The sequence below is a fragment of the Dicentrarchus labrax genome, unplaced genomic scaffold, assembly GCF_905237075.1.
Source record: "Dicentrarchus labrax unplaced genomic scaffold, dlabrax2021, whole genome shotgun sequence".
Lineage (NCBI taxonomy): Eukaryota > Metazoa > Chordata > Actinopteri > Moronidae > Dicentrarchus > Dicentrarchus labrax.
Window position 1 is genome coordinate 21377893 of NW_026136703.1, and position 72089 is coordinate 21449981.

Here is a 72089-nt window from a genome sequence, read left to right on the forward strand (position 1 = left end):
ATCTAATTTGGTGCAAATTAGGACCATTAACAGCCACATTATCACCCTTTAAAACCCCTTTAAACCCATTTAAACATAAGTAGAAGTCTTCATATAGGTTGGACTGCATGTAGACAAATGTTCACTGAATACTGATGAAAAGATTCTAGGTTATTTAAGCAATTCATTGACATTAATTGAACTCTAGTCATAATTCTATCTACTGAACTTTACAGGAAGTTATGCAGCTGTAAAATAAGTCATACATTATCCTTTTAACACATCTAACCTTAATAATTAATATCTGTGCTACCAAACAAGAACAATAGAACCACAATAAAAGACTGATTGATACCAGATTGTGAGAAAGTTAGAGGTACCACACAAGCACTCAAATGTGCGTGAACCACTGTTGTACTGTAGGCTGATGTTGTGTATGTTCTCAACAATCCCGTCTTTTCACTCGCTCTGTCCTGCACACTCGCTGCCCTGCTGGAACACACTGGTCCTGTGAAGACTAAGACCTTTCGTTGCCCCCAGTTCACATTTCCAGCCTCGGTTCGCCAACAGAAAGGGACACGTTTTCTGGACAGTTTCAACAACTCCCTCTTCTGACCCTTTGCTTTCTCCAGCCACCAAGTCCCCCCCCCCTCCAAACCCTCCCTCTCTCCCTCTCCCTTTGCTCTGTCTTCTGTGGTACGATACAGGGGTCCCATGCGGGTGTGGAATAGTCCCCCTCCTCGGTGCAAGGGGAAAAGGTCCCAGAGACAGAGCTGTTAATTCAATCAGGAGAGTGGTATGCTCAATTAGGCATCCATAAGGGCCCTGGATGGGTCCGGGGGCCCTGCAGAGGGCAGGCAGCCCAGTCCCCACGAGGTATTAATTGTGGATGACAGTGTGTAAACAGTGGGGTGAATAGACAGCGCAGGTGCGGGACACCCCAGTCCAGACTCAATAGCCCTTTTCACACCCTTGGCTCTCTGTTGCCACTTTCTGTTTCATTCTCTCACTACGTAAAAATCCCTCACATCTCTGATTAATGTCATGGATAATTCGGCTTTGTGGGCTTATTTATTTGTTGCTGTGCGTTTCCGTCACTTGGCATGCTCCTACATCAGTGTATGTGTGTTTATGTGCGAGTGTGTGTTTGAAGAGGGTAATAAGAGGCCAGTTGCTGCATGTCCAGAACTGTTGGCCAGCCAAGGGCTATACACGGTCCTCGTTTTCAGGAGCTAGTGAAAATTGCGGCCAGTACATGTAAAATATGTGGAATTTATTAAATGAAATCCAGATGACACTTTAAAAGGAGTGGGCTTTCTATCTGACCTCCAATTTTTCCGTTCAGCACACCACCCAACCCCCCATCCCCTTGTCTGTCTTTCATTCAGTGCTGTAATTGTGTTTGGTTGTGTTTGACAATACTAACTTTTCTAGAGCTATCGTGTAGTCGCTGTGACCGTTCACAGAAGAGATCTGTAGTGGAAGAAGTATCCAGAGCTACAGTAAGTAACAATACCAAAGTGTACAAGTACTTCGTTACAAGTGAAATGTTCAGAAGTATCATCAGCAAATTGTGTTGTCATATAAATTAAATTACTGGATTACTGACACTGATGCTTTAACATATAATAGCATTCTATGTTGAAGCTGGTTACAGTGGACATATACGGTTTGATCAATAATTAATATTTTAAAAACTGATCATATGTTTAGAATTGAATTACTGTCAGACCAATAAAATGGGGTAAAACCTATGATGTTTCATTCTAAGAAGTAACTTATAAGTAACCAAGACCAGATTTTAGTTTTAAATGCATGATTCTTACTTGTAATATTGTAATGATTATAATGAGTATAATGAGTCTTCATTATGATTAACTTAGCTGCATTTTAATGCTTGGGGATGCACCAATTTCACTACAAACTACTGTACAAGTACTTTTAGGAATACCTTTGATGCATATTCTTTTAGTCTGTGGTGGAAGAAATTCTTCTAATGTAGAACTAGCACAGTGGAAAAATGTTCTGTAACAACTAAACCTCCTGCATTCAGACTTTTGCAGAAGTAAAACCAGAGAAGTGTTAAAGTGGCAAAATATAGTAAAAGTAAAAAGTAAATTATGCAACATTGCTCCTTTCAGAACATTAGATTGTTATATTTCATTGAATTATTTATTATTGATTAATGTGCAACATCTTAATATTGTAGCTGGATCCAACTTTATAATGTACATTTTATAAGATAGTTGGTTTTAAACGTACAATAATAATTAATAACTATTATCTGAATATAACTACAACTACAGCTGTTCAATATAGGTTAGTGCAGTAAGATATGTCCGCTCTAAAATGTGGTGGAGTAGAAATATAAAGTAACATAAAAGTACATACAACTAAGAATTGTACTTTAGCATACTTAAGCAATGTACTTTTCCATTATAATTTATGTTAAATTTGTCAAAGACAATTAGTGAAGTTACTAGTAACTACAGATTAGTAAATTGAATGTAGTTATGTTCCCTCTAAAATATATGGTTGAAGTATGAAGTTGTGCAAAATGGAAATACTCAAGTAAAGTACCAAAACCTCAAAGTATAGTACTTTCACCTCTGCAGAACATCTGGTTTCCCCTGATTACAAAGTACATTAGACTTAAAAATGATCAACTAACTAATTGCGCCTCCATTATAACTTATTTTAACCCACAACATTCGGCATACCACATCTGAACTCTGTGTGTGTGTCTAAATTCTACTTTTTGTACATGTGACATCATGGTTGAACATCTGTGCTAAATCTGCCTCCCCCAACCCCCACCAACCCCGGCTGTCAGATCTCTGGGTGGCCTCTGTCCTGCTCCGTCTGTTTCTGTGTCTACAGACACCTGCTAATTTTCGGCCGTATGTAGTTGGTGTAAGCCGGCGGGGGGACAGCGGCTGAGGCGTCTTTGGAAAGGCCGCTGCAGTAATTGGGAAATACATTTCCTTTCAGCATGCCCATTCATTCCTTTTTTGTTTTTGTTGTCAGAGGTTTTCTTTCATGCTCGGCCAAACGACAACAGAATTAAAGTGTCGAGCCATGCTTTCCCTACAACAGCTTTACACCCGAAGAAAAACTGTGAAAGACTGTCTTCTTTGTTAGGGGTGGAGGGTTGAAGCGAGAGGAAAGAGCAGATATAAACTGATCTCGTTAACATTCCAAGAGACACTCCAGTTCCCCCCTCTCTGCTCCTCATCCTCACCTCCCACAAGCATTTTCTCCACTCACACTGGGACATGAGTGGCCGGCTGGCACGGAGCAGAGAAGAGGAGGGAAGATGTTGCCCCCGGGGTGAGAAACAGCACCGGAGAGAAGCGCATCCCACCTCTCACATCTCTGATAATGATACTACATGGATGCTTTGCTGAGTCTCTATGGTGGTCCAATAAACAAGAATCCAGATAATTCACTGTCTCCAGTTCATTTAGGCCTCACTTTTTCTCCCTTTATGTCCCTTTTCCTTCTCTTGCATTTGGCCTGACCCTCTTCACAAATTCTCTCCATCCTTTCTGAGAAAATAGCCTTTTTACTGAAACCGCCTGGTGCACACAGAAATCATTAATGCTGACCCTAATTGTGCCAATTCCAGCAGCTCAATAGCTCTAATTACAAGGCTCTTCACTGAGGCACTCAAAAAGCCGCTGAACTGTCATAGCCAACAATTAAAAAATATCTATAGGGACAAAGACTGAGAGAAGGGGATTTGGGGGGGTGGGGGGTTGCCCATTCCAGCAAAGGGTGACCGGATGGCCCTTTTCAGCTCTTAAAAGCCCGGTTTCTGGGGATTGAGGGGTTGCTGAACTGAAGCTGGACACCTGCACTCAACACTCGGCTTCCCTGGCTCACCCTCTTTGGTCTCTCCACCTTCTTTTTTAACTCGCTCTCAATGGGCCACACAATTTATCTGAAAGGGAAAAAGGATGGAGAAAGAGAGAGCACAGAGAGAAAGAGGACGTGGGAGCCAGAAGTTGAGAGTTTGTGGGATGACAGGACTACAGTGTGGGAGCAGTTTTATGAGTCCAGTTTTTCTGTCAGGCTGGACAAGGCAAGACCAGTGGGGGAGAAATATTCAGAGCCTTTACTTACGTAAAAGTAAGAAAACTGCAATATAGAAATACTTAAAGTTTAATTAATTAAAGTATTATTAGCAAAATGTACTTGAACACAAATCAAAGTAAACATAATACAGAAAAATGGCCCCAAGTCAGAGTTATTCCATTATCAATACAGCCTACTATTGGATTATTACTACTGTGTATTAATTCTTTTTAATTAATAATTAATAATTCATTATTAGTTAATGTGTATTTGTCTGTATGTGTTTTATCTACAAAAGTGCATCATATTTTATAAGATCACCATATGTTTTACATCTAAAATCTTAATCTGTAATATAACAATCAATGCAGCGGAGTAAAGAATATAATATGTCCCACCAAAATGTTGTGGAGTAGAAGTATGAGGTCATTTTTTAATAAATATGTGTCACATTCCACCACTGAATATGATCATAAACTGACTTTGTGTATTTAATTGTGACGACATGATTGCATTCTGTTATTGACATCTGTTTTCCAAAAACTTGATTTCCCTGCAAATTGTTGTTAAAAACCAAATTTGTTATCAAGACGTTTGTTTTACCAAAGTGAAGAGTTTTGTCTGATAGTGTTCATTATACATCAGACTATTGATAATGGTAACAATGTTTTCTTGATAATTCAATATTTGTATAGGATCAAATCAAGCATTCATTTATTGTTATTACTTATTACTGCAAATTTTGTCAAATCAAGAAATCCTGACTCTCGAGACATACTAATGAATTTGTGTTAACACTGCAACCTGTTGATGAACTTTTTAAGTTAACTAAACATTATTTATTTTGAATAAATGTCCTCATGCTGTTATCTTTATGGTGATCAGCTGCTATAAGAAGGTTTACTCTTAAAAATAAGTTAAATAATGAGCAATAATTAGGGATTAAGTGGCGCACACAGCTGTTTTTGCCCAATCAACCACTGAATCCTCATCACTCTAAACACACACACACACACACACACACACACAGCCAAATCTACAAACACAGGCTGACCCCCTGTAGTGCTTGTGACAGCTATTGACTTTTCTCAATAGATGTTTTCCATTGTAACCCAAGTACACAGGCTAAATGTCACGGCAGCAGGATACTAGGCTATTAAAGAGCATTATGTGTCTCTGAATGGGGATGAGAACCTAAAATTTGACTTCACAATTGCTCAGCCATTGTCCCTGTTCTCAAAGCCTGATGATAATACACTGAGTGTCCCTGCAGCTGCTGAGTCTCCTTCTCCTAACTGACCACAGCAGCTCTCTCTCTTCTCTGTGGAGAGTTAATCTTGGCTCGGTTGAAGAAAAAACAACGAAAAAAAAAAGGTAGGCGTGGCTTTTAACAGCATCCCTCGCTGCTCATTGGACAGTCGGACTGTCGGTCAGTGGCGCTTCTCCCTCCTTTGCTCTTAAATGAAGTTGCAATGGATACAGGCGCGACTCAACCTGTGGAAGCCGCGATGAACAGCTGATCCTCCCGCAGTGGATAAAACCAGTCACCATGGTCACCGCCGAGTCCTGATCTCTCATCCCACGCGTGGCACTATGTGAATAGTTATTGGAAAAGTAGACAAAAGGAAAATAACTGAAAAAAAGAAGGGAAAGTAGAGTGAAGGAGTGTTTTTGGAGCGTGTTATTTCTCCCCCCCCTCCGGTTTGGACCTGTTGATCATCAGTGTGACAGACGGACACACAGTCTACCTGCCGCTCCCTGCTCTGCGCTCATCGACCATCAATTATGTTATTGTCAAGTTTTCTTCTTTGCAGCTTCTCTCACTTGTTGGCGCCTCTGTTTCTCTGCTACCTGCCGCAAGTCTCCGCACAGAAGCCTGGTCCACGGGTGAGTGCTTACCTGTGTGTCTGTTGGCTCACACTCTTTATTTTATTTTATTTTATTTTAAAAGGTACAGGATAATTCTTGGGTTCATTGTGGGCACAGTGCACAAAGGACATGGCAAACATGTATAGTGTGCCAAATATAATGCTGGGTGAATATAGCGCGTAATTTACGCGTAAATATTTCAACTACCACCAAAAATATACTTAGTAACTGTGAGAGAACAGTAGAAACACGTGGATATGATTTAAATACCATTGGAAATAAAGTGCTGAGGTGTATTATTGACTTAGATAACTGCGTAAAACGAGGGGTAAGACAACCTTAATCAGTCCTACAGAGATCAATAAAGTCAACAATTGGCGTCAAATTCAAGGACAAACTGAAACTCAAGGACTCAAACAGCATGTTGTGTATGTGAGACATAAATAAACTCGGCCTACATGAAATACTGTCAAATATTATCAAGTAAAGTGGTAAAGTATGTAGCCTAATGAATGATAATTATTATGTACAGTGCAGTTTTATAATGTTTTGAGGCATTGTGTTTTCTTGAATTACTAATCTGTAACAAACTAACTTAAAAAAAGACCTGTCCAGGCCTATATTGTATTTATTTTGCATTAAGCTTCCAGAAAAAGGCATTTTGGCCATTAATGGCTGTAATTTGGAGACTTGTTCTTTAAATTTTTAGCTGAGTCATTAGAAAAAAAGAGACTCTGGTCTCTATTCTGGTGGGTTTTCATGTGTAAACCCACCAGAATACAATTTGTCTTCTTTTTTTGTCTAACTTATGATGCTGCTGTCAGAATGTAAGACATGATAACAGGTTATTTTAGGATATGGAATAGAAATGAAGGTTATTCTGTTCACTGTGAACAGTGACCAGAGTTTAACCTGCATTTCCTTCACCACAGCATCCCTGCTTCATCCCTTCTACTTTTCTAGGACAGATCTGTCACAGTCATGTCTCTCCATCTCTTTTTTTAAACTCCCCTCCCCTCACCCACACACACACACACACACACACACACACACACACACACACACACACACACACACACACACACACAGCTTTATTTGTTCCCCCTCTAGCTGAAGTTTTTTCACAAATACCCATGGCACTGCCCAGGCGGAGAGGGAAGTTAAGTGATGGGGAACAGCATTGTTTAACAGATGCAGTGTAATATTTGTGGTCAGGGGAGGATGACTCAAGGAGGGGGTGGGGTTGGGGGTGAATATGTAATACTCTCTCACATATTGTAACTATTTCACAACATCTTCGAATCCCTCGCTCCTTCCCTACACAAGACACTGTGGTCAATATGGCTCTTTATGGAAAGAGTTACAGTGAATTTCTCTTTTGTGAAATCACTTCTTTGTTATTTACTTTATAATTGTTTTCCCACTGACCAAACATCCAAGTGAAGTGTATGATTTTACTGTCATACAAGTGAGTTTGGTGTTCTTTGTATTTATTTTGTGGCAGGACTCTGGTTAGCCATGTAGGATAACACAACAAGTGCTAGGAAGTAAAAAAGGTGATTTCATTGTACTTTTTTGTGACTGCCAACATATTTCAACTGTCTTGCTGTGGTGACTGACTTTCCAAACTGCTGTTCTTATTTTTTCCTGTTCTTGCTTTAGTTAGATTTTATGCTCCTATGCAGGCTGAGAAACTCTATCACCCTCGGCCTTAGGAAACCCTTTCAAAGCCACACTGGATAAACTCCAACATACGGAGTGATGTCAATTTCAAAACACAGACTGCTCCTTAGTCCTCTTAAAAGTTGACACTATAGAGACAAAAAAGTCAGAGAAGGAATAAAATGCTCAAAACGAGCTCAAGGGTTTTTAAACAATCGTAGCATCTCTCAACTTAATCCATTATAATTAAACTCTCTCTCAGCATCCACTTCATCCGCCTCCTGGCCTGGATTGGGCACAGAGGAGCAACAGTCACTCTTGGCCTTCTGCAAACCCCCACTCACACCACAGTAGATACTTTTAACATTGCTCACAGCTGCCGTAATACCAGAATTCACACCCCCACTTTCCACATTGATATCAGGGTGAAAGCCTGAGCTAACTTCACTGCATAGCACTGCTCCCTTCTCATTTCCCCCGAGGCTCTATGATGCAATGTGTGCATAAGTCCAACACTGCTCACAACTGGGGAATACAAGTAATTGGGACACTAACAAAGCTTTAGACAATTTAAACTTTTTTGCCTTGTGATTTATTCGTGCAGTTCAGATAAGTCTTTTACCCACTCCCTCCTCATTCCTGAGTCTAACTTTGATGTCTCCTTTATTGTTAATCCATTTGTTCATCGGCTAGAGGGAGGGCAGCACCACTACGATGATAAGGATGGTGGTCACACATTTTCCTATGATGGTGCAATACAGTCTCTGCATAAGCTATCAAGGCAAAGTCACTGCCTGGCAATAATGATGGGGGAAGGACCAATGAAATGCGAAAGCCACTTTCATGATCTCACTGACAAACTTTTTTACACAACTTTATGTGAAATTATGCTTTTTTTTTTTACGTTGTTAGAGGATTACAGTTCACATCTAATTGCAGGTCTGCAACAAGATATTTTGCAGGTTTTCTGGTCCTTAGTACCAGGAATGATCAGTCTAATGAGGCAGGTGGTAGGCAGGCACTAAGAAACTAAGAAATCTGTTTCCCAGAAGGGATGTATTCTGAAATCAGGGCTAACAAATGAGGATGCCATCCACTCTTACCCATCTAACCGTAATCCCCTTCATCAAATCAACCTGTTAGTGCCAGGGATGAGCAGTCGACCTGCATACTTTGGTGACAGCATCAGTGAAGACTCATAAACTTACTGAAAAAACAAACATATAAACAGCCAGGCCTGAGTGGCGAGGCAGCCAAGACTGCATACCTTCAGCTTGGGAAAGTAGAAATTTGGTTCAAAAGCAGGAAAGCCTTTTTATTGGTGTGAGGTAGATCACAGCCACAGCACAGGTGTGAGTGGTCTGCATGTGTTGATGCATGCAACGTATGGGTGCAGGTGCCTGTGTGTGATTGTCGTATGGTCAGCTAATGACTCTTAATTATGCTTACAGTGCACAAAGGAATGGAGGTCAGGAACTGGACTTCTTTTGTTTAAGTGGATAAGAAAACTCTGTAAACAGCAGACATCAAAGGGAATTTTGATATTTAAAAGGCCCAGTGTGTAACATTTAGGATAATCTATAGGCAGAAATGGAATATAATATTCATAGGTATGTTTTTATTAGTGTAGAATCACCTGAATATAAACCATGTTGAATCGCTGTGTTTCTACAGTAGCCCAGATTGGAGAATCCAAACACTGGCTCCGAAGGGAATTTGGGTAAATGAAAGAAATCGGGGACTGAAGATGAAGCAGATGATGCTGATTTAGAGAAAGTAAATAGCAAAACAATAGATGCGTGCATGTGTTAAACCTTAGCAGATTAAGGGTACAATGAAAAAGTATCCAAAGTTGTGGTTATTCTTTGTAAGTATTTGGCTACTGGACACATAATAATAATAATGATAATAATAATAACAACAAACTGATGATTTACATCTGACTGTACATCTTACAAACCTGTCAACTCAGCACTGTTGTTGTCATTCTGCAGCCTAGAGACTGGGCAGCAGCAAAATAAAACAATGATGAAGAAACACAACAAATGGACGGGACTTTTTTAAAGAATCCTAATCATTCCTGCAATGTGCTGGGAATGTGTTTGACCGTACTTGGGACAGCTGTTCAAATGAGAGCCCTCCAGAACAGTTTTGATAGAGTAAGGACAGTAAAGTGAGACTATTCTGAGCTACATACACAATAGTTAACGTGAAGAGGTCCACAACAAACAAATCATGTTGCCTTAATAAAAATACTATCTTACAGATCACCATATGAGGGAAAAGAGCAAATTCAAAGCAAATTAAAAAAGGGAGGTTCTCCTGATTTTATCATGACAACATAGCATGTAAAGTTCTCCTTAATCAGTGCCTTTCCAAATCTACTTACTGTAAATAAAAGCAGAATTACTTATTCAGTATGCATGCAGATACAGTCATATGTATGATACATACTCCATATGCAGGATTTAGTGGCATCTAGTGGTAAAATTGCAGATTGCAATGCATTGAATTATGCACACCAAACACGAAGGAGAAACTGTGATCGTCTCACAAACTTGCAATAAACGTGAAAGCCTGTCTAGAGCCAATGTTTGGTTTGTCTATTCTGGGCTACTGTAGAAACCTGGCAGAGGATAAATGTAGATAAAAACGTCTCATTCTAAGATAACGAAAACACAACGATTCTTATTGTCAGGTGATTTGAATATTGTATTCCATTTCTGCCAATAGATTCTCTTTAATGTTACACACTGGACCTTTAAAGGAATAAGAGTTTTGAGTTGGACCATGTATATATGCAATTAAGTGCGGTTAGGGTTACTATACCTATTCTTAGGATAGCCGTTACCTGTATTACATATATTTTGTAGACACTGACAGAAACAGTAGGAGGACAGAGTGAGAAGTTTGGCCCTTAACCATCAAACCACTGAGATGCATAGAACAAGAACTGTAGACCATAATCACGCAGATGTGCAGTGCACATTTCTCCATTTAGTCTTTATGGGGAAAAACATTCTTGGCAAAGTGATAAGGTCATAGTTTGGCATCACCGTCGTCTGTGAAGAGACGTCATGAAATACAAACCTTTCAGATTAACTTTGTTCTGACTTTTTGTTCAGCATCAGTTTTTCATTAGGCACTTAAAGGAAAATCCCTACAAATAGTTATTGGTGACAAAGCTTGTGGTTCTCGGTTCTTTAGTTGTACGGTGGTGTGAGTTTGAATACTGATACAACCATATACATATGCATAATTTGCTGTTCTTAGAACATTGAAAGATGATACACAAACTCAAAAGGATTCCTCCTCTGGAGATTATGAATGTGATCCACAACCAGCTTAATGTATTGTACAATATTATATATGTATGTGAAAATTATGGTGTCATGGTGATGCTAGAAAAAAGGCCAAAATATTGCCAAACTTAAAACTCACACTTTGTGTCCCTTGAAGATACTGTGAGCAAATTTCATGGCAATCTAATTGTAAAATTTTCATGTTTCTTGTGTATGAAGTTTGCATAAGGGTGGCATACGGCTTAAAGGTGGTGCTAGGGGAAGTTTCATGCAATTATGGAGGAATTTTTTGACAATCAAAACACTTTGGCCAGTTCTTACAGGAAAGGTCAGACGTTCTGGAGATGCTAAATTAAAAGGATTTATCCTCTGGGTATCAGTAAATTTCAGTGTGTCCATTACATACTAATATTTCTTGTGTACAAGTGCACATTTAAGTCGATTGATAGTGCTAGAAGAAAGGTTTAGGGTTCATCAAAGAATCAGGATTAGTACTCTGGGAACCACGAATATTCATTGTCTCTCATTTGTAAATCCAAGAATCAAATTGTTGGTCCAGGGGATTTTTTTTTGTCAGATGGCAAAGCTGGACAAAAGGCCATGAGAGACTATCTAAAAAAGGAACAATCCTCTGAGGACCAGGGATAGTCACACTAGATTTCATTTCAGTCTGGGTAGTTGTTGAGATATCATATGATATCTCATCAAGAGTTGGATTGTAAGATAGATCAGCACCGTATATAGCAGCATGGTCCAGTTTGGTCCTGACTGACATATCTCAACAACTATTGGAAGGATTGCCGTGAATCTTTGTACTGACATTTGTGGTCTTCAGAGGTTGAAGCCTGCTGACCTTTCATCTAGTGTCACCATGAGGTTGACATTTGTTGTTCGGAGTGAAATGTTTTGACAACTGTTGGATGGAATACCAGTTTGCTGCAGACATTCATAGTCTTTGTGAAAATCTTTTGAAAATGGTTTTCTCTACAATAAGTATTACAGCCTCACAGTTCACAGACTCCTAGTGTTGTTTTCTCACGTTTTGCCCCACAGTCATATTGGGAGAAATCATATGAAACAAGAATTTAAAAGGTAAAAATCTATTCACATCAGTTTATTAAGAGGCATTCTGGAAAATGTAATACATCTAACAGAATTAGAATAACTGAGACATATTGAGAGGAACAGGGCACACTAAGAAATTAAATGACAACTTTAAAGCCCAAAAATAACAACTAAATTCCATTAAATGTCAACAAATTGATTTTCTTTTACTGTAAACTTCATTAAAACTTCAGGTTTACAAGCCAAAGCCTGACATGGCTCGACTAGACACCTAGGCTCCACTTATATTCCACAGGACACTGACAGATGGCTTTAAGGGTGACTCCACCAGTGACCAATCAAATTGCTTACATATGTCGATTCCCTCCGATAACTGCGTAATCAGCAAACGCATTTCATGCTCAATTTTGGGGCTTTCTAATCAGTGTAATGAAATGCAGTCAAAGTCCAGCTCTGTGGTTTCAGGCCAGTGAGCTCCACGCACGGATCATCGCTACTTCACTCAGCCTTTCTTTCTCTCTGCAGATCCTCCTGATAGTTGTGGTTTATGGGGCTCATTTTCATTTACGTAATTGTCTAGTCCACTATGGGAACTTTCTCTGTATAAATTTAATTAGTGACATACACTGGCTCATGTTTGAGAGGAATAGTGCCTGTTGAAAGACTTACGGCTCTCTGTAATCCTTCAGATCATCAGGACGGCAGAAACACTTCCTCTTCCCTATCAAACGAGCTCAGCAGATTATCCTCTGCTCTGCCACATATTTAATGGTTTTCTTTGATATGAGCAAGTGTGTGGTCTCAGCTTAAGTATGCAATGGTGGTGTGGAATGTATTGTAATGCGTGATGGAGACACACATTCACACTGAGGCACACACTTCCACACTTCCTTGGAACAGCAGAGACAGCTGACTGTTCTGTAGCCAGGATGTAGCATTAGTGACAAACAAGGAATGTTGTTAATCAGATTTAGAGTCATTTCCGAAAAGGAAGAACACCTCCCTCTCCGCCTTACTTTCATTTTGATTCCTTTACACCACTTCAAAAGAAACATAAGGAAGTCATCCTTTTCATTAATCTTGTATTAAATCTCCTGACCATCATCTAAAGAGGAAATCTGATTTAAGCATTATGTGAAATTGTTTTTCATCGACTCTTTATCAGATGTATTAAATCTACTGGAGGATATAACTGTAACAATATATAACAATCATTAAAGCTGCTAAAATACTACTACTTTAATGTTGTAATGATGGAGCCACAGATAATTATCACTCAACTCTGCTGCTCCCCTCGGCTTTGTGTGGCGTCTTTCAGCTCTTTGTTTTCTGACCTGAAACGTTACTGTTTTGGTTCAGTCTGCTCTCATCCGCAGACTTTCCACAGGCAGCTGGTAGATGGTACCTGCCCAGCAGACAGACACAGTTAGCAACTAACATGTGAACATAGTGGAGCATTTGGTAGCTGAAGCGATAGATATTTCCCTCAGGAGTTGGTAGAGCCAAAAGAGAGCGAATATTGAGCTTACATTCATAAGGTGGCAGAAACATGACTCTACATTAATGCTAATGATGCTCTGTAACTGCTGGATGTGTAAGTAAGCAACTTTTTTCCAACACAGTAACTATATCATCTTAAAAGTTCATAAAATGTCAATGTTGTGTGTATAGCTTGTATATGCTGCCCTCAGGTGGCCACAAAATTTTTAAACTGGTAGAAATTAAGAAAGAATTACTGTAAAAAAGCATTTATGCTTTAATGATTCCATTATATCGATTGTAAAAACCCTCTATAACGCTCTTCAAGCGACAGACAGACACATTATTCTTGGAGGGGAAACTCAGTTCTTTGGAGTCCTTCATTTCTTTTCTCTGCGCTTTCTCCACAAGTCAACTTTAAAACTGCCAAAACTTTACGTACCGAAACACGACAGTAATTACATAAAGAGCTCAAATTAAAAGAAATGGTGGAGTCAGGGACTACACTATAATGTTTTAAGCCCAATCCCCTCCCTCCTGCTGTGAGTGGCACACACACACACTTTGCACCTCCTATGTGAAAGTTGCCCGGCTCCTTTACCACTTGTGAGTTCACAACACATTAGAAGTGTGTTTTAAGGGTTTTAAGGGGTTACTTTGAAAATGTTAAATTACAGGTTTCTTTTCTAAGACAAAACCCAATTAGAAATTTAAAAGGAATAAGGGGGAGGATAAGAAGGGCACAGCTTTTCATACATTCCTTTTTATTTTCTCCACTTTTTTTTATAACACGGTTAAGTAAAGTGTGTAAATTGAAACAGCATGAGGGATGGCATTCGCTTTATAGATTTCCTGAAAACTAAATGCTAATTATCGGACAAAAGTGATTACCTCTGCCCATTAAAAGCACACAACAGTACAATTAGCCCCGACTTTGGTGGACAACTTTCATTGGCTTGTTACCTCTGTGGTTGGCTTTTATTCTCCTTTACCTCTATTTGACTTATCCACTTGTTGGCTAGTGGGGGAATGCCAAAAATGGCCGGTGATTAATGACACAGGGATGCTTTCGATAGCCATATATGTATGTATTTATGTATGTGTTGGTGTTGTTGCATTGTTTGTTGTTGTTGTGCCCAAAGGGGATAATGAGCCCATCACACGTTACTGTGTAGCTGGCACACAGAGCTCTCTCTCTGTCTCACACGAACACACACACACACACACACACACACACACACACACACACACACACACACACACACACACACACACACACACACACACACACACACTGATGTAGCCTGACTTGTAATGAATCTCCATCTGTGCATGCAAAAGTCTTTTCCTTAGACACAGTGATGTCATTCATGTCAAGGTGCATGTTCCTGTTAGTTAAAAAGAACAGATATTTTGTTTCCCTACTACTCAGGATCTGATTTAACCATCCCTTGTGATATCAAGTCAGGGTAAGAGTTTCAGTGACACTTGTTAAATCTAAATGGAGAGCATTGTCGTTGCAGTGGGCTTGTCCAGCTAAAGATCTCTAAATGTAGTTTCAGGAGACAAACATACTGCAGCCTGTATTTGTATTGTTCTGTTTCCAGTTTTACATTGACTATAGAACAAAAGTTAACCACAGTATTTTGGCACTTTGGAAGGGTTTGTTGTCTGCAAACATCAGAGCTAACTTCTTAAGACAGTTTTAACAGCCAGATAATAGTCATCATTTCTGTGACAGGACGGATAACGCTCCAAAAACACGTCCTCGAAAAATCATCTCTAATTAAAATGTCTGCACCATAAATCTTCTTGTGTTATTAAGCAATTAAGATGTTTCAGTTACAGTTATTTGGAATCAAAAACTTGCCCTGGCAGCGAGATTTTAAAACTAACAAGAAGTATTAAGTAACTCTAATGGGTGTGGACGGGCATACTATCATTTTGAGTTTTAACAGTGACAGCAGAACAGCCGGTGATTTCAACACGCAACATCAGCCCCAAGTACAACACCTAGCTTATTGGAAGGCCTTTCTGCAGGTTGGAAACTGTACTGTAACACTCTGAAGGCACAGCAGACTTTTTATATAACCTTCAACATAACAGAAACACACCACTACTCATTGTTGTGAACTATACGTAGAATATCTATTAGCAGACTCTTGAAATGCGTTGGTAATACAGCTTTCAGGCAGATTGATGTAAGAAGTCTGCACTACATTACGTTGTGATGACAATGTAACTGACTGTAATTCCGACTTGATGAATCTGGCTCTGATGAATCCTACAAATGAAGTAAGGCTGGATGAACCATAGAAAAACAGGTACAAATTTGTAAAACACATAGTATAGTATAGCATAGTTCTCCCAGAGATAGTTTTGTCAGACTTGTATTTGAATTTGATGAATTAATGGTTTATCAGACCACAGATTAGACAAGAATTAGAAGTAGAGTGTTTCTGGGAGCGGGGCCTCCTGATTATTGTACATTCGCTGATTTTGGTGAAACTGGATAGAGAAAATATTTCCTGTCTTCCCTCTGGTGTCCTGTGATTGCTCTGCTTAAACTTTCAGTAATTTACAGAGTTTCCTGATGGCCACATCTCTTTACTTGTTGTTGGCTGTTTTAGCCACTTTATTCGCTCACTGTAGCTGCTCTCAGTTTGTTAGCTCAGTTAGCCGTTCAGCTAACCATCCTCTTAGCTGACTCTGGCTGAACTGGAGCTCACCAGAGCGAGTAGATGGGCGCATCCTTGTACTTTGTGGGCAGTGCTGTGCCGGGAGCAGATGACCAATTAAAGAAATCTGCGACGAGTTGATGGCTGGTCACATATAGCAGAAAATAAATGTTTGAATTGCATTCAGAGCTGTCTGAAACCTGAGTCTGAGGCTTTTTGCCCAAAGGGATTACTTTTACATACGTTCACCTCATTTTTTGAAACTTTGGCCATCTTTAATATGACCATAACATTTGACAGAAACTATGGGAAAGCATAATAGGTCCCTTTCACCATGCTGTAATTCAAGTGGTCATAGAAAAATAGACTTCTACACCTCCTCTTGGCTCTGTTTTCAGGCTTTAGAAAATCTAGCCCATGATATGAGACTTTGGCCAATCACAGGTCATTTCAGAGAGAGGGCGTTTCTATTAGCTTTTCTTAAAATGCAGATGCGCGTCCCTTCAGACAGCGAAAGCCTGATTAAATGGCAGAAAATCCTGCAACTTGTGATGTGAACATGTCCCGGCTCCACACAGAGCTTCAGGCTCATTACGTTTGATGCTATGGCACTTGTATCAACAAGAGGCAAAGAGGCATGATGTCAAATAGCTGGGGAAAACCTTTGAAGGTGTACTGTAGCTATTTTCACTGGCACAAAGCTGAGCATGTTCAATTAGGGTTGAGTGTGAAAGTCCAATAATATGGCGCCCCCCCTCCTGAAGAAATCTCTGCTGTTTCTTGCCCCTCACCACCGAAGCGGAGGGTTGCTGAGGCAGTCGAAGGGGATTTCTGGATCCTCTCAGAAGACAATTTGCAGCAAGAGGGACAGAGGTGTTGGCGAGGCTCAAGTTGTGGAGAGCGAGCCTTAAGAGGCGTGAGGTTTAGCAGAGTGATAGCGGCAGGTTTCACACTGTGTATGTTCAAACTGCCTACCCAGTTGGCAAGCCTGTTTAGCAAGAACTGGTGTAATAAAGGTGAAAATGGGATCATCAGTTTATATTGTGTTATATGTTTGTTTTTATACTCAAAATCCATCCAAAGAAATTAGCTCTACCCTATGCACATTAAGCCAGTAGGAAAGTTCAACTAATTGCATTTACTGTAGGAGACGTAATCCACAAATTTGTTTATTTACTACCTTTGTTCCGTTTCACATCACCCGCTTTTTCCCTCGTCAGACCTTTAAGGGTGCATATATAAAAATGATTATTTTCTAATCATATTCTTTCTTCTTGTTCCACTGCTGTGGCTGGGGCTGGAACAGATTCCCTGCCAGTGACGGTAAAAAAAGCCCATTTTGCTAATGCTGTAATGGTTGCACAATGGGGGTTGCATTTCACTTATTTTATGAGTGGTGGAGAGAGAGCTCAAGGCTCTGTGTGCTTCTGGCTGAGATGTGTGTGTGTGTATTTGTGTGTGTAGGGGGAATTTGGCTTGTTAAATGTGAGATCTCATTGTTTCCCGGTCAAGATATCAGTACCAAACCATCGTGTAACTCTCCTGGTGTTTTACCGTCAGCTCATCTTTGACTTCATCTCTCTGGTGGGCCATCAGGCAGAAGTGGATACTATATCCTCACAATATTAGGGGACTTATATCTAAGCCTTCTCTCTGTCCATTAAAGATTAAAAATATATGTTTCTTCCTATCTGTAAATTAAAGAGAGGGCCTCTGAGTGGTTGTTAAAGTGAGATTATTCCCTCAGGGGTGCATTCAATACTCCATTATATAATTTTGGCTTTGGCCTCTCTGTAAATCTTTGATGTGCTTTCTATTGCAATAAGATGTAAAACTCTGCATAATGATCTGCAGGAAGGGAGTAAGAGGGAGTTTCTCCCCACAGGTTTAGGTAGTTAATGTTATTTTGAGCTGCGCGTGTTTCTCAGCAGATCCAGCAATAGCTCCTGTTACATGTTTCATTTAGATGTGTTTGTTTGGTTTTGATTATGGGACGTCGGGCAGTCTCAACCCCAGCCATTATTGGTCTAACAGGAGGGGCTGTTTTCCCTCAGGAGATAATGCCAGGTCCCGTCATCTTCACTAATACTGTAGCAGCTGATTGCTGTCAAACAGACCTGGGTCAGACAGTAACTGAAAATAACTCTCAGTGTTTGTTTTAAACTCCATAAGCAGCCAAATGGGTGGGGTTTACCACATCAGGACAATTCAAATACTACTTGGTAAGCTGGAAACCACAGAAAAGTGTAAGGCTGTTGTCAAATGCTTTGCTGATTGCCTGTAAACTACTTTGTCTGGTGCTAAAAGACAGACCTCACTCATCTGGTTGTCCCGGCTAGTTAAGAGAGTCGTTTTTCAGACACCACGTGACCCAGGCTCAGTGTCATTCACTGCTGGTGTGAGTGAACTTTATTTTGGCAGTCGTCAAATGTGAACCACGTGCAGAAGTATTGTAGTGAGGACCTCATGTAGAGCAGTGGTCCCGTAGAAACTGTTGTGAGACTCGATCGGGCCTGAGAGGTGGCTGGGATACAGTGCAGAGAGTCTGAGTCCACAGATTAGATTAGATTAGATAGGGTTTAGTATACCGTCTGCTATTTGATATTCTCTCCAGGAGGCTTGATTTTTCTTAATTTAGAAGTTTTTGTCTCGGTTGTTTTAATCTGAAACAGTTCTTTGGCAAGTTTGTTTATGCACAAGCAATTTAGGGTTTTGAACATTGTGTATTAATATTTATTTTAAATGACATACAGTACATTACACAACTCTGCATAAGGATTTCATCAGTAACTGGCCAAGTGCCAATAGCAGGAATAGTTCGACATTTTGGGAAACACGCTTATCCGCTTTCTTGATATGGATCTTGATAATATGGATTAAACAACTTAGATATAATTTGATGTTCATTAAGCTTTAGAGGTACAGGTAAGGGAAGTTTGTTACCTTTGGTCAGAGTCAGGCTAGCTGTCTTAATGCTAAGATAAGCTACGGCTGCTGGCTCCAGCTTCATATTAAATGGGCAGATATGAAAGTGACAATCTTAATCTTAAAAAACGCTCAATTACTCTTATTTTTGCTTTTTAATGAGAGTTTGTGATATAAATTCTGTATTTTTGTGTGTGTTGTTAGATGATACACAACAACGCTAACTTTAATGCACTATTATGTGTTGAGCTTTATTTCAAGCAAACCTTAAGCACATTTATCAGTGTAAATAAGACTACCGGACAGTCATCATCTACACTTTAACAGATAAACAGTGAGTCAAAATATTATTTCCAAAGTACTTAAAAGTAATTTTGTAATCTTCAGCACAAGTAGAGGACTTGAGAAACTTTTTCTGATCTGCCAGAGTCTCTGGTTTCACCTTTACGGGAGATGAGTCTGTGGGTGGGACAGTATGACTAAGAAATGACTACGTGTGGGAGACTTGGTAGTGTTTATTTCCACTTACCGGACAATGCCGTCTCAAAATCTGTGATTTAATGCTTTATTATGACAGTGGAGGTAGAGAGGCTGCATCCATTTTGGTTGTGAGTCAGGGATGGGGAGGACGGGTCAGTCTGTGGGCACAGGCCAGACTCTGTGGCTCTTAACCTGGAGGAGTGGCCGGATAGACCTAAATCACTTTTTTAGAATAGCTGGCTTTAGGTACGGATTTAAGGATTTAACAGTTCATCACATAGACAAACTGCTTTCCATCCACAGTACTTTGGCTCAGGCTAGTCAATCCTTTGTAACCACTTGTGCAGTGGAAGAAACATGTAACTGCTTTATTCTTAGTTAAAATGGTAGTCCTTGACACTACCTGTATATTATATATAAATATAATAAGATGTCATATACGTCTTTATTCTGGAAAAAACAAACAGATACAGTGCACATACATGCTTTTTTCCAACTACTGAATTATTCCTGTCCTTTATAAAAGCCAAGAGGACGACACGCAAGTTAAAAAAGAAATGATGTGCTATGTTTTCTTCCTTCTCATAAGGAGGCACATCATGATTTAGTTTTACTCTGAGCTGTCTGACAAGAGATTTTCTACCATGCTTCAATGCCAAGACAGAAATCACATTAAACTGTCTGGCTTGCTCTCAACGTATTGTTACGGCTGTGCGAGCTGGGTTTGTGTCCCATTGTATCCTCTGAAGTATTATTCCCCTTTTTGTTTAACTTTCCTTTCTCCTTGTTATACGAGGGTTTTTTTTGTATCAATTTAAGGAAGTATCAACATTTCACTGGAGGAGTTCGAGCAGCCAAAAGAGTCTCTCTGTGCTCAGGACTTGGATATTTTATCAGCTACATTATTTTGTGTGGGGTTTAAACCTGTGACCCTCCAGTTTCAGGACACCTTCCTTAAACTCTGGACCACCCTGTCAACCCACCTCCTGATTTTATCTGGCAGATACTGAAACTCCACTATCTTTTTCTATTTCAGGGAAACGCTAATCTCTCCGTTTGCTCTCTACAGATAATACAGTATCTGCCTGTGCTGACAGCTGTGACAGCCATGATAATTACCATGATAATTTCTCCATTGCCAAAAAACTTCCCAGTCTACCTAGTGTTATATTAAGTTGCAAAAAAATCGTACTTATATGCAGAGTTAAAATATCCTGCTTGTGGGGTGAACTAATTCCACATTTTTTCCAATGAGGCTTCATCTGCTCGAGTATTAAACGAGCCAGAATTCTTCACTAATATGATGAAAATGATCCAAACAAAGTCTCAAAATAAAATTAATTTGCACTGGACACATGTGATATTAGCTCACCAGTTGGCCGATTTTTCACTTTCGGAATTTTGGGCTCAGTTTTTGATTAAATTGCTGAGATTTAGAAATTAATGTTCATGACTGTCATAACTGTCAGCTCTGGCAGATACTCTCTGGTATCGGTGAAGTAAAAAACCACAAACGACTGTAAATAGATTATTTTCTGACCTGCGGCTCATTTTCTTGACCACATTTTGGATATGTAATTCGTGCTATAACAAGTTTAAACTCCTGTTTTGTTTCCAGGTTGTCAGAGAGAGGGATATTAGCCAAAATATGACAAAGTCTATAAAATTCAAGTATGCTGCCACTGTGGCTGTATGAGTCTTCATCATTAGCCACACTAGCGGTGTGACTCTAGGGATGGTCGGTCGCTTAACCACTTTGGTCCAGACTGAAATATCTCAGCATCTATCAGATGGAATGGCACATTATTTTGTTCAGACATTAATAGTTCTCAAAGGATAAATTATAATGACTTTGGTGATTAGTTTTCATGTAGATAGACAATTGCATAGTGAAATATTGCTCGCATTGTCAATGTGAGCATGTAAGCGCGCTGATGTCAGCGTTAATTTCTGAGTACTAACTAACAGAGCTAGCATGGCTGTAGACCCTTTGTCTTGTTATTTTGTGGCTTTTCTTAAAACTTTAATTAGTTTTATAGTGTGCAACATACAAAGTTTTATTATGTATTAACATACTCTAAAATAGTCATTTTCAAAAGTGATGTAGAAGGACTTTCAGATAGAAGAGATTATAGGTCATTATTGATACCATTATAACTGATCGATCAAAGTCAAATTGTCCAGGACAATAGTGTCACTAGAAGATTTTTAAAGTATAATTTTATTGGCAGTCTTTAAAGTGTAGAATGGGTGGAGAAGCAAAGAATTCAGATGGTTTCTAGAGCAGCCTAATTTATAATAATAATAATAATAATAATAATGATAATGATGCCAACACAAAGGCACAGATGCACGTACAGTACTGCATTAACAGGAAAAAAAGCGATTGCTATGCAGTTAATCTGTTTAGAGCAACTCCTGGTGATTCATTTGTATATGAGATCCAGTTGTACACCAGCACATTCATGACATCAGCGGTTTGGCTTTGTTACCATCTACACTTTGCTCAGGTCTGTCTGATTGCTCTTTATATGTTTGAAGGAAAGCTGTTTCCAAGCAACATTTGTGATGTTGTTCAAAATACAGCTTTTTTGAGTCGGGCATGCGGAAGAGGAGGGAGCAAGAGAATTACAAAGAGAGAAAGTCTGCTTGTGTACATGCAAGCTCCACACATGCATTTCTAATGTGGATCGTTTTTGAAAACTGCCTCAGATCGTCTGATTTGGCAAGTAAAGGATGGAAACTGTGCCTTTTCTTTCTGGCTGCGTCTCATTTTCCACCACCTTCTTGCCTCTGTACCTGCCCTTAATGAGATCTCCTGTGTTCAGAGCTCCAACGAGCATTCTGGTAATTGCTTGAGAGGCTTTGGCTGAAAAAATGCATTTGAGAACATTTTCACATGCTGTTTCCTTCTTGAGAATTGCTTGATTTTTGTCTTTTACGAAACAGGTGTTTGAGCAACTGCAAAGTTTAATCATCACTTGCAAGATAAGACAAATCAAGGTTCTTTTCAAATAGTTGAAACATTTTCAAACAAGAGTTGGCTCAGGTGCGTTGCTGGGCCAGGATTCTGGTGCTGCTCAAAGCACACCTACTCGCTCTCCTCACTAACCCACAACTCCATCTTTTTGGCAAGGTTTGTGCTCCCCTGAAATCCTTTAGACCTTAAATATATTTGAGACAGCTGCGAAGCCAAGAACCATTATTGCTGTCAGGGAGAAGGCCGTCTTCCAACAGTAGATTAGAATCGATTCTCTAATAGATCATGAGTAAAGATCAGAGGAGTGGGGGAGAAGGAATCCTATCGCTCTGAATGTGCTATGGTTCCTTTGAAACTTAATCAAGGCTCAATCGGTCTCCAGCCAAAGATCAATTAGATAAATTAGCCTCTAGGTTGAGCTTCAGTGCAGAGCTGCTCACACCCTCGTTACAGTAGCCTAAACAAAGAAAGGCTGCGGCCGACAAGTATTTGAGGAGCAAAGAAATGTTTTGAGAAAAATGGGCAAGTGACCCATGAGTCCAATTTGTGCGTTAGTTTGGCATAATCTCAGATTCAGCTGAATGCAGCCTTTGTTTAAACACAGTGAAACTAATAAGAAAGAAAATGAGCCAAAAAGAACGAAAACAAGGAATAAGAAAAAAAAGCTACAAGTTCAGTCATCTTGAGATGTATCTGTCTGTGTTATGTGAAACCTGAGCTGAGTTACAGTCCTCATGTATTGCACCATTGTTATGCCAACATGTTGCTGTCTCTCTCATTGCAGTGGCTGATCGGAGACAGAGACTGTGGGGTCATCTGCACACGGACGCAGGGGAAGCCGGTGTGCGGCTCAGATGGGCGGAGCTATGAGACTGGCTGTGAACTGCAGAGGGCACGCTGCAAAGATAAAACACTGACACTGGCACACCGCGGCAGGTGTCGAGGTGAGGACTGAACTCTGGTCACAGTCTATGTACAGTATGCTACGAAACAAGACTTTGAGGTTCTCATGACGTGCACGTTTGCACATTGGTCTTATTTCCATACAGTTCTTGTCAGCAGTTGGCAATGGAAGTTTTATACATCTGAGTTTCCGTAAATGCACCAACAAGGGTTTTCACAGTCTGTGCTTAAAACTTATCATGCAAAATACAATCATATAAAAACATATTGCCATTAAAGCAGTACAGCATGCTGATTTGCAATATTGTTCAAAATGGTCTATTACATCCAGAGATATTAAAGGGATAGCTACATGGTACGATATGCCAAAGTCAGTTGACAAATGTATATTGTCATATTTGCCATATCGCCTGCCCATGCTTAAAGTGGCTGCTGCAGAAAATCAGTCAAATAACATATGGTATACAAAATGATTGCCAGTTTGCCTGAAACACTTCAGGTGAAGTTCTGTCCTATTCACGGTTTTGATGCTTGATACAACAGAAAGTATTGAAGTATACAAACATGGAATTAATGGCCTAAAGTATTACCATCTCTAGTATGCCTTAACCATGACATGACTCCACCTTCCAGACTACACGGAGCTTCATGTGACTCTTTTGTCTTCCAGGTAAAAGCTGGGGGAAAATTGATCAGTTGCCAGTTGCTCCAGCACCAACATCCACATCTGAAGGGAGAGACGTGGAGCTCAAAGGTAAGGACCAGGAAACCTCTGAACTAAGGTTGGGTGATATGTTACAATTTTCCAAGAAGAAATTCCAAAAAATAAACAAAATAAACTCACAAATTGGCAGGAAAGACATATTCCTACAACTTTTTTCCTTGTTTAAGATAGTTATACAACTGTACACCTTTGGAGTTCTCTTTTACCAAAGTAAGACTAGTTAGGAACTAAGATTATCGTGTTAACTGATCATAAACCATACTTCATTCACAGTTGCAGAAACAAAATAAAACTCACCAAAAGTCTTTCCACTGTTCCAATAATCACCAACTCTGGTTGGGTCATAATAAATCCCTAATTCGCAGAGTTAGATGTGAAAATAATGTGGCTCTACACAGTGTTTTTTAATCTGATCAAGACTCCTACAAACATGGAGTGATCACAACAAGATAAGCTCAAATGATAGATTGTTCTGTGTTGCCAAAATTCAGAATCAGCCCCAAATTTTCACCTAAAATACTAAAATAAATTTTTAGCTAACTGTAATCTATTCTTCCCTTGAAGACTATAAACTGTAAACTTAGAAAGCAAAAGAATACACTGATTTACTCGAAGAGCATGTTTAAGATGTTGCAGCTTGGACCCAATGTGAACACCAGACCGTTTGGGGAAAAGTGGAACTGAATGAGAAGATGTCTTTCATTTTCCGCCTTTCTGTAGGCGTGTAAGTTTTTACAGACCAGGATCACACACTTCCTCAGTCTCTGGATGCCAGCCACTCAACAACAGCAGAGATTGATAGGTCTAGAGTCAAGGTTGGAACTTGGCATTTCCCCCGCTCCCCCCCTTTTTTTTCAGCCCCACTGTCCATTAGGAAAAGAGCAGTCTCAACCAAATCCATTTTTGGAGTGAAATTTGTTCCCTCTGTATGGTAATACGTGGTTTTGTTTCATAATGTCTGTGGTGTGCCAAGGAAAGGAAAGCTGGGCAAAGCTCACACAATGTTACAGATGCGGCAGGTCTGTTTTGTTGTAGTGAAACTCCTGCTTTATTTAGGCAGGCAGTTCATGAACCGATCCTTGTTTACAATGGCAAAGCCTGGCGAAGGCTTATTGAGGTGTGCGTGAGATTCAGGTTAAACACAACAGATAAATTTGACTACAAGTCATATAAATTGTTAACAGGTACAACAAACAACCACAAACAACAACAAGTACATGACTATAGCTATTACGACAGGCAGACCTGTTTATTATTATTTAACTATGAATAAACAACATGGGTGGAGTCAGCCCATCATGAAGCAGCTCATTAAAATGATGTTTGAGGTTATGCATCAATCAATCTTAAAGCGTGGATTTTGCAACAGTACCTCAGTGGCTTACTTTACAAATTAAATAAAGAAACAAATCTTTGCATGTAACTAACAAGCACAGACTAGCATAAGGAAAGACATGATGAAGAAACTGCTAACTGCCTCTGATCATGAATTTCCAGACATCAGACTTCAGGCTGTTGGTGTCTTCAGTAGGACACTGGACTGCATTGCTTGTTCTCCTTAGTACATGAGCACTACACTATTTAATTAGACTTTTTTCTGAAGTAAGACTAAATATAAAAAAAACAAAGTCCACGTTTATAAATTCACGTAACCATGTCTGACCATCTCGTTGACATCATCACCCAGTTCTGGCTCTGTCGGTCTTTTACTCGGGAGGAGACAACATGTCTGTCTCCTCTCAGGTCCAGAGATGACTTTTTTAAACTTTTATTTATTCAGGGCGAACGTTTACCCAAAAGTGGAGGGCTGCGGTCACACTGGTCAGCTCCATGGTGTGAACGTGTATACAAGAAGAGTTGAACATGAAGCTCGGCTCCACAGGACCTGTGAGTGCAATAAAAACAGTAGTTGGTGATGGGATTTTAAATCAATGACCAGCTGGTGTGGAGCACACTTCATTCTCTGACCTTTCAGCCACTTCCATCTCTGTCCCTTGAGAGCAGGTCTGGCTCATCAGAGCTGCAGGAACACAGGCTCACTTTCCACTGACATTTCAAAATATCAGCGTAGAGCACATGACGCACTCAGCACTAACAATGTGGTGCTCATAGTCTACCTCTGGCACTGGTGATGGTCAGTGTCAAGGACTGTGTTGTTTTAGTATATTTTTGAATGGTGTAATAAACGGTCTTCGACTTGTCTAGTCACCGTTCTGTGCTAAAAACTCGTAAAAGGCTGCTCGTCATCAGGAAAGAAAAATATCCTGATTGGAAAAATGACAAAAAAAACTCTGGAAACAAACGGTGCAGAAAGTGAATGAATAATGCTTTTCTCCCAGTACATCTATCAAAAAGGTGCCCTTGAGCAAGGCACTTAAACATCAGACGGTGCTTGCTGGCCAACAGTAGTAAACTGTGGTTGTACTGGTCAGCTCCCAGGCGTGAACAAGGTGTTGTCGACAAAGAACACACGTCTGAAGTAAAAAAACAGCAGGAGTGCTTTGCATTGTACGCAGTGTATGAGAGCCGGCTGTCTGTCAATCTGTTACAGATGCAGGTCAGTCCAAGTGTCGTGTTGAAAGGAACCAGGCTTTGGAACAAGCCAGGAGACCTCAGGAGTCCATGTTTATCCCAGAATGCAACGAGGATGGAACATTTGCCCAGGTCCGTCTCGCTACCTCCACAGATTTCTTTTTGAGTTTTTCACTCTTTATCGTTCTCTTGCTTTGAACCATTACCTTCACATCACCCAAAGGATCAGTTTAATTTCACTGACTGTGCTCTTCACCTTCCGCTGTATTTACACTCAAATATACTAACAAAATCATGTATATGAAAAAGTTATTGTCATTTTTTGCCTCCGCAGGTCCAGTGCCATACTCTGACAGGTTACTGCTGGTGTGTCACCAGTGACGGCAAGCCAGTGAGTGGCTCCTCTGTGCACAACAGGACCCCGGTGTGTTCAGGTACTGGGGGGAAACCAGCCTGGCAACCTGTGGATGAAATGTCCAGAGTTTTTCAAAAGAATCTTTAAACGCTTGTCCCGTAAAAAGGTTGCTGCCTCTGCTGCCAACACAGCTTTTATCTGTCCTGCCTTAGTTCTGTGCAAATAAGTGATTAGAGTTATTCCTGGTGCATTTGTGCAGCTCTACTTCAGAGTAATGTGTAACAGGTTGTATGACTAACGCTTCGGCAGAAAGGTATGATGTTTCCCAACAATTCTTTAGAAGGGTGGAGAAGCTGCATACAGTAACAAGCCTTTAAAATGTTCGATGGTGGCTGTATTTGTAGGATCTTGGAGCCAAGAGTGCTTGGAAGCCAAGTCAATGGGGTTTGGGCTATTTAACTTTCAGCATCTTTAAGAATGAGATGTTTTTCAGACTTCAATAACAACTGGAAATATGTTTTATTCATAGGCTTCAGTTTCCCATCAAAGAAAAGATTGAGAACGGATGTGTTCTATTAGTGTACTGTACAGTACATTTGAGGAAGATCTTAAATTGAGTCAATTATTAGTGAATCTGAAATGAATGACTTTAAGAAAACTGGACTGTGTTGATGAGTGAAAGCAGCCTTTGGATTACAGTTAAAGAAAGTCTGTCTTGCCACACTGTGGGCACATGTGTATTACATGTCATGTGGTGTTTAGCAGGTGCGAGGTCAATGAGAAGGCTAATGGCCATACATCCAGGGGCCTCTCGGGCCCTCTCACTCCCCCCCTTGTCTAACTGCTCTCAGCAGGCTGGAGGAGAGGAGCGGGGTTCTGCACACTCATCCTGGATGGGAACATTTATGATAATCACCATCATTTTCCCTCAGAAGATAATACACATGGGTCTTTGCCAGGATTGGATTGCACAGCCACTAGAGCATATGGTGCAAATTTTGTGTGGAGAGTGTGGTGAGAGTGGTCGCATGCCCCTCTGAAGCTACTCCACAGACCGCCAGAGGCTTCCCGCTCTCTGCACTTTTTCTCTCTCAATTTCTTTATCTCTCTCTCCGTCTCAATCTTCCGTGCCATCTCTTTTCTCTGTATTTCCCACTTGTGCCACTAATCACCTGCATAGTTTGCCTTGGCACCTGCTGTGTTTCAGTCCTATGACAGAATCAGTAAAGTTCACAAAAGGAGCATGGTTATGCATCCATTCATACTAGAAAACCACATTGCTTTTTCCATTTATGAATGCATACTAGTAGTAGAAGTTCAGAGCAAAGCTCAACTTATTTTGTTATTTCTGAACCAGTTAGGAACATTTTTCTGGAGCATCTAAGGATGACTCTTCTGTGCACAACAGGACCCTAGTGTGTTCAGGTATTTAACAAAAACTAAAAAACAACAACAACAAAAACGTTATGGTTTGTCTATGTGCTCTGCTGGAAGCAAGTTAACAAAGTTCATTCTACTTTTGTCTTACAACTGACTTCAAACTATGATGTATCTCTTTTGTGCAGACCATACTTCAGCAGGGCAAGGATAACATTAGCTTCCTCCATTTGGGATTCTTCGGCTCAAAGGTCACTACTGTCGAGATGGTTTGCAATAGGTCAAACTTACCAGATTTGAACTATAAAAACAAAGACTATAAGCCAATGCTCTACACAGATTTTCTTGACCTCTGTAAGTCAATCTAGTGATGGCTCCGTTGAAGTTTAAATAAATGAAACACAGTCCAGGCTCAAATTTGCTCATCAAGAACTCACAAAGACACTGGATGCAAATTATGTTGTTTGCTGCAACCATTTGTCAGTTAGTTTTTAGGAAAATAATTAATTGAATCTATTTTGATAACTGAACGTTTGCTGGTTCAAGCTCCTTAAAATGCAAGGATTTGCAACTTTTCTTCTTCGTTATATATATCAGAAATTAATCTGAAGGCGTCATTTTGGGCTCTGTGAACTTGTGATGGCTGTTTTTTAGATTAATTGATAAAGAAAATAATTATTAGTTGCAGCTGTATTCCAAACAAAAAATCCTATCTCATGCATAATTAAAGAATAACTTGTAAAGATCTGGTGTCTACCAGCACTCAATGGAGGAAGTCTGTTCAGTTGTCCAGGTTTAAGTAAACACCTTATGAAATTCTTTAATGTAGTTTAAAGCACAATCTCTACCTGTCTGTCCTGCATAAGATCCGATATCTTCATTGTTTCTTGCAAAGGTATGTATGACACTGGAACCAGAATCTGGGCACAATAAACCTGATACTGTATACAGCTGCTACAGTCGTACATGCCCAACTCTCCTTCCCTTACGTTCCCTTTCCTCTCAGCTGACAACAAATAACCTTTACTGACATGCTCAGACGCCCGTGTACACTATGACCCAAATCAATCATCTCACATACATTTGCAGGAAACTTCCGTGAATTTATGGGAACTCATGCTGGGACAAGTGGAATGTCAGGTAGTAAATTTCCTTCCAGTTGCCTTCATTCAAAATTTCCCCCCTTTGCCCTTCTATTGTAATTGGTTGCACTTTCTAATTAAGCTCTTTTCTACCATGCATCCATGCATGAAACCAACTGCCTGCATGCACCAAAGAGAATGTTATTTGGAAATGTACAACTTGATTTCTTTGATAATGTTCCACAGAAGGTGACAATCACACTCAGGTTTGCATTAGTCAGTGTTAAGATAAAGCAACAAGCCTAATGTTTCAATGTGTGCCTGCTATCAACTAACAGAATGTACTCATCAAACTTTGACAAACCTCTGCGTCTAACTCTAAGTCAGTACGTCAGTGGGTTGTGTAATCAGTGGGAGTGATGTTTTTCTGTTGGCCTGTGTTGCGTGTGTTATGTTGGAACAATCAAATTTAATTCTAAATCTTACAATTGCTGTTAAGAGACTCAAGCTCTTGCAAAATAATTTATTTGCACTAAGGTGGTAAATTCTTCTATTTTGTTCTTTTGTTTCTAAAATGGATAAACAGAATTTTGGAATGAAATTCTTTGAATGTTCTCGAGGAGCTGTTGCTGCTGTCTGGTCTTTGTTTTGTACATGTTATGTCTTTTTCCTTTACAGGGTCAGTAACCGATAAACCACCCGGGCCACCGAACTCTGGTAGAAAAGGTGAGTTGAGATCTGCTGTAGGTTGTGTGTGCATGTGTCAGTGCTTGTATTTGTATGAAAGAGACAGAAAGAGAGCACAAGTTCAAAATGTCTTTTGACCTGATTTTTTTCCATCTGATCTGTGCAAGGTCCATATTTGTGCAGAGCAGAACGGTACATTGACGTTTCACTTGTAACTTTAAGAGGATTTAGATGATAATGGTCTTTATAGTTACATATTACATCTTAAACTAGCAGTTTTTTCTTTGGCATGTTAGCATGACAGTTATTGACAAATACTGCAAGTTACAGAATTTGTTTCAACATGCATCATCAGTGTGTTTTACATGGAGAAAGTTGTCAAAAAGAAATCTGTAGCATATCTGCAGGAGGTTGTTTGACCCAGGTTTGCACTTGTCTGAGACCAACCGAGTAACCATTGTATTTTATTTACAGTTTGACCAGATCAGGTCAGTTTGACCTCAAGTGTTCCAATTTGCTGACAAGCCATCTGATTTAAGGACTTACTGTAGTGTTTATAGAAAGTCATTCTACGGTTCTCTGTGGTTTGCTGTTGATTGAATTATTTCCTAAGGAGTGTTCCAGATGCTACAAAACTGCACACTGGTGAGTATTCTAGGTAACTGAATTCACAGCATTATCTAAGGTCCATTACAACTTATCAGTTTCTTACACAGGACATTGACTCCTGAATATATTTTTTAACCCATGCATTAATGTAAAATGTGACGTTTGGGGCATTTTCCACACATCTGACTGAAAACATTTTTAGATTTTGTCCAGTCAACTTTGATAGTGAATATAGTAAATCTTTGTCACACAGTATTGTAGATGTGGCTAGATGTTAGGATAGTGATAATCCTGATTCATATACTTTAAAACCAGATCGTTTTATCTAAAATAGTGACATAGTTTGATTTAAAGATTAACCAAACATCACTTAAAAATAACAATAATAAACAAGTTTTTGTTGCCAAAATTAGGACATTTATAAAGAGTAATTTGAAATACTTACTGATTCTAATGTTTTTTCTCAGTGTTTTACTGAGGATGAAAGAAAGGGTTTGACAGTTTATTCAGCCTTCAGCTTGGGAGCCAAGTAACCAAAAATTGAGTTTTCGCAAAGTTTAATTGTAATGAATAGTTGTAATATGGTGATACAGTGATCTTTAATAATGCTACTGGTTGTTAGTTTGCCATGTGGTTTACATGATCCAACTGAGAACCGTATTCTAGCAGTACGTTTAATACAGTATGTATTAAACGTACTGCTAGAATACGTGTTAGTCAAAATCCCTTATTATGCACACTCACGTTTATATGGTGATGCGACAGCAAAGGCCATGGGGTCATTAAATCCTAAAGTTTTTATCTGCTAGAGAGAATGCATGTTTTTATATTTCTCAGTACAATGCAGGAATAAAGTATGGATAGAACTGATAGATTGTGGGAGTAGAGGAAAGATCAGACGGACCTATCCACAACAAATTTCGGCAAAGTCTGGACGTCTGTTGCTGCGATGTCCTTCTCATGGATCGAGGTGTGGCTCAAGGACAATTTTTGATGTGACGCAGGAACTAGAATAACGGTCAGACCATCCCCAAAGTAATTTGAAATTATCTTCAGGAAACGATCGCTGCCAAATTTCAACGCATCCTGGTGACTTGCTGAGATTGTACCAGCGATTTGGAAGTCGCAAACAATTGGCCGGCTGAATGAACCAACATCGGTATCCTTAGTGGGAGAAATCTTATTTTGACAATCAAGAATGATGAAGTTCACGTCCCTTCATTTGTTCAGAGGTCCCCTCATTTCTGTGTTTGGATTAGTTGTGGGTGGGCCTTTCTGTGCCTATCAACACATACTACACCTGCACTGCACTCATGCGGGTCCTGATGGGAGGGGAGTGGGGGGGGTCTCCTCATGTGAGTGTATGTATGTGTGTGTGGTTTACAGTGCACTTGTGAGGGAGTGTGATAAATGTGCAGCTTGATCATGTTGGTGCGAGAATGTCAGTGTGAGGAGTTGATTTATTGGTGTGTATGTGAGAGATGTAGAGCCACATGTGGGTGGTCGTCCTCTGTTTTTCTATTATTCAATCTGTCTGTCTGTCTGTTTTTCTATCTGTCTTGGCCGGGCCATGTGCAAATCCCAACCATTCAACAGTTCTGGAGAGTAGATTGTATTAACCTCAATAATGGTAGTCTCTTTCCGTTTCTTTCTCACCCTAAACCCAGATGATGGCTCCAAGCCCACGCCCACCATGGAGACTCATGTCCCCCCTGAGGGTGATGGTAAGTCTCCTCTTACTACTCCTGTAACATGAGGTTAAGATGGTCACTTAGTGCAGTTAGCTAAGGTGCATAGTATGTATTCATACCAACCACCTTGAGTTAAAATGCAGCTCACAAGATTTCTCTTTTGTGTACTTTTAAGCTCTTGATCCCCAAACTTGTGTCAAACTTTTAATATTCAAACTCAAGATGTAATTTCTTAAGAATGCACCATCATATCAAATGGAAAACTTTGCTGTCAAAAAAATACCAGATGACAAATTTGATAGTTTTGGAAGTACGGGGATCTTGGCTGCAATTTTCATTTTGGTTTTTGTGGGCAAAGCTTGGCTGTGCAAATGTTATGAAATATGCAGCTACTGGTGGATACGGCACGGCTGATGAGGTCAAATAAAGCTTAGTTGAGATCATCATCGCTCTGTCTTACTGTCATTGCAGAGATTACTGCTCCAACGCTGTGGATAAAACAGCTGGTTTATAAGGAGAATAAGCAGAACAGCTCCACTTCCAGGAAGCAAGGTGAGACAAAGAGACATCCTCATTCTGAGAACTAACACATGTATTTGTTCGTGATATGTACAGTAAATTAACACTTAATGTTTACAATGACAGTCAAGGCAGAGCTGTATCACACACAAGTGGCAGTTTTTGTTTCTGGGAAGACAGTGAGGGATTATATCACTAATAAATCCACATCTGCTCCCAGTACAACCCTTTACTCAAATATCACCCACCAATGTTTTCAGGACACAATTATTAGCCACATAATGATCTTAAGATGACTACAAAAACTATACCAGAGAAGTAGCTCAAACCTTAAATACTGTGAACACTCTGAAAGTATCAACGTAACTGGTTTCAAAGCCACTACTTTAAATGTAAAACCTTTCCAGTTTGAAGACAGCCCTTCAATGCCGGGATTATATTTCTTGGTTTCTTTCCTTTGGTGTAATTTGTTTAGCTTTCTCTGTCTCCTTTTCAATTACGCCTCGACATGTTCACTACCCTCTGGGCAGCCGGGCGGCTTTCACGCTTCTGCAGCAAGTCAATAATGAATGTGGTGGGGGCTCAGTGTGCGTCTGTGGATGTGTGTGTTAGGGTTGGATGGATATATTGGTTAGCTGATATATGGGACTGGTGCTTGGCTTTTATTAAGTAGTCTGCAGGGTGTGCATTTCATTTTTTGATTTGAACCTCTTGATGTATTCGTGTTATTGTTCAGTTTTGCTTTGCTCTAGTAATGTTTGGCAATGTCTTCTAGAGACTTTTGTCCCATAGTTAAGGCTAATCAATTTAGATTTTGCTGAAAATACACAGGTTTTTCAAAGTTACCAGATTCATTTAAATAGATTGTCAAACTTTTTGTGCCCAGCAACAAAACGTTATGATCAAAATAGATAAATTACCACAGATGAGTCATTGTTGGCAGGGTCAGCCTTTAAAAACAAACTGTAAAGTGTAGATTTTTTGAGTGCTTTTCCATCTACATTTATTAATATTTTGAAGAAACATATTAAATGTCTACATATTATATATTAGGATGCAAAGTTAGCTCTTTCCCACACAGTAGAGCACACCAACAGTTGATTGTAAAATGTTTCTTAGTATTTCGAATGATGGAAATGCGGCAGGGGAAACTGTGGTCAGGGCAGCATCGAGGATGTATTTTAGATGAGAAATATTAACTGTGACAGCTCTTTGAAACCTCTGTGGAAACACCAGCTTCCTGTTTCCAATTAGCATCCGGTGTCCTCAAAGTACACGCGACAAGGCCGTCTGAGGGGGAGATGTCATCACGGTTGAGACATGAGCGATGTGTGTGTCTGGGACTGCATCTGTATGTGATTGCATACAGTACTGTATGTGTATGTGTTTCATGAAAATGATGGGAAGTAACAAAGTACTAATACTGTACTAGCACAGCTGTTCTTATACTTTGGGAGAATTTTTTCTCCACAACGTTTTAGAAAGAAATATTGTACTTTTTACTTCACTATATTTACATGATACCTGTAGTGACTACAGTATTTAGTTCAAATATTCACATTTTACATCCAACAGAAGATGAACTCATTATTTTTGTCCTTCCTTTCCTGCTCTACCTGCCTATTTTGTTTCTTTGCATCCTCAACTGACTGTAAAACTAAATCTGAAAACCTTCCCGTTCACCCAACTCTTCTTCACAGCCACTACACTGACCTCTGATACTCGAGTACATTCAATTAGAGTTGAAACAATTTCTAGATTAGTCGGTCAGTCGATTGACAGAAAATAATCGTCAGATTAGGTTAGTTGCAGTTACTTTTACTTAAAGGACCAGTTTGTAGAGTTAAGTGGAATCTAGCAGTGTAGTTGCAGATTACAACTGACTCATTGCGCTCTCTTTTCAATATTTCCAAGTGTGAGGTAGAAATTGAAGCCATGGAAGGGGACCCACAGCGTCTGTTGATAAAAAAAAGCTCATTCTAAAAATGTAACATTTATGCCAATAGAGCCTCCCTAAATGATACACACTGGACCTTTAGGTAAACTTTTAAAAGCAGGACTTTGGCTTTTAACCTGGAATTTATTTTTTACGTTAGCAAAGGATTTGAATACTTCTTCCATCACTAGTGTGTGCTTTTGTGTGTATGCTGTGTTATTGGGAAGGCAGTTTGCTTCATTCCCTTGATAGATGCCAGTATTTTAGGCCCAAATCCAAAGAGTCGGAGGCTGGAAGCAGACAGCTGGAGAGATAGTCCGAGATAATTACACAGACATTGCTTTCTTTCTTTCTCTCCTCGCAAAAACGGTTCCAAAGTAGAGATTTGGTGCAACAAATCCTCAATATTTAAACTCCTCAGTATCAGAACCTCTTTGTCTTTCACTCCCTACGTGCTCAGAAAGCAGCTCTCCATAAACTACTTTATTCATTTACTGGCTCCGTGTCTCTGGATACCCCATAATTATGATTGAGAGAGATGTGGAGATTGTGTTAGTGAAACGTGTTTGCTTAGGCAAAGCAATGCAAAGTCCATTCTTCAGAATGATTCTTTGTTGCCAGACTCTGACATGCTGTTGTTCCAATGTTGTAAGGAGGGGGAAGCGCTCTGTCATGCAGCTCATTTATAAAAGTGTGCAAAGAACCAGAAACCCGCTAACCGCCACTTGGCGAGGCAAACAAATGAAAAACAAAATGCTGAAGGGATATAATGCGATCATGTCAAGTAAAAGCATGATTTTGTATAAAAATGTGCAGTTTCAAAGGAGATTTTGTTTCTATCAACCCTATTTTCTAGTTTAAGGCAGCATGCACTTGTGTTTTTGACTTTTAAGCACAATAAGCGCTGACAGTAACGCATAACGACTGCACATGCTAACGAATGACGTGTTGAAAAGCACAATTGTCGAAAATTACATATGCGTTTTATAAGCAAACTCTCCTTCATCTTTAGTTTTGTTGCACTCTACCTAATAAACACACACACATGCACCTACATACCTACTCACAGAGTTCCCCTATTACTAACATTTCCGGTATTTTAACTGCAGAGAAGGCTTGCTAGAGACAATATTGCAGTGATTACCCCACAGCTGAAAGCCATTGGAGTGAAGCGAAGAGGAGAGAGCTCTGGGTGGGGTGGGGGTAGGTTCAGAGAGGGAGGTATTTGGAGAGAGAGAGAGAATGCAGAGAGAGAAAGAAAAGTGAAAGAATGAGCGACAAAGGCACTAGAGAGGTGGGAGGGAAGAGTGATAAAATATATGATAAAGTAAGAGAAAGAGAAATCAGGGAAAGAGAAGATGATTTAAAAATAGTTTCAATTGGTTCGGAGCCCGGAGGACGAGGGCCAAAGTAAAAGGCATAAAATGGGACAAGCCTGTTCTCATCAAAGATACTGCATCTTTTGTCCATTATCAGTTTGCCCTGAAGAAAAAATTACCACAACAACGAGCAAATTGTTACAATGGTTCCTGACATCCACTTGTGTGGGTTTCTTTTTTTCAGGACAATATTTGTTTTCTGAGGGTTTGTGTTTCTCATCATTCTGTTCCTTCCAGGGGAAGAGAAGTAAAATTGAAAAGGAAACAAAAATAAAAAATAAATAGAGCAGAAATGCAAGGCAGGCGAAATGTTGTAGATTGAATTTCAACTCCATACAAAACTGAAAGGATTACATTGCAAGCGTCCAGCCTTTTTCCATTTATATGTATAAAAACAATTTTCTTTTGGGAATCCTAGCGCCTGGCGCCAGCATAACCTCTGTATAATAAACAGTGCTAAATAATTTGGATGTGAAGGAGCCTTGGCAAGGACCAGAGCCACAGCACAGCGCTAAGAACACTTGAGTGTGAGTCTTCGCAGGAAAAAAAGTTTAGGGACACGTTTAGTTCTCTGTTGGCAGCCATGCTCAGGAAACATGAACACCCCCTCACACACACACACACACACACACACACACACACACACACACACACACACATACAAACACACACACCTCCAATCCTCCTCGACCTGCCACCACTGTCATCTCCATCCTAATACTACCATGAAGGATGACAGAGGACTATTGTGTTTAACGTTTGTAGGTCATGTTTTGTGAAATAAATAAGTAAATCTCTTCTCTTCTTAAACTGTTAATCTATCCCATTCTTCATGAAATCTTGTAATTTTCCTCAAAATTGACAGTTAGGGAAAGACTGAAGTTTTAAAATCAACTATGAAATCAGTTAGCACTGTGCTTGTATGTGCCACAACATGCTGTGTTAGGTAGGGAGACGAAGTGCAAGGTAGAGAGATAGTGTGCAAAAACTGGAGAATGAGAAATCAAGCCTCGTTTTTTCACGTAAAAAAGCATAAAAATTGTTAACATTTTGAGACAATTGTTGCATTGATAGATATTTTGCTTGTACTGGCTTTGCCGCGCCTGGAAACAAGGTTGATGCGACTGAACAGGCTGTAAAACCAAAACAAAGAGCTAAACCTGACACTAAAACTCAACCTACAGATGAGGTGTGACCTTTCACAGAAAAAAAGTAATTAGATCTCATTTTAATACAGGAATATTGATTACAGCCATTTTAAGTAAAGGATGTGAATGCTCCTTCCACCACTGTTGTGGGGTAGAGAATATACTGAGAATTTTGTCCCAGATCTAATTTCACAAGCTCCTTTCCCGACGTTGAATCAGGCAGTGACTGTGCCGTATTGTCTTAATTATCCTTTGGTTACTGGAACTGTGCGAGCTGAGACTACCAGCACTGCTGTGGCACTAATCAGCTCCACAATGTGAAAATATGTCGTCACCACGCTGAAGAAAAGGGCTCCGAACGGTTAGCGTGCCCTCTTATTGTAGCTCAGTAGCTTCATAGCGCACTTGAATGTCAAAGGAAGAATGGATCAGGAGTGGTAAAAGCACACTTCATCGCCATGGTAACAAGTTTAGCATGCTGCTCTGTTGTACTTGGCTTAAGAGTGAGCAATGGACTAAATGGATGTGAATGTAAATACAGTGCGGTGGGACAAGGTGTTGCAGCGGCTGTTGTTGAATATACGACAGATATGAGAGATTGTGCTGGGTTAAGACTTTCTAATACAACCTGAGGAAGGACTAAAGGTTTTGGTTTAAGAGTGCTGCAATAAAGGTTTCTGAAAGAACTTAAAGTCTAGTCTTCAGAAGACAATCTACCTTGGTTGATCTTTAAAAAATCTTCAAGCAAGATCCACTACATCCTACAGTCTTCATAAGCAGATACTGTTCTCTTAGTTTACATAGAAATGGTTCAGTTCTCATTATGCGTCAGGTGGTTTTATATGGTTGTAGCTTTTTAAGTAAGTGGACCTTATGAGTTACGATTCTTCTTGTCAAAGTACTACAGTATTTCCAAGGCCACTAATGAACTTTAATGCTAAAAAATATAGTAAGTTTATAACTTTGTCCAGATGTAAGGAAAACACTCCTGACAAATTCTACATGGTTTAACAATGTGGTGACTCATGTCTGATTTCCAGTTGCATCACAGGCCATATGCCCATGGGAAGAAGTAGTATTAAAGTTATCCTGAAGCAAGAGTGAACACCAACTCTCAAAACTTTTGAACAGCAGCTACCTGCTGAATGCAAACCCTTGCAATCCTGTTCTACTATCACAACTCAGCCCTACATAAATCAGTACATAAATCTTCTGACCACATACAGTGCTTTAATAACAGACATGATCCCCAAGTCAGCAACAAAAACAGAAAGTGTATAAATACGTGCAACAGTTGGTCTATAAAGTGACATGAAGAATGCAAAAGGGTATAGAGACTGCACTTTCTACCGACCAGTAGCCGGCCAATCACAACTGAATTTGGTTGATTGACAGCCAACACGATGTTGGGCAACCTGCCTCCAAATAGTAACTTACTCCAAGTACAACACGTGGCGGCATGCCACTGTAAATGCTTTAATACTTTGCTAAACTGTAAAGCTGTGACATGATCATTATTATCCTGAATCAGTTTTATGTATGTTGATATCCGGGTGGTCTTTCATCCTATCCTGATGTACGCCACCCCCATTAATCTTGTGACAGACTTTTTTGTGTGTGTGTGTGTGTTTCTGGTTTCCCCAATTGTGGTGCGTCTGTATTGAGTGTGTTTCTCATGGTTTTAGAGAAAGTTCCCTCTTGTGACCAGGAGCGACAGAGCGCACTGGATGAGGCTCGGCAGAATCCTCGGGATGCCATTTTCATCCCTGACTGTGGGCCTGGAGGCCTTTACAAACCGGTCCAGTGCCACCAGTCCACAGGCTACTGCTGGTGTGTTCTGGTGGACACGGGACGGCCTATTCCTGGAACCTCCACCAGGTAATATCCGCTATCAGAAGAAGCACTTAACCCAGTTTTTTATTAAGCTACTATGGCATTCAGACTTTATAATGGTGCTAGATGAAATGCTTAGAGATCACCAAAGGTATTAGAATTTAACCTGAGGGGGATATGAATGTCTGTGCAGAATTTAATGGCAATCCATCCAAGAAACATTTCACTCAAAACCACAAATGTGAACCTGATGGTGGCACCAGTTGAAAAGTCAAAGGATCACCAAAGTCTTCAGATTCATCCTCAGGGAACCATAAATGTCTGTACCAATATTAAGTACTGCACAGTAGATGTTGAGACATATTGGAGGAGAAGACTTAGAAGAGAAGTCAAGGAATCCAAAGTAATTAGGATTCATCTTCTGGCCAGCACAGATATCTGTACACAAGTTCATAGCAATCCATCAAGTAGTTGTTGATGTATCTCAGTCTGGCCCGACCGACCGACAGAGTCATACCTAGAGCTCATGGCTAGACTCGTAGACCTTACTTCTTTTTTTTTTTTTGAGGAATTCTGGACCCAAACTGCTGCTGCCGGTTCACTCTGCAAAATAATTATCTTCAAGCCGTGATGGGAATATCATTTAGCCAGCCATAAACATTCAGTGGTATGACGTTTGTTTTTAGTGCAGTTGCTGCTGTTTATATTGCTTTCAGGGAAATGGCGGAGGCACAATGGGATTTTTCAAGAGCTGTATGTCACAGGGACGGAGACGAGGCAACAGAAAAATGTTAAATAAATGATGCCCATTGATCATGTTTTGGTTGTTTAAAAACTTTTCATGATTTGTATCTAGAACGTGAATATTACAACTTGAAACTCAGCACTAGATAAAGGGAAAGAGAGTGGATGTTGAAAACTTTAAGCATGCGCCAGTAAATAGATGAGTTGTTTTTGTTCATGAAAGGGCATCATCATTCTCTCTCCACAAGATGGTTTATGTTTTACAGGAGGAGGTACAGGACGTTTTTTTTCTATCAGAAAAAGTTATTTTTGGTCTTGCTAGTATTTGAATACAGGATAACGCAGGTGTAGTTTCAAATCAATGTGATACCAGTGTATTTAACAGCCATGAAAACCCTCAAATAAATCACACGCATAGTAGCAAAACTTACACAGCCCAAATTCTCATCTGCATTACAGAGATATTAAATGACAGCCTTGAGGCGATTTTCCTCACGTAAGAATTTCATGTATTTTGGACTAGACCTCATGTCACTCATCCCAGTTTCTTTCCTCTGGACGGCAATGCGCAGAGTCATGCATCAGACATCCCATCTTGGATCAGACGCCCTGCAGACTGTGAAGAAAGAAATGACAACTTACTTAAAAAAAGAAAGAGAAAAAAAAGCCAAATGAGACACACATGCTCTATTTTCCATCTCATTCAAGAACCGCTGATACAATAGCCAGGAGAAAACGAGTCATGCCACGCATAATGCCGAACAGTTTGTTATGGCTCCGAAACAAAGCTTTGTGCACGACAAATCAAATGTATTTATTATGTGTTTATAAAAAGGGAGGTCAATCACTGTCAATAATTCTTTAAAGCTCAACAGTGAATACACAGATCAAAGCCAACGAGCAATAGGTTCTAGTTTTAAGAAGCTATAACAGAATGGATGTGTGCAAACACATGCAGTGAAGAGATTGGGGGAGAGTGCATGTCTTCATAATGATGATAAAGATATTTGTCCTAAACCAAGAATATCTCCTGGTTGCTCCACATCAGATTATTCTGAGGCCTGGAAGAAAAACAGGAACATCTTTTGTGGTGTTTGTCTTTAATTCCAGGCAATGTTTGATTTTTGTTTTATATCGTATGGCTGATCAAATATTGTCACCATGGCCTAGATTCTCCTTTGATGGCTCAGGTTTGTCACACATTGCTAAGACGGGTTTATTCTTTTCTTCATCAGCTTCTTTTGTTTCTGTCTCATGCAGCCATGTTGCTACTGTCCTCTCCTTTCTGTGTAACAGGTACCAGACGCCAGAATGTGACGGTACTGCACGATCTCGCATCTCAGACATAGAAGACCCCTTCCAAGGCAGAGACCTGACAGGTTTTCTTCACTTTTCACAGCAGTTCAACTCATTCTTGGCCTTGGGATTGCAGAAACTTTCTCAGATTCAATGTACTGTCTTGTGTCAAACTGTATTTCTGATAATTGAAGGGGCTTAAATATTCACATAACCTAACTGTGGGAAGTCGTCGTTGGAAACAGGCACTTTCAAAAAATACATGTCAGGTGATTGGATGAACCAGCTGTCTGTCACGGGCGAACTCAGATCAATGATCACATAACGTAGTCAAACTCTTAGCTGCCAGTACTTCCTCGAAAGACGCTGATTAGTCGGGTACCATGTAGTATGGCCACAAATGTATAGATTGAGGCCTGGCAAGATGGATTCTCTCATGATCTTCTGATTTCGTGATCTTGCGAGTCCAGCTGCTTTTCTAAAATGTTAATAACAAATATAATACAGTCAAGACAGTATTAATGTTTGCTAAGTTCTCATTGGCCTGTCACTACAGCTCTGTGCACACAGCTTCAGCCAAAGTTTGACTCACTGTACTTAGTTACAGCTTCTGATTGGACAGTCTCTGTACAGGTGAGGGGTTTGGACAACAGCAAATGAATAGCACTGCAGCTCAGAGACTTGAAAATGATGTCTATTTTCACTTGTTTCAGGAAATATATTTATCCTCACTTTAATGCCAACTGACCACATTGAGGGTTTTGAATAAGAATCAACCAAACCACACTTTGGTGTTGGATTCCCCAGCAGCAAAGATCAGAGACTCTCCTCTAAACCAGAGGTCGTAACCTCGGCTCATACTCCTCTGCCCTTGTTACTGCTCACTTACTTTTGTTGCCCCTCTGTTTCCCCATCATTTAAGGTTGCATTGTAACTCTTATTTAATTCCCCATCTGGTGAGTTTACAGAGTCAAGCATGACTCCTGACTGTGCAGCAGATGTGTGGTATGTTTTATGGAAGGTGTGAGTGTTGCGGGGTGTGGTGCAGAGGCTGTGGGGGGCTGCTGGGGTGTTGGAGACCACAGGGTGCTGAGTGGAGATATTTTTATGTACTGTAGAGGGATGTTCTGAACCACCACAACAAAAGCACAATATTTCATGGTCGTCACATCAAGGCAAGAAGAGAAAAGAATGCTTGAGAGGGCAGTCTATTAACAGCATGCAGCTACAGGTTCAAGCTCACTGTACACAGTGTGGCACAATACCACCTCTGTCAGAAAGAGCACATAGGAGCTCTTCCCTGGAGACCTTCACCTCCAGTTCAGGAACTGTACTTTTAATCTAACATTAAGGTAGTATTTTTAGGAAGGAAAATTACTCCATTTACATTTGTTCCTGCGCTACTATAAAGACCAGGACTGAATTACAGTATCACTTTGTATGCTTAAAGCTACACTTTGTACAGTGGTGGACACAGACTAAGGCCCAAATTAAATGTTCCGCATCTATGAAACATCAAAGGTCAGAGTGGCTGAGTGATTAATTGGATAAAATAAATATATATATATATATATATTTTCTGACTTTTCTATACATTTGCCTTTTTCATGTGAAATGGATGGCTATAACTCCTTATAACCCTAAAGATAATTCAGGTAGAAGACACTGAGAAGAAAGATTTCTGCACTAAAACTACTTTAAGGTTATAAAAGTGAATTCTTCAAAAGATGTGCCACAGGTGAACATTGCTTTGTTTTAATGGTTTAAAAGCACAAAAAAGGGGAACCAGTGATTTTTAGCTCATTTTAGTTTTTCTCTATTTTTAGAGAAACAGTCTTGTTTGATGCAGCTTTAGTGTGTTTTAAAGTCTTCAGATTAACAAGATCAAATCCAAGTGGCCCAGAGCCCAGAGGTCCTGCACCACACTGTGCCCTTGACACCTTGCCACATAGGCAGCATACAACATAACGGTTTGCACTTCATAACACCCCAATTTAACACTTGGATTAAGGCACAGCAAGGCAGTGCTTCTCCGAGCCTGTCGTGTCGTAGGAAATGCTAATTGGATTCACCTGGCGGGGCAGCGGAGAACTGAACTGAGCCGGCACAAAAAGGATGAAAAGACAAGAACAGAGCAGAGAACAAGGAGGCCACAAGGGGAGAAGGGGATCGAGTAAGAAAGCTCAAGCAAAAGAGGGAGAGACTGAAAAAAAAAAAAAAAAGAATGAGAAGATTAGTTTACTATGCAGCTGCGTTTGAAGTTTCCCTTTAAGAGACACAATTAGGAGGGAAAAATTTGCACTGGTTTAGCATGCTATTAAAGCCATACATCTGGGCAATTAAAGAGAGCTACCCAAGGTGTTCAGAATTGTGTCATAAAAGTTAACAGGTCTGCACTGCTCAACAAAACTCTCTCATCACCGCACACTTCTGTTCCACTTCTCACCATGTGCCTCAGCACTGCTGTCTGAAGTCTTACAAAACAGCCAAACTATGTATTTCACTTCTATTTAAAATATATTGATAATGATGCACCAGTAATTGTGAACACAAGCCGGTTAACAGATACACCTGGTTTGTCATTAAGCTCTGAACAAGGTTTGCAAGCTTTATTTTTCTGTGGAACAGCCGTTTTCCGTTTGACATCTGTCATACTGGTTCGCTGGTGTGGAGGCTTTTAGAGGCACTTCAGCTTCACTGTACTGTAATGACTCAAATTAGTTGTGGAAGGTAATTTTGTTGTATATTTGTCTTTGATTTGTGCCAGGCTGCCCAGAGGGAAAAAAAGTGGAATTCATCACAAGCTTGTTAGATGCCCTCACTACAGACATGGTGCAAGCCATAAACTCACCAGCCCCCTCTGGTGGTGGGAGGTAAGTAGTGTCATTTACTACTGAAGACAGTTCTACCTGAGCACGATACCTTATGACTGATTCTTCATGGAAAACTTTCATCCCTTTTGGTTTTTCTCAACCAAGCTTTCCTTCTGGTTTTATGTATTTAACACATATATTTTTTATCTCTGACAATGCACAGATCTTGGCACAGACATTGACAGAGTTTGTTGTTCACTTCCCATCAATGTTAAAACTATATACAATGATGGGAGTGAAAGGTATTTGGATTGAAGTTGTACACACTGTCCCGAAAAGAGAAATCCATTCTGCAAAGCAAAGCTTTTAAATAATCTTATTGCAAGCTGAGCTGAAATAAAACGACATAAAACAAGACTGTCTAAAGTATCCACACCTTTTCTGCACAGGATTTTTATTTATTTTTTTGCAACTTCCCTCTATGCAAATCATTCTAGGTTTTGAAACATCCATGTTTTCACCCTGTCTGTTCCTCTAATCCTAACCAGGTTTGTGGAGCCTGATCCCAGTCACACTTTAGAGGAGAGGGTGGTGCACTGGTACTTCGCCCAGCTGGATAACAACGGCAGCCACGACATCAACAAGAAGGAACTCAAGCCGTTCAAGAGGTACCTGAAGAAGAAAGCCAAACCCAAGAAATGTGCCCGCAAGTTCACCGACTACTGTGACCTGAATAAGGACAGGGCCATTTCCCTGCAGGAGCTGAAAGGCTGCCTGGGCGTCAGCAAGGAGGGTAAGAGGAAAAGAGAAGCTGGGGAAAAACTGGGTGGGAGGAAACAGGACGGTTGAGAGTGGGGTGAAAGGGTCATAGAATAGGGTCATGGCCCTGGTATGAACCTCAGGCCAGCTGGGAAGATCTGCATATACAGTCTTGTTTCCTTCAAGAACTACTTAGAGATGCCCTTTGGCATGCAGAACTGATTGAATGCAGTTTAACAGCTACTGTCAACAAAAATAAAAACAAATTAAAACTTGTATAAGAATATCAAATTGAGGATTTACAAGAATAAATGTTCATTTTTCCATGTGTTGTTAAAAGTATACGAGTGTTAACCACGAGACACAGAATGATTTCCATTTATTCCCACATTAGATTTTTATTAATATATTCATCACGTCATAGTTTCAAAAAGTCAAGTGAGTCAGTTGTTTAGAGGAAGGGATGAAGTAACTGTGGTGCATGTGACAAACAGATGTGTTGGCAGTCTAAATAAGGTACACTGCTACACTTAGCACACGCTGATGAATATTTAGACGAGACTAATGTATTAGTGGATCCTAGACGCTGTCTGGGCCGGAAAACTGAAACTACTCATCATGAGTGTACAGACTGGTCCTAATAGAGATCATTAACAACTGTCAAAGCAGCTTACAGTTGAGAAGCTGCTACCAGCTACAACCCCAGTGTCATACAGCCAAGAGAAAAACTTGTGAAATAAAGTTTATTCCCAGAGGTTGTGGATCATATTTAACACATAAATGAAAAAGTAAACTTAAAATGTAATGATACACTGTATAATACAAATTGCACTGTGTAGTATAATTCTTTTCTTTTCTTTTTTCGGTTTTTGAGGCTTAAGAACAAGACATCCACCAATATCAACTTTAATCTTTGTTACTTTCTCTCTTACAGGTAGCTCAACAACAAGTGGCAGCCAAGGGACAAGGCAAGGGACAAAATTGTTCAGTAAGGCAAACTAATACGCTTCCACTAACTCCGGCAGCCTCTGGCTTTGAGTGCTATAGTTGGCTTATTGTGTAACCCATTAACATGCACATTGGTGAAACGCATCAGTCATGTGTGGTGTGGATGGAGTATTGTCATCTGTTCTGCTGGAGAGAGGTTTTGTTTTCAGTGAGTAACATATCGTCTCATGTTATGACCATAAAAATAGAACTTGTTTTTTGCCCATTATAGTTATCTAAAGCTCAAGGTGTCATTGTCAAATGTCTTATTTTATTGGACCATCAGGTCGAAATCCAAAGAGATTTAGTTTTTATCTTCATACAAGACAAAAAATCTTCACTTCAGACAAGCTGAAATCAGACAATGTTTGGCATTTTTTACTTGAAAAATTAATTATATGTGTAATTGATTATTAAAATAGTTACAGATTAATTTTCGGTCCATCAGCAAATTAATTCAGCTCAAAATTTCCGTGACATCTTTGTCTCGTTCCTAAAATAAATAAAATAAAAAAAGTCTGAAGAAGAACCAAGGAAGGAATGATTATATATTTTGCTAATCATCATTCTGTCTTTTAGTCTGTCTCACTCTTTTCAGTCTGTCTCTATTCTCGATCTGTCGGGATTCTCCCCATTGAGCGATTATTGGTCCCGTTGGTGCTGTTGACTCTGGCCACTGGGCCGGTTCAGCGCCACATAGCACTGAGGTCATGTGTTTACCCTGGCGCTGCCCCACCGCGCCTGGAGAACAGTGGCTCGGAGCGGGCATAACGTCAGGCCTCTCGGACCCTGGGCACAGCTGCCAGGATAAACAGCCCCCAGTATTGGAAGAGCAGAGGAGGAGGCTCGGTTGGTTGTTTTCGCTGTGGTCACCGAATTTCTCACCTTCATGCTTAAGAGCTGGAGGTAAATGGCCTGACAGCTTTATACGGCTCCTTATGCTGCTACTCAGGCACTCTGAGCTGATTGTTGAGAGAGTGAGGTATTTAAAGAAGAGAAAGAGAGACATTGAAACCCTGCATGAAAGAAGCAGGAATCTGTGAGAACATATGGCAGCATTCTGCCTTGACTAAGATAGACGGCCATTGTGTTCAGGTATGCCTAGCTGATCCTCAATGGCCTGGATCCCTTTAAGTCAAGCTGCCTTTGCCAGGCATTAAATCTTATCATGCTCTGTCGCTGCTTTGGATCGTCACTGGAGTGTTGTTGGACATATTTACAGTTTACAGTACGTGCTTTTTGGTGAAGGATTGCGAGCATGTGGGGCAGAGTGGAGCACATCTGTATGAGGCTCCTTGCTCTTGACACGTTGGCAACAGCAAAGGAAAACATCTGAATACCTTGTGTGAGTTTTGAAGTGCTGGAGAGGGTGGCATCCATCGTCTGAAGAGACTGGAAACCTCATTATAGATGAGATATGAAACAGAAGCTCAGAGCGATGATTTTCTCTGTAAACCTTTCTCACAGTCAGATGAGCAGCAGGTCTGGTAGTCCAGAGGGACCCAGCATTATGTCTCGCTCACTGTAATGAACAGAAATACAAAAATGTTTCACTGTTAAACTTGTTGCAATGGGTTCTGGCAGCAGGGTTCATGATGTTCTTTTCAAAAATCTTAATCCCATTTAGAAAGCCATAAACACACGTTTGAGTAAGTACAAACACATGCGGGTGTGCATGTATGAATGCTTGCACGCACAAAAACACATCAAATGGGCACACACAATTATAAGATATTAAAGGATCTATTGTTGTGAGCGCTTACAAAGCTTTGAGTTTTCAGAATGCATCCACTGTTGTTGAGCATAAATAGCTGGGAATTTTTCCTGCAGCTAGGGATGCATCGATTTATCGGTCAAACATTAGCATGCAACGATATTTGCCTTGTTGACTGACATCGGCCTATTGGGAAATAAGATGGCATTCTTCGATGTCAGTGGTCGATATTTATCTGTTGTTTTTTGGGCGTTTAGGTAAATGTCGTGTTGGTTAATTCCAGCTTATAATATCACCTCTGTTTTGCAGCATTGGTACAAATTGCATTCAAATACCGATATGCTCCATGCACCAGCATGGACAGTGAGCGGCTGTTCAGCTCTGCGTCTCACATCTTGGATAAGAAGAGAAATAGACTGAGCTGCAACAAGGCAGAGATGCTTATCTTTGTAGATTCTTTCCCTGGCACAAAATGGTGAATAAATAACAACAAAAAACAATCAGCAGAATTGTTATTTTAAACATCGGTATCAGCCTAGAATCTCCTAATCAGTGCTGCTACTGTATGCACTTTAGTCGCATCGTCACCTACAAGTCATTTATATAGAAGGTTTAATAATGGACAGTAATGGACTACTGCTCTTGTAGCCACTGGATCTGTTGCTGGTGGATGATAGAAATGTTGGCTATTCCTAAACTTTGTGTCACAAATGTATTTAGTTATTCAGGAAATCACATTAAGATCAAGTCTTAATGTCTTTCACATTTTACACACTATTTACCACATCACAACAAGAACCCACGCAGCAGTCATCATATATACATCAGTAAGTAGATCTCCCTCAGAGGAATGAGCATCAGTTTCTTCCAGCAAAGTGAAGTGCATAGTACCAAAAACCAGTCCTCCCCAGTTTAAAGTTGGCATGAGGAACTTTTAAAGCCAACCTATCCTCTGATCTGGTGTCAAGGTTGTTCACTTTGAACTCCACTAAGGCTCTTGAATATCTCAGCAGCATAGATAGCCAGGCCTTATAAATGAAACACAGGTATGCTGATGCCTTCTAGATGTCAGTGGTGAACATCTAACCTTTTCGTTTAACTCACAGCGGTGAGCGTTCTTGAGTAATGAACTGACTGGCACTGTGGTAAATGGCATCCAAGTAGTTTAATGGTGGTGACAGCAGCACGAAGATACAGCATGTACATAATGGAGGGTAGATAGTATAGTGGATTGTAAAAGGAGAAACTAGCTCTGTTCTGGTTTGAGAATCCAATTAGAATTTGAACAACATATGAGGACAGGAAGAAGAGGGAATAAATATTTTGACTTTTCTTATAGATATTTACAGTCAAAAGTTGGTTTATAGATACTTTATGATCATATAATTATAAATCTGGTGTCATTAAGTACAGATGACGATGATGATAAGAAGGAATATTGTTGCCTCTTTACTGGAGGTATTTGTGGGCTGATTTCACCTGACAAAGGCCATTTTAAACTTCCTGCTTGGTTCTGCAGGTGAGGTTTGCGTTGACAAAAACAGTCAGAAGTGCACACATGCTTTTTGTGTTTTTTTTTTTTTTTGTATCCTGTCTGCTGTTCTCGTCTCCTTTCCTGCTCTCTCCTCTCTTCCTCTCCTGTTTGTCCTGGCTGTGTCCGTCATTAGGCAGGAATGAAAGGAGGGCATTATGAGGCAGGCCTGGCACAGAGGCTGCAGGACCATTAGAGAGCCCAGACCCCCGTCCTCTCAGAGCCAACAGCAATTACTCCACACCACTTGTGTTTTAATTACTGTGACATCAGCTCGACACACTGTACTGTGTTAAAGGTAACAGAGGTCAACAGAGAGGACTATGACAGATAAGCATTGCTATGCCCACTATCACTACCTGTTACTCTGGTGATGAGTTTGCTACAAAAAATCCTTATATCAAGGGCTGACAGTAAACTCAGTCCCTTTCCCCAGTTGCCACCATGTACACGTATACCATGATTCCCAGCTCTTGAGCCAAGTGTCTTTATTGGCTGGTCCCAGGTGAGGCGCGGCGATTCACTACTAGACAGGATCTGCTTTCAGCTCTTTATCACAAGTGGGGCCAAGGTGTCCAGGGAGAGGCCAGGGAGCTTTGTGTTGTTAATGGCACAGACAGTGTCCTCAGTGACTGGGAGGAGAGGAGGGAGAGGACCATTCGCTGCTCTGGAGCCTGGTAATTGCAAAGCCGATTCATCAGCACTACTGTAGCTCAGCTCCTTACAACAGAGACATTTATCTGAGCTAAAGAGTGGAACGACATGACTTCACCGGAAAAGAGATATCAGCAAATATTGTGGTACTGCATAGTTTAACAGTGAGAACATGATACTAATGGTGCCAAGGTAAAGGGTTTATGACACTGAATGTACAAAATACTACAATTCTTGTTACAGAGTTGCACCATCTTTACTTGAAATCCATTCAAATATCTCTTGTTGATTTCTTTATATCCTGATTTTTGCTTAACTGGTTGCCAGACGCAAGGATGACAATACCCAAACCAAACAAACTACATAAGAACATTTATTTATTTATATTTGTACATAAGAAACATCCAAATTTAAATTGAGTATCATGTTCCTCAGAGGATGAACCCTGTCCATTTGGACACTGTAAGAGCTTTCCTTCAGTGCCATCCAGTCACATTTTCTGATTTTAACTTTTAACTTTTAAAACTTTTAATTTATTAATCAAGGCTATATTACATAAAACATTTGCACATTGTTTCTTTGAACATCATTTCCAAGAGGTAACTCAATGTGTTTTAGATACTGCTTTCTTTAAGTACTCTATGCCAAAATTGTTGTTGTGGTGGTTGGTGATGTAAGCCACATCACTTATTGTGCAGAGTTTTCTTTTTTCAGTTTGTGTTTAAAGTATATAAAGGAACATATTTTATGAGCTAAGTGGATACAAGTTGATTCAGAGTGGTGTTTTTGTGGCAGTAACAAAATTGACATTTATTTACATAAAAATGTCACAGTTTAAACAGCAAACAGCAGTCACCTGGATCCAACTAGTCATGGTAGAAATAGGTAGCCATAATGTTTTATTTTGTACACTTAAAGTATAGGAGAAAGCAGCCTCTACAGGGCTTTCTCATATGGAAGGTAACATGTGATTTATTGCATACTGGAGAGATTGTGATGCTTTAAAGTTCGAACAAAATACAAATGCATCGTCTGAGACTACAGGAGCTTCCAGAGTGCGCAGGGAAATCAGCTGGACTTCTATTTCATGGCTAACATAATCAGCACTGACAGAGAGTGCACCTGCACCTCCCCACCCCCACACACACACCCTGTAGGCCAGCAGAGTCTAGACACACACACACACACTGCATGTACACCTACCTAATGCGAGCGCACACACACACACACACACACACACACACACACACACACACACACAACATACAGATAGATGAAACAGACATGCAAACACACACAGACATTCACACAGGCTGAGCTCTCACAGGGCTCAGGAGGACCTCTGCTCCCCTTTGACAGCCATCTGTAAGCAATCTAAGCTCTTTACCCATCTCCTTTTCTCCCAGGCCTTTCCTTCTTTCTTTCTCGCTCTCTCACTCGCTCTCTCTCTCCGCCCCCACCCCCACCCACTCATCTGATTGATGAGTGAGCAGTCCATCCCTTGTGCAGCACATTGACTGTCTGATGCAGTTTCAACACAAATCGAATGCAACACAACTTCAGAGAGTGTTGAGTTATAGCTCGGTTGTAACATAACGTCAGCGCATGTGATGGTGCGTAGGGAGCGTTCGGTTGTAGGTGGGGTACAGCTGCTTAGCAGTCAATCTTTAGTTAGTAACCTCTGACTTTATCCCTGCTTCACGGGATCACTGACTTTTTGTTGACTGAAGAAAAACAGATGGTAAAGAAAAAGTGAAAAATGTCAATGAAATGTTGCTTTACTTTGCATTTTAAAATGGTCATGGACAACACACAAGTATTATAGAGATAGAAAAAAGAAACGCAAATATAAATACAAAATTTAAAAGGTAGGTCATTTATTTTTGGTTCTAAGCTAAACTAAAAATCACAGTTTGCAGTGGAGTTTGTTTGATCGTTTAACTGACTGACTTGATGCTGGTGAGACGTGAAGGAAAGGCGACAGGGTTTTAAAAGGAAAAGTTATCAGCTTCAGAGGTTGGATCTGCTTTATGCATGGTCATTCAGCAACGCAACATCCATCCCTAATAACAATTTTATTAAACTGTATTCTAGATTTAAATTGTGTGTGTGAGTCCGTCTAGGTGAGCCTCTGCCTGTTGAGCCATGCCATTGTCTTTTGTCACGCAACAGCTTCGTGTGAGCGTATTTGCATGCTGGACACTGAAACAGATGAGTGAATACATTTTCTTTTTTTCCCTTCCTCCTTCCCTGTCTGTCTCTCTGTTTGTCTGTCTGTCTGTCTGTCTGTCTGTCTGTCTGTTCTCAGTAGGTCGTCTGGTGTGAGAAGAGAAGGATCCAGAAGCTGAGACGAGAGCAGAGGGCACAGAGGGAAGGCATCTGTACGCTTGCTGACAGGAAAGAGAAGGATGGAGCAGAAAAATTAAGAAGTTCCTGAGTTTCAAAAAAATGAACAGAAAAACAAGAAAAGAAAACGAAGCGGCGCCAAAATATTTGCACTTTCTCCTCCCTATGTTTGACATTTTATCTGTTCGTACGTGTTTTTTTTTTTTCTCTTGAATTGACTGAAAAGGTCTAGGTAAGAATGAGAATATATTTGTAAAAAGATGACTCACCACTGGAAGATGTGTATGTCACCACATTTCCCTTTGTGTTTAGTCTGCTGTTGTGGTTTGTTCTGTCCTCAGATAACGGGAACAGGCACTAACACACATTTTGTGGCTATTAAATTCAACTTACATTTCCCCTGTTACACATAGCAGCACACAGGCCAGTGGTTACTCACTACAGAAGAGCTTACAGTGAGTCACAATCAGCCCAAATGTTGCTTGGTAAAGACAAACTCAAAAAGGAAGAGCTATGGCAAAGTAGACCAATTTAAACGAATGTGTAATGTTGTATGTGAGCAGGCAATATTAAGTGAACGGCATGTATTAGAATTAAACTGTGACAATGAAGTCTAATTTATCAGCACATAACTAGCTGTATGAATCCCCTTGCACTGTACAGAACTTTCTAGCTACATTAACATATTGGCTTAAGAATCCAATCTTTTTTGAACAATGTCCGAGATGTGCTATGTCTGGTTTTTGTTCAGTACGTACCAGTGTTGTGAGAAAGCTAGCTGTATGTAAGTCATTACTTTACTCGCTTACCACAACGTTACTTAATGGTGTACTTTTTGTATGACCCAAAACCAATGCAAGATGCAATGTTGTATGTAGTTTATTAGCACATTGTCTGCACAAGATGGGGTTGACGTTTTAATTGTTTTTCTACTTTTTTATAAAGTTTGTGCTAACAAAACATGAAATAATTATAGTGAAGAAAAAATAAAGTCAAAAGAAAACAGTAACAGATTGTGAGAATTGAAAAATGTGTAGCAGCTAATACGGTAATATGAGTACTTTTAAAGTCATGCATCTAGCCCAACACTGGTACAGTACATACACAGTCTTGGAAGTATACTAATGCAGCTTAACACTGTAGCACCCAGCAGGTAAAACATTTCTACATGCTTGTGGTCGTATGGACATATTAAAGCTGCATTAATGAATGTTTGACCACTAGAGGGCAGAGGCATTCCAAAACCAGAGACACAGCCCTGGACTATTATTGCCTCACAACCTTGTTATGGCTAACATTTTAGAAATACGTTTCCTCTTTACAGATCTAGCTAACACAGTGAAACATCATCCCAAGTTCAACACATACTGTCTTTTTAGCTCCATTTTTGGTCTCCACCAACTCCTGAGGGAAATAAATCTGGTTCTTTAGCACCTGCATGTTCACCAGCAATTTACTAGCATATAGTCGGTTTTTTCATAGCTTATTTGTTGAAAACAGCTTGATGAGAGTGCTGAGACCAAACTATATAGTAAATGTGACATAAAAAGAGTAACTGCTGCAGAGTTGGGTGATAATTCTCTGAGGGTTAGTCTGTAAGAGGGTCCCCTTAATGTTGATATATAAAAAATATTGATTAATGCAGTTTTAAGTTCAAACCACAATGAATGAATGCCATGGTTTAACACATATCTTGTGTCACATTGTTGTTCTATGTGTAATTTTGTGTCAAGTTACAAATCAATGTGACTAGCTATATTATTCTACTAAGTTAATGTTAGTATTCATTTTCTACACAATCAAACCTAAAAAAACATCTAAAGAGTCTGGTTTTTACAGTATGTTAATGGTGAATTCTGCATGTTTTTCTGCATTTTTCTTGTGTTTGGTGATCATATTTTCATCGGGCTCCACTGGCTTCCTTTCCATAATTACATCATCATCAACAAATCTCTGAAAAAGACCCCCTGGTGGGGATTTTATTTTTCCAGAACCATTTACAGTCCAGAGAATGAGTTTTAAATATTCTTAATAGTACCAGGAAAAAGAGGTGGCACAGATGACTAAACCCGACCAGTAAATGGAGTAAGATGTTTACATGGCTTAGTATCCCGTTAACATCAGCTCATTTCAGCTGTCATATTCACGTTTATCCCAATTATTGTAAACAACATGTGGCATTTACAAATGCCAGTTCCTAAAATAAATATTTGAGTCTCCCCAGTAATATCAGAGTACATTTTGTGTATGTAAACACATTCATTGTCTGTCCTCCAACAGTTGATGTCAGTCCTGCTCTGTGAAACACTTAACCACCACACACACTTGGAGCTTTGCCACCTTATGTAAGACAATGCAGTAAGTCTTTTAAAATAACCCCCAGGGTGGAGCGAGGAAATACACGAGAAAAAGACATTTCGGAATGTAAAAAATAAAGTTTCCTCCTCACATTTGGGAACAATTCAGTTTCAAAATTGAAGAATCATGAGTTTGCTATTGTGGTCTGAATACTTGTGTATTTTTTTTGAGTTGTGTATTTCTTAGCATAGTCACTGCAGTGGCTCATGAACGTGAGACAAAAAAGGCTCCTATTGTAAATATGTACAATAACCTTTATTTGTTTGTTTGTTTTACTAAATTTCCTTGTGGAGCATATGGGTGTTCACTTACTTTACTGTCATTCTGGCTTATTGTACAAACTATATATATATATATATATATTATTATACATTTCACTGTGTTTACATCATGTCAAACATTCAGCTTTTACAGTAGCTAATTCACAACATTGAAATGCTTAAAGCAGACTGGATATTATCAGTTCTGAACACGGTTTATTTTATCTGTCGTGGGGTTATTTGACTATTTCAGCTTGTGTTTTACAATTCCTGCCCTCATCGCTATACACGGTCAAGAATGTATACAGTATCTGGGGCTTAATCCACTACAATCACCAGTCCAGTCGAGTCTAATTTGAACTGGACAGTTATGCCAAGAATGAGAAAAGAAACTTCTCTTTCACAGACGCACCACAGTCTCTCCTGAGTGCCTGCTTCAGTCCAGGTTTGAACACTGGGCTTGTGTGTCTGCTGAAGTGCTTCCAGACACTGCAGAGCTGCAGATCACATGAGAGATCTAAAACAACCTAACAGGCTAGTAATCACTGCTAATCACGATGGGGGACATATAGTGAAGGGGGCTTACACAGGACTGTCAGTCTGACAGGGAGAAGCCCAGATAGTCTTGCTGCTCACTGGCCACTTTTCCACTGAAAAGCCCCAACTGGCTTGTCAGGACTCTCTCAAAATGTTTAGACAATATTCCTTATTCATAGCTGAAGAAATTAGATCTGTTGGAAAACAAAACACTGAGACGTGTTGTCTCTGGGTGAAATTGGTCAATGTAAATGATGTGGTTTGATGTGCAGCTGTTTGGCTAAGCAATGAAAATGCTTCTCCGCTTTAACATTGGCCTTCATATCCTGAGTTGGTTGAACCTGTGTCCCATTGCACAGAAACAAGACTAAACAATATAAAGAACCAAAATAAAAAAAGACTGTTCAGATGGTGAACATACATACACTGACAAGAAGTCAAGAGTTTATGAAGTGCATCCTGGCACACAGCAGTAGCTCACACCTGGGTTGTATTGCTTTTCTGGGTAGTGTGTGTTTTTTCTCACCTGAATTGTGACATAAATTTAAAGCAGCCCTAATGAGAAAAAGGTCTGTAGATGCCCTACATTCAGAACAACTGAGAAACAAACAGACCAGTTGTAGTGGGTGTAGAGTTGATTGTGGTGACCAGAACACCAAAATCTGACATAATCTGGGTGTATTTCTTGCAGAAGAATACAGATCGGTGACAAAGTAAAGGACAAACCTGAATGAATGAGTGGAGAAAAGGGGTCTTTGCATAATGTGAATGAATATGTTTGGGAGAATGGAAAGGGTTCCAGAGACAAGGAGGTTTGTGTTGTTTTTACCTTTAAATTGTCACCCATCTGTGTGCAGAGAATGAAAGTGTACAGAGCACAACAAGCACTATTTTACAAGTATCTAGGAACAATGTTCAGAGGTTCAGATTTCTTTTCCAGAACTAAAATGTTTCTCTTCTCTTCCAACTCAGTTGCACTGGCACATGTGGTACAATCATGCCAGAAAACACCAGCAATGTAGGACTGATCGTGATACTGTTTTATACCACATCTATTCAAACTATGTACAGTTTGGACTTACTCTTGTGCAATGGAAAAGCATTTCGAGCTGCAACAGAAGACAAGCTGTCTGAAGGAGTTCAATACTGACCCCTATTGGTGAAGAGAGCTCACTGCAGTCTGCAAGTTCACATATTGAACCATGTTAGCCAGGTATGCACGAGGGTTTACACACACTACACGCTACCCAGTCAACAGAATTTCACAATAAATATTTGTAAGAAGGATCTCTTAATTTCTTAATTTTATTGGAGACTCATACACCACTACTGAAGTGTTAAATCTTGTATAGCATAGAAACTGACAGGAAATTGGCAGGAATCATGATTTGAACATTACAAATGACTAAAGATAGACTCTCTGGTTGCTATAAATAATAATTAGTTAATTGTCTCCTGCTTTAAATGTTGAAACTCGACTACAAAGACGCACTCTGTTTGGCCTGTTGATTTGTGTGTGGTGTGAGATACTCTGATTTAGTGATGAGACTTCAAAGGTGCGGATGTTGTCAGTGCACGATGGGAGGCGGAGGGCTTCGGGGGTGAGGACGCTGGTGATGGGGGTGGTTTTAGAAATGAGAGAGGCAGAAAGGGGAGAGAGGGTTGTATCACAGATGAAACTGGAGCCAAGAGGCAGCTGCTGTACATCTGTCTTGTACACACACATGTGGCATTTGACTTCCAGTGTGAAGTTCAAAAGAGTTTTATAATGACGCAGCTGCTTAGGGATGTATGCGCATGTGTGTGTGTTTTAGAGAGAGTGTGCGTGTGTGTGTTTTCTCCTTTGTTAAAGGTGGGGTGGAGGGTAGGCGGGTTGCCAAAGGGGTTTCATAGGTGAGGACTGGAATTTGGGGTTTTGAAAGTGATGTGTGGGCGGTACAGGTGCTGCATGTTGTTGTTTCAGGACGTTTAGAACTTGTGTTTTTGAATATTTTTTTCACTACTAACATACCCGATGTGTGAATAATTTGATGGGACTCTCAGATATTACTCCTAACAATGATTTATCATTAAAAAAATCACAAAATATTTTAGATTCAGCATGTCTAGAAATAAAGGATCCAGTCTCTCATTCCCTGAAAATCTTTACGTTGAGACATTTGAGCTATCCATGTATGTATCCATGTCCATGTAAGAGTTGCTCTGTTAGAACTCCCATGCAATGACCTATTATTTAAAATTTTCCCACGTGTTTTGCTAGTGATGAGCAATTTTGTGCAGTTTTCTTTTTCTCCTTTGTGTGCATTGAAACACTTAAAAACAGATCAAAAACACCATTACAGGTAATTAGAGAGGGCCATTAGCTTGTGCGATAGCTAAACGTTAGCGTGGGGGGATGACGGTGCACACTGCTCACCATTTGTGCCTGACGCCCTGTGCGCCTGCAGCAGCACCTGCACAGCAGCCTGAGCACAAGGGTCAGGGGGTTGCCTGCCAGGAGGCCAGGGCTCAGGGGTCAGGGGTCATGTTCCAGACAGGCGTATCCACACGCTGATTGAGAAGTCAGCTGCAAGGACAGAGGTTGCAGGTGGACGACGCATTTTACCCCCTAATGCCAACTATTCTTTCCCCTCTTTTTTTTGGTTCTTATACTCTTTGTTCTTATACTTGCTCTACTGTACTTGGGGCACTATTTGTGTTAAATATGGTCCTGTGATATCAGGGTGGTTTTGTGGGTTGATTTGATTTGTAAATAAAGAATTAAAGTAAGCAGTGGGCAAGTACAGTTCAGTACTAAATCCCAGTTTGGCTTTAGTGAATTTAATTTCAGTAGTGGAAAATGAAGAAAAACTGATTTAATTTCTCATTTACTTTGGACTACAGACAGATTAAATCACAATATCTTGTTCTCTGAAAATAAATCCCAATAAAAAGGTACACAGCTTACAAAATATGAAATATCTAATATTTGAAAATGACAAAATCTATCGGCAATTTGGAAAGTCCTAATGCATAATTTACAAAGTTAATAAATGAAAATATGAAATGTGAAACTAGCACTGTTTTTAAAGTATACAGTTTTATGGGAGTTTTTTTGTTTTCTGCCTTCAACAGAACTCAAGTATTTCACATATGAGTCAGTGCAAATGATCTGCTTTTCATCACCTCCAGGCCTCAGGGGGCACTTAATATTTATTTGTACATATTTTACTTAAGTTTTATGATAAAGATTTTCATGCACAAATGATGTGGTTTGTGGCGAGGCTGGGAACGTTTCCTCAGCCGACATTATGATTCAGTTCATCTTTCTTCTCCATACTTTTATTTATTTGGCTCGTACGACTCGGCAGCAAAAAGCAGTTATTGCCCATTTGGATTTGTTCAAGAGGCAGGTGTGTGTGTGTGTTGTGTGTGTGTGTGTGTGTGTGTGTGTGTGTGTGTGTGTGTGTGTGTGTATGTACTAACATCATGATTTCATTTTGCAGAGTCTCTTATAACCTGTATTTTACTAGTGGAAAAGCCTCAGGTGCACACATACAGCCTATACAATACATAGATGTGTTTGTGTGCATGTTTGCATGCTAGTACGTGCAAACAACACACACTTGTGTAACAATTTATCATCATTCAATAAGACTGGATTAAATTAAACTAATGTGAACGAACACAGGATATGCCTTGGATATGCAGTTCACCGGCTAAAACTAAAGCATGAAAACCACAAAACTGAAGTAATGAGATTTAAGTAATATATTAAATACTATATGACTTCATAGGTGGGAAATACAGAGAAGATTAAATACACTATATGGATACACTACTGGAACAAACAATCATTCAAATATAGCGAACACACAACACCCACAGGCCCTTAGATGAATTTGCACGCAAAAACATGTAAGCACAAACATAATCACAGATAATGACCTTTACTATAATGAACATTAATGAGCAGATTATACATACATTAAAAAACACTTTAGGCCAAGATGGCTCCAGCCCCATAAAGCTCCATCATACCCCCTCATGTGATCCTTTCTCATTTTATCTCTTTGATCAGGATCAGTCTGGTTTGGGATTACTCTAAAATGTTCATGTTGCTTCGGTCACAGCTCCAGGACAGATGTTGGAAACCGATACATCCAGAGCTTTCATATACATACACAGGATGACACAGAGCACAGTGAATTTTAGGCCAATTTTAGGTTGCTGTCACAGGAGGAAGAGGAGAAGAAACAAAAGAGGGTGTATGTACACACATCTACTGTGTGTTAAAGGTGGGATGAGCTATCCTGGAGAAATCCAATACCGTGACAAATACCGTGATACAGTGCGAGCAGCAACACAGTAATTAATGTAACTAACGTTAGCTATGTTGTGGGGTCAGCAAACTGTTGCTTAAGTTGCTGCTGCACAGTTAACATGCAGCGAGGACGAGACGGTTTCCCAGAGCCAGAACACTCCAGACAGCGATACTCACAACTCTCCTGCTACTGAAGCTAACATCACAACAACAGAATATCTTGGCAATTGGTCCGATCCACTTTGGTTGCCATTTACAGAGCCAGGGCTTGTGTATAACCGCCAGTTTATGTTTTAGTGCACCACTGATCAGAAAGCTAGCAGACCATGAGGAAGTTTTTAGGTAAATTTGGGGAAAAAAGTGTATTAAATTAAAACTGTATTACCTAGAATTTCTTACCCTACCTTTAAATCCCTCAGGCTCTAAATTGTCACAGCATTGTGTGATGGGTGTTGCCTTTTAAGACAATCCTTGAAAGCATCACACAGTATCTCTGTATCGCTCAGCAAATCTTGACCCCCCCCATGTGCAATTAAGTGGGCTGCTGTTGACATTTATCTTTGTAGTTACCATTTAATTTCTCAAAAAAACTATATGTGTGTTCAACCACATAACTATTACCTTGCACTAATATCTATTACAATATACCCACATGTAAGAGGTTATTAGAAGGAAAAAGCTGTTAATGGCATTTAATTATGTATCTGGAGAACTGCTCTTTGGGAAACACAGACATTTACACTAATGTAACAACAACGTTGGTTATTTAACTGTTACAGTGTAATAAAGTGGTTTTGAATGAAAATCTAATTGTATAAATCTATTGTCAATTCAAGTGTCTTTTCCTCTTCTGTGGGTAAATACTATAAACGTATTGGGTTTTTAAAATAATCTCTTATTTAAATTAAGATGTGCATGGCTCAAACCGAAACCGTTTTTTATGAGTTCCTAGAAAGACAATTGGAGATACAAGGTCATCAGACACTCTTGCATTTTCATCACAGAACAACACACACACACAAAACTAAAGAACGTGGCTGTGTTATTGCCAAAATGCCAACTCAGTGTTCCGAATGGAAACGAGTTGCCTTTTAAACCCTGACCTAGGAACAGTTGTGTTGTTTCCAACAGAAGTTTGGGTGCAGCAGATAAACTGATCCTTGGTCAGTTGGAGCTCAGGGTGTCGATCAGCTGGTCCATGAGAACCAGAGGAGGCCCACCACTGCCATTCTGTCAGGACTGCCTCAAATTCACCAGCTGGGTGTGACTTCATCACTGGACTCACTGGTCCAATATGTATGTGTGTGTGTGTGTGTGTGTGTGTGTGTGTGTGTGTGTGTGTGTGTGTGTGTGTGTGTGTGTGTGTGTGTGAGAGAGAGAGAGAGAGAGAGAGAGAGAGAGAGAGAGAGTGTGTGTGTGTGCAGTTTCCAGTAGTGGTGTGTTCACTCAGGAAAATTTACAGTTATATCTGAAACTCAGGGATGAAGACTGGATCAACGTACGACAATCAGGAACAGTGGTGAGAACTTAAAGAAAAGTATATATAGATACAGGTCTTAATATAGATATTGATACAGATGTAGATGATGGATGTAGAGTGTTTTCTGTATGCTGCAAAGTCTGTAAACAGTTTGTAAAGGTTATTATATATTATCATCAGGGTTTTACTAAAGCTGTCGTCAGAGGGATAGTGGTAGTTGTTTCAGGTATAAGTTTAATCAGTTTTTTTACTTTTACCTCCATCCTCAATATGTGAACTAACTGTATACACTACAGTTGTTAATGTCAGAGTCTGCAAGTTACATGAGGACTTTGATGAGCGGTTATTACCCTCAAAGACTGACTGACAACTCATTTTGGACAAGAGGAGCTTCCTGCTTTACTCCACAGAACAGGTAAGATGTAAAACTATATATATTTAAAATATATCATTTCTTAGACATTCTTTCTCATAAAAATTGATTGGTGTGTGTTAAAGTATATAGGACATGTCTCTGTCTGGATTTAAGACATTGAATTTGCAGGTTTAAATGCTATTGAGAGACAACTGATATACAATATACAACTATATTATTTTTGGGATTTGTCTAGAGGTTAAAGTCTGTAAAGTATCTAATATCGTGCGTGCGTGTGTCTATTGCGGTGGACATAGTCTCCTACCTATATAAGTACAATATCATCATATGTAAATGACAAAATCCTTTTTTTCACAGCAGAGGAAGTCAGAAGAAGATAAATGCACCAGCTTCTTGAGGGAGTGATACCCCGTCTCACCCAAACAAATGGCAGCCAAGGAGGTTTGTTTCTTTTAGCCCTTTTTCTACAAATGAACACAGTCTGACAGAAGGAGCACTAACACTCACTTGTGGTAATTAAAATTCTGTACATCTTGCTAGTGTGTGAAAGTACTGTGACCTTTACACAGAGTCATAGGGCTGATTATGTTTGGAGAACCATGAGGGATCAGTAGTGTTGCTCACTGAGCTGAAGTAAAATTTTAATTTTTTACATGAACTGTAATTCAGAATAATTAACTGTAGCTACTTTGGATTGTTATATTTTTGTTGTACGGGGCATTTAATTGAAGGAGTTGAATATGCTCAATATAAAAAAGGATTGCTTTCATGTTAGTTTTAAAGTTAAACCATGTTAATGTTTAAGATAAGTTACAGGGTAAAGAAAGAAATGTCACTGACCCCGACACCCTTACAGAGCCATCTGACAGCCACACTCCTGACCTCCATCCTGGCAGCGGTGCTCGGCTCCCTGCAGATTGGCTACCACACCGGCAACGTCAACGCTCCAGCCAAGGTGAGCCGGACAGACAGGAGCTGAGGGGGGAGATACGACATTATGTTAGCATACCAATTGTTTAATTTCAGATCCCGATATCACCTAAATATATCAATCGATGCATCCAGAAAATAATCCAAGAACATCTTTCTGAACAAAGAAATTTCAAAATAACATTATCTTATAGACAGTGGACAACCACGTCTTGGCTGATGCTACAAGGCAAATATCAACCCCACATATCTTGCAAAGGGAGATGCTGGAGAACCGTCTGACTGTCAAACAAATATCTCACTGCCTCAATAAAACACTGAATAAACTTAACGAGCCCCTGAAAGCCTCCGGCTCAGCTCCAGGTCTGGCTCTGCTGGGTTGGCTGGATTTTGCCTTTTCACTGTTAGACAGCTTTAAATGTTTGAGGCAGATCTTTAGAGTTAACCTTAAAGGAATCCACATACTTAAGTCCTACATTCCTCACAATACATAACCCACAAAAGATTTGGTCTGGATAAATTAATATTGACAGTAATGTACCTCACCAACAGCTGTTTGACAAGGAACAATGCATGTTTTAAATAAGTCAGTTGAATTGTTAGTGATGAAATCACATCTCTAGGTTGAATTTTTACTGTGTTTCATGATGTTTTTGCTGTTCAGATCATCGAAGAGTTTTTCAACCACACCTGGAGAGCCAGACACAACCAGTCGATGCCAGATCACAGCCTGACTCTCCTGTGGTCACTCTCTGTCAGCATTAAAGACTTTGGAGCCTTGCTGGGCTCGCTGGGAGTCAAATATCTGGCAGATTCTTATGGAAGGTGAAACAGACAGAAAATGATTTCTATTGTTTTTTTTTTTTTTTTTTGCCTTTTCTTTCTTCAATTTCTCACGCCTTCCCCTCCAGACGTAACTCCATCCTCATAGTGAACTGTCTCTCTGTGGTGGGAGCGTGTCTGATGTCTGCCTCCAAAGCCAGCAAGTCATTTGAGGTCCTCATCCTGGGACGGTTGGTGTTCGGCCTCTTCTGCGGCCTGGTGATGAGTCTTAATCCGCTCTACATACAGGAAGTGTCTCCCACAAACCTGAGAGGGGCCTTCGCTACACTCAACCAGGTGTCCTTTGCCTTGGGCATCCTGGTGGGAATGGTGAGGGCTGTGCTGGAAGTCTTCAGTTTTGACTGAAAAGGTTGTTTAAGAGAGAGAGAGTGTGGTGGATGAAGTGCAGGGTTAGATACAGAACAGCCATTTGTAGGAATTCTGTAATTTCTTACGTCTTCCATAATGCATTGAATGTAAAAGATCCAAGAGCTCTCTCTGACTTGTGATGCTGACCTTTTGGGGTAGTTTTGTCTTGCCTATTTGAGGCTCTCAAGTGCTGGTATGGCTACATTAGTTACATTTGTTAAGACACGTATTAAAATTTGATTGTCTGAATATCTGTTTAAATCTTTTCTGATCTAGGTAGTGTTTCTCTTCTTTTTATCTCTCAAGGCTGCCACATTATGTTAGTGTGATAGTGAGAATACGGGGAGTTTGCTTTTGGCGTTAAGATGTGATTAATAACCTTCTATATAGTAGGTCAGGCTGTTTCGTGTTGCAGCTTTATTTTGAATAGGTATACAGATAAGATGATATGTTTGTTGGATACAAATATACATCATTTTGTCTAGCTAAGCCTGCTTTGATTGCCAATTAGCTTCTCCTTTACCCTAATCACTGGATACAGTGCAGGAAGTTTTAGTATTCAACCACCATCAATTCTTCCTTTACTGTATAATGGAAATGTAAGCGTACAGATACTAAATAAAACTGTCAAACGTGGTTCCTTCCTTCCTATGTGTTTGATGCAGGTGGCTGGTCTGGAGACAGCGCTGGGTACAGAGCATCACTGGGCAATGATGCTGTCCCTGTCTCTTATACCGGCCCTGACACAGTACCTGGTCTTACCTTTCTGCCCTGAAAGCCCTCGCTACCTGCTCATCAACCAGGGAGAGGAGAAGAAGGCAGAGACTGGTGGGTCCCACTAACTCTGGTGTTTCAACTGCACCTTTCACATGACTGGTCCCATTATTTCCATTTTAGTCATTAAAGAGTGGAGTTATATCGTAGAGATGTCCAACAGGGCAACAGTCCCGCAGAGAGAGATTCTAACTTTGCCGACTTCCAGGAATCACAACATGGAAATGCTTTTAAAGCAGTCTCATATATCAGCTTTGTGGATATTTCACAATAGCTCCTTAAAAAAAAGATGCTTTCGCCCTTTAGCCCTGCTGAGGCTGAGAGGCAGTGAAGACAAGGCGTTCCCTGAGCTGGAAGAGATGAAGGATGAGGCCGCCCGCACTCAGACCGGAGTCACCATCCACGAGTTCTTCAAGAAGGGCCGCTACAAGCAACCAATCATCATCGTCCTCATCATCAACTTGGGCAGCCAGCTCTCGGGATTCAATGCGGTCAGTTTCATATCACTGCCTTTTAAAGGATAAAACAAAGTTTTTCTCTAAGTGGCTTGCTCACTGTCTGATGAATATTTCACTTGCAGCACTGTAGTATTTACTCAATAATTTATACTCAGTCTCAGCACTTCTCTCTGGCTCCTACTGAGATTCTGGGGCAATGTGTCGGGACAGCACTTCCTAAAAACACAGAAAGATGTCCCAGTAACACACTAAGCTAAAAGAAAGCCCTGCTCTTTTCTTCCAGATCATCAATTATTCTACCCGAATGTTCCAGGCCAAGTTTGACCAGGCCAAATACCTGACTCTGGGCGTGGGGGTTGTCAACGTGACCTTCACTTTAGTGGCAGTGAGTACAAAATCAAAATCACATTTCAGCTCCCAGTTTGCTATATGTGGTTTTCATGACATTATAATATCGGTAGCTCAATAACTCTTAAATCTACAACAAAAAAAAAAACCCAAGTTGTGTCATGTTTCATAGATTCTGCCACAAATTGCACCAAAATCTTGGATTAAAGATAAAAGTGTTGTCACCACTTTATGAACGGTTAAACAGCTTGAGCTACAACAGGATAATGTTGCATTTTTGTTTTGAAAAGAGAGAAAAAATGTGAGCAGAGACGCCACTGTGTTGTTTTTTCCTTTCCAGTTCTTCCTGATGGAAAGGGCAGGAAGGAGGAAGTTGCTCTTGACTGGTTTCATCTCCATCGCAGTGTGCAACTTACTCATGACCATAGTCGATTCTGTCCTGGTGAGATCATCTTAGTGTTTTTCCAGTATTGCATATGTACAATTATCTACCAACAAGGCTTCCTGTAAAACAAACCACCGTGCATTTTATAGAATAAATCTTAACTGAAGTTCCTGGTTGTTTGAACAGAACATTTTGCTACTTTTAAAATGGACATTCTTATAAACAGGCAGCATGAAATTTGGTTTGAATTAAAGAGAAAACCATGTGGGTGAAAGTAAAAGCCCCATTTTTGCATACAACTCACTGAGTGACCTACATCCATCCTTAAAAGAGAAACTTTTCTATCCACTGTGCAGCACCTGGTCCCAGAGCTGCGGAGCCTGCAGGTTCTGCTGGTTTTCTGCCTGATTTCAGCCTACGAGCTGGGTCCTGGCCCCATCTCTTGGTTCATTGCTGCTGAGCTGTTCGACCAGCCTGGGAGACCCATCGCCATGGCCTTCACCAGCATGCTCAACTGGGGAGGGAAGTTTGTTCTGGCACTCCTCTTTCCTCCATTACTGGTGGGTTTATACTGTTGGCCTGGATGCTGTATGAGTGACTTAAACTTCAGGGGAAACTTTGGAGGTGGATTTCTTGTTTGCTTTTGCAAGTTCCCTCGCACCTTAGAGACATGGCTGTTAAATACAGGCTATAAATCTGTTCAATCTTTAAAAAGTATACTGAAAAGAATAAATCTTGTAGATGTTAAATATGTATAAATCTATTGCTAAATCCTTTAAATTCAGGTTGAAATAATAGTAATTAAATTAACAGTTAACCAGGGAAACATCTGTTCGATATAATGCTGCAGAGATGGCAGCCAACCTGAAACGAAGACCAATGAACCAAATGAAACAGCCTTTTTGTTTAATTCCTTTCTTGTGTAAATGTGTTTTAATGGCTTTTGTGTTTTTCTTCTTCTTCTTGTCGGGAATGTTAGTCTTCTTTATGAGAGTGTGTTGTTCACATGGTGTAATTATGTTGCTCAAAATGGTTTTTTTGATCTTAAGAGAGCATACTTGATTAAATACAGATTAAGAACCCTGATAAAACTAATACCTGTGTGTCCTCCCACACACAGAAAATCTGCGGCGCGTATGTCTACCTCCTCTTCATGACTGTGGCTCTTATTGCCTTCACCTTCACCTGGATTCGCCTCCCGGAGACAAAAGGGCGCACGTTCGATGACATTGCAGAGGAGTTCAGAGGCGCGGAGGGAATTCCTTTGCACAATAAGGCCGGATTCAATACTTTCAACTGACTGACCTTTCAACCCTTACTGAATCTGGTCATGGTCATGCTGATAAAAGGCTCAGTTCACCCAATTTACCTTCATGTTTTACCAAATATTAGCGGTAGGTAACCACATAGTTTGGGTTTTGCTTGTTTGTGCTGCTCGCAGCGTTGAAAAAATGAGTTCAGAAAAACCCAGCAATGGTTCTTTTAATAAACATTGTCGTAATTACTAAGAATAATCCACAAATCTCCATGTCAACAATTTTGTTTCAGAGGAATCTAACTAAACCAAAGAAAACAATATGGGAGTAACCACAATATTATTTCTGGAGAGACATTTTCAACATTCAAGAGCACCAAAAATTAAATTAAATTCAATAACTTGGGTGAACTGACCCTTTAACCTTCATAATGTTCAAAAGGACAAACTGTTGTTTCACATGGAGGGAACCAGTGAGTCAAAATGCAAACTGTGTGTGTCTTGAAGAAGCTGGCATTGCCTCAAGTTAATTTGATTTTCCCAACAATGTTGTTCTGGTTATGAGAACTGTAAAATGACTGATATTTATACTGCATGTTTTGAGGCATTTTGTAACTATTGTATTGTTATTTTGTAAAGAGATGGAGACTTTTAGAGGGCAGACAGAGGGTGCTCACAAAGAGTAAAAAAAGTGAAGAAAAAGTTAAGTCTGCAACAGAGGGACTCTTAATTTCTTCACTTGTGGTACAGGGACTAAAATTGGATTTGTTTTCTCTAAAATCATCCAGATTTTCAGCGGTTTATTTGACAGCTGAACTCTTTTTACACAAAGAGCAATTTGACGCACTGTTACAGTTAAAGTCAATGAAAACCTTCATGGGTTCAGCTGAAGAGAGGGTTTTGAATGCTAGTTTGTGTCTCCACCACTTGATGTGATTGTTATTTGTGTAAATAAAGTTAAGTAATGTGGGACAAGCTCTTCAGTGCCTTTTCATAAAACTGAATTCTTTTAGATTTTTAATCAGACTGATCAATTACAACGATGAGTACATTAAACTGAATTATAAAGTAGCTGTTTTATACATTTTAGTATATCTGCTGAGTGTCAGCAGGGGTTCCTGATCCCCCCTCAAACCAGTCCCACCAACCAGGAAGCCTTCCTTGAATTTGGGTTTTGCTGCTGCACAGACACAGCAGCCATCCAGTTCATTATTGGTTTGTGAAATCTCACATATCTCTGAACTGTGTACACTTGTAAGATGTCTGTGAAAACCAACCACAGCTGTGTGAATAAATATTTCATCCGATATGATCTACTGTGACTTGCCGGAACAGCAGAAGGAAGAGGAGCCGGGAGATCAGAGTTCAAGTTTGGGTTTTAAAAACAACAGGGGGCCGAATTAAATCGAAATGTAAATTAGTGTACAGGGTCATTCAAATTCAGCTTCTGATAACTGGATCTGAACTCAGTCGGCTTCCAGAAGGATGTTTTGTCATGTGTTCACTAATTGGCTGACCTTTTTCTCTAAAGGACCAGTATGTAGGATTTAGTGGCATCTAGCATGACAACACAAAAAGGCCTCATCTAGAGTTTGTCCATTCTGGGCTACTGTGGAAAATAGTCTCCACCCTGTGGATAAAAACAGCTCATTCTAAGGAAACATTATTTTCACTTGATTATACACTAATGAAAACTCACTTATGAATATTATATATATATATCTTTCTAAATGTTTCACACTGGGCCTTTAAATTGACAGTGAGGAACATGAGACACAATTGACATTGAGAAATATTCTGAGATCATGACACTAGCAGTGACCATGTTTGTCCATTTTTTATATAACAAGGCAGTAATTCAATAAATAAATAAAAAACTGTCTGAATTCCCAGATTTCTCTGTCTTGCTACAAAAGTATGAACACAGTGCCACCTACTGGATCAAACTGTAAACAATTCAGTACAACCATGTATTAAAGCAAGTATATTTTTGGAGGGATAAAAGATTAGACCTGTAGAAAAATAAACAAAATATCCCAGTAACCAACTACCTTTTTAGGCTGCAGTACTTAAACTTGAGTCACCATTAAACCTCTGTGAATCTGCATCCATATTTGGTCCTTCTGACTTTCACATTCAGTGGACTGAACAGCACCAGACTGAAAGAGGAAACTGATTTCAGAATAAAATATGTGGATGCTGTTTTGCACTTTTGAACAGCTCAGTGAGTTACCAATAACAGCTGTTCAGCTTGAGAGCTTACTTTTTTTTTTATCAGTAAATAAAGTAAAATAACCAGATATTATTTTAGACTCATTTGTTTATTGTAAAAATCTCTAAATATTGCTTCATGCTAAAAAAAGAAAAATTCAACTGAACTTCAACTAATTTGCTCTTAAAATAGGTTTACGCTCAAATAATGTGTTTATATTGACATGTTTTAACCATTTTATTAGTACATTATGAATTTCAGTGGACCTCAATTAACTTAGTGAAAATAAGTACCCCACTCAGTGTTATTCACTTCAACTGGCAGTGCTCATAATGTTATGAATAATATGTATATTCTTCTTATAAATTGTTTCAGGTTTGATTTGGTAAACAACAACCAAACTTGATCAGAATTCCTCACGTTTTAGGACAACCAGTCCAGAAATATCATTCATCTTTTGTTCATCACTGTATACGTCACTGGCAAACAGCTTGTCAGTGTTACAATGACTGCAGATGGGAGTGATGGACAGTAGGGGGACCCCAAGAACCACTTTAACTGATACAGGAACTCAAAAAAACCACATCATACAATCCAGAGACACTCCCATCTGCAGCTCTTTATATCTATGAATCTATTAGAGACTCTGGCAGTTTGCATCAACAGAACATGGATATTATCATTAAACAAGGCCTCCTCATTTTATCAGTCTTTGTGCTGTGGACTGCAGGTAATTTACTGGGGACCCTGCATTATTGATACATTTTAAATTAACTAACTTTTCATCACTTGTTGCAATTGTTTATCATTTTAAATGGAAGTTTTGTCAAAAAGTCCAGAAATTGGTTGATTATAAAGGTTTGTTTGTACAGGTCTAATTGATGGGAGCGATGTCACCCAGAATGAGACACTGTGGAAATACAAAGGCAAAAGTGCAACAATAGACTGCAGACACACAAAGGGTGCTACCTACCGCCAGATGTACTGGTACAGACAGCTGCCAGGAGAAACTATGAAACAAATTGTGTTCACATCAACCACCAACCCAAATCATGACTTTGGTAATTTCAGCACAGAGAAATTCTCAGCCACCAAACCTGACGCTGCCAGTGGGACATTCACAGTGAACAATCTGGAGCCAGAAGATAAAGGCTTGTACTTCTGTGCTGTGAGTGAACACAGTGATACAGATGCACTCAATAGCTGAACAAAAACCTCAGTGCACTGTTAGAATTACTGTTTCAATATCTCATGTACTGTAGGGGGACCTCGAGGACCGCAAATCCTCCCAGTTACACTTTGATCAAATGCCACATAATATATGACACTCCCACCTGCAGCTCTTCATATCTCTGTAGCTACACTGACAATATTTACTGTAATGTACACAGGTTTCACTGATGGCAGTGAGGTGACCCTGAACTCCACACTGTGGAAAGGCAAGAGTGGCACTGCAACAATACACTGCAGCCACACAAAGGACTGTTACTACCAGATGTACCGGTGCAGACAGCTGCCAGGAGAAGCAATGAAACTTATAGTGTTCACAATAGTTGGAGTGAAGATCATGACTTTGGTAATTTGGGACATTCACAGTCAACAATCTGGAGCCAAAGAAGATAAAGGCTTGTCTTCCTGTGCTGTGCGTCGGGGACCACAGTGGCACAGTTAACTTACAACGCTACGCAAAAACCTCTCTATTGACCTTCTCCTGTATTTCTAGCAGTTTGTACTGAAACTACTTTACAAGACCAATATCTTAAGAAAAGATTCAGAAATATTTTAAGCATATAACGTTTTTTTCAATATAAATCTCGCTATCTTTGTAACTAAAATCTATGGAATAAACTATTATTATTCATGAGAAAGAGGCCTCAAATGACAGTTATTTTCATTGTCAAAATATTATGATTCTATTTTACTACATCTTTACATTGCTTGTTGTTTTTAGTCCAGTCCAACACCAAAAAGTATTCATGTGTAAAACATAGTGAAGCAGATATGTTAGATATTTAAGCATCACCAAAAGACCATCAGATATGGTTAAAGCTCCAGAAAGAGCTAGCAAGTGGACCTTGAGTTAATATTATTTTGACAAACTTCTCCTCCTCAGCATATCATTACTCAGATCTTCACACACAGAGCCAGTGATGTGTAAGAGGTAGTTAAAATGAGTCGGATGCTCAATGACACCACCCACCTAATGACTTGAGAGGGTTTAAGCCACAAGAAGGTTGGAATAGTCAGTATAACTGTTTCACTCATTGCAAAGACAAACAGAAAAACACAAAATGATCCTCTTATTCATTTGCATTACTTTTAACTCTATTCTGGTTTCAGGTAATGTCATCAAAAAGTGTTTATAATATAATTTTATCTCACATTTTTAACAAAATGTGTTCATAGTCAAAATTATTTGAAACATTTAGAATGGTCTTTTCCAAGTTTTCAACATAATGTGTTAATAGTTAGTCTCATACAATGCTGAGGTTTCAGCCGTATTACTGGAATTTACGTAATTTTTATTCTCATGTTTTATTTTGTTGTATTGATCCTTTCTTCCCAGGTTCCTCTCTCAGTGAGAAAGTCCACCAGACTCCAGCTGACATGTACAACACACCAGGAGGAAAAGCCAAAATCAATTGTTCACATGAGATTGACACCTATAACATAATCCTCTGGTACAAGCAAACAGATGGACAACTACAGTTCCTGGGATATATGTTAGGAAACTCTGGAAAACCAGAGAATGGAGTAAAAGTGAAGATAGCAGGGGATGCAAATAAAGGCCAAACCTGCACATTAACAATTGAAGAACTCCAGCTGAACAGCAGTGCAGTGTACTTCTGTGCTGCTAGTTTACACAGTGCTACATATCACTGCTCCTCAGTACAAAAACCTCATCACACTCTTCATCTTTGTAGCACACAGCCTCTTGCACCTGTATGCTTTCCTTTCAGTAGGTGGTGGTATATCTTAACTCAGCCCTTTATACTGAACCAGTGGAGTGTAGTGGTAGTCGACATGATAGTTAGAATATTAGAAGATGCGCGATGACACCACCCACCTCATTCCTACATGGAATTACACAATTATACAATTATCAA

The 72089-nt window shown here is 39.9% G+C and overlaps 2 protein-coding genes across 8 annotated transcripts; both read left to right on the forward strand.

Moving 5' to 3' along the window:
• The first annotated feature begins 5535 nt into the window (after positions 1–5535).
• smoc1 (SPARC related modular calcium binding 1) lies at positions 5536–54770 on the forward strand. 7 transcript variants are annotated; one of them, XM_051391122.1, is made up of 15 exons: positions 5536–5943; positions 23281–23440; positions 24070–24153; positions 26675–26787; positions 26990–27089; positions 29477–29527; positions 30148–30195; positions 32400–32489; positions 32928–33008; positions 39124–39316; positions 41312–41394; positions 44079–44184; positions 44673–44917; positions 45818–45871; positions 52081–54770. In XM_051391122.1, exons 1-15 carry the CDS (start codon positions 5842–5844, stop codon positions 52092–52094), a joined length of 1524 nt encoding a protein of 507 aa, XP_051247082.1. In that variant the 5' UTR covers positions 5536–5841; the 3' UTR covers positions 52095–54770. The 7 variants fall into 7 exon arrangements, with proteins under 7 accessions (XP_051247082.1, XP_051247068.1, XP_051247059.1 ...); XM_051391108.1 differs by having other exon boundaries at positions 5537–5943; positions 52078–54770; XM_051391099.1 differs by having other exon boundaries at positions 5537–5943; positions 45818–45851; positions 52078–54770.
• Positions 54771–61013: 6243 nt separating this feature from the next.
• Positions 61014–68077, forward strand: LOC127360184 (solute carrier family 2, facilitated glucose transporter member 1). The gene is made up of 12 exons (XM_051394478.1): positions 61014–61092; positions 61350–61468; positions 61787–61870; positions 62286–62384; positions 63024–63184; positions 63271–63511; positions 64216–64378; positions 64631–64815; positions 65066–65167; positions 65471–65572; positions 65872–66075; positions 66636–68077. The coding sequence occupies exons 3-12, from the start codon at positions 61856–61858 to the stop codon at positions 66813–66815; spliced, it is 1452 nt and encodes a 483-aa protein (XP_051250438.1). The 5' UTR covers positions 61014–61092; positions 61350–61468; positions 61787–61855; the 3' UTR covers positions 66816–68077.
• The last annotated feature ends 4012 nt before the right edge of the window (positions 68078–72089 follow it).

What these genes read in the sequence shown, in the direction of transcription:
- smoc1 (XM_051391099.1), top strand. Translation starts at nt 5,842, where the DNA reads ATGTTATTGTCAAGTTTTCTTCTTTGCAGCTTCTCTCACTTGTTGGCG. An exon ending in ATTCCTGGAACCTCCACCAG is followed by an intron (nt 39,317 to 41,311) that starts GTAATATCCGCT and finishes TCTGTGTAACAG; the next exon opens with GTACCAGACGCCAGAATGTG. An exon ending in AGTGGCAGCCAAGGGACAAG is followed by an intron (nt 45,852 to 52,077) that starts GCAAGGGACAAA and finishes GTCTGTTCTCAG; the next exon opens with TAGGTCGTCTGGTGTGAGAA.
- LOC127360184 (XM_051394478.1), top strand. An exon ending in GGAGAAGAAGGCAGAGACTG is followed by an intron (nt 64,379 to 64,630) that starts GTGGGTCCCACT and finishes TTCGCCCTTTAG; the next exon opens with CCCTGCTGAGGCTGAGAGGC. An exon ending in TGACCTTCACTTTAGTGGCA is followed by an intron (nt 65,168 to 65,470) that starts GTGAGTACAAAA and finishes TTTCCTTTCCAG; the next exon opens with TTCTTCCTGATGGAAAGGGC.